The 71366-nt window shown below is 46.9% G+C and overlaps 1 protein-coding gene across 1 annotated transcript; it reads left to right on the forward strand.

Moving 5' to 3' along the window:
- The first annotated feature begins 14819 nt into the window (after window positions 1-14819).
- MARCO (macrophage receptor with collagenous structure) lies at window positions 14820-52287 on the forward strand. The gene is made up of 16 exons (XM_032840911.1): window positions 14820-15058; window positions 28469-28570; window positions 29407-29625; window positions 30776-30811; window positions 35571-35615; window positions 35924-35968; window positions 36277-36375; window positions 39953-40051; window positions 40148-40183; window positions 40586-40684; window positions 40777-40839; window positions 47910-47954; window positions 48903-49001; window positions 49523-49567; window positions 50139-50315; window positions 52013-52287. The coding sequence occupies exons 1-16, from the start codon at window positions 14950-14952 to the stop codon at window positions 52141-52143; spliced, it is 1449 nt and encodes a 482-aa protein (XP_032696802.1). The 5' UTR covers window positions 14820-14949; the 3' UTR covers window positions 52144-52287.
- Window positions 52288-71366: the final 19079 nt, after the last annotated feature.

The following is a 71366-nucleotide window of genomic DNA, read 5'->3' on the forward strand; positions in this document are numbered from 1 at the left end:
GAAAAGAAAAAAAAAGTTATCAGGCAGGAAAATAAATACACTGGGTGCTATTTCAAAATCATTGTTGTGCTACAGCAAGGTCCACTATATAAATGGATCGTAATTTATTTAACTCGCTCCTTAATGAGGACCGTTCCCATTGTTTTTGGTCTTTTGCTTACTCACACTATTTCTGTGAACACCCTTGTGCAAGAATATCTGTAAAACAAATACTTAGAAGTGGAGTCACTGAGTCAAAACAGAGCTATCTTGACAGATAGTGCCAATTTGCTCCTCAGAAAAGGTGCGATGATTTTGCATGAGAGTGACAATAATGACAATACTTTTGACAGTAATGTTTTGTCAGATTTACTTATATTTTCCCACCTGATATTTAAAAAATGGAACTATGACTTGCATCGTCATTCATGACTTGTTTTGCACCCTACAAAGTGTTTGTTTGTGTGCTTTGTCGATTCGCCTCTTAGTATTTTTTATTTGTTTTGTAGATTCTTTACATATTCAGGAAATTAGCTCTTTGGGAAATGTGTCTTAAATATTTTTCTTGACTTTCATCCTTTTAAAATGATTTTTTTTTTTTTACAGTATTGTCTCCCCCTAAAGCTAATTGTAACTTATATAGCCCCTGTGCTTTGGCTTTGCTTGGAAAGTTCTTCTCTGTTCTGAGAATGATAAAATAGACTAAAACAGACCAGTCTTTCTTCTGGGGTTGCCAGTTGTTTTTTTTTTTTAAGATTTTATTTATTTATTTGACAGAGAGAGAGCTCACAAGTAGGCAGAGAGGCAGGCAGAGAGAGAGGAGGAAGCAGGCTCCCTGCCGAGCAGAGAGCCCAATGCGGGGCTCGATCCCAGGACCATGGGATCACGACCTGAGCCAAAGGCAGAGGCTTTAACCCACTGAGCCACGCAGGTAACCCTGGAATTGCCAGTTTTTTAAACATTTTTTATACTTACATCTTTGATTTATCAGTATTTGATTTTTTGGTAAGGAACTGCTAACTCGTTGCCTCAACATAACTTATCAAATAGCCCACCTTTTTTCTGATATGAAATATACCCCTTTGTGCACGCTGAATTTCAAGGTCAATATTTGTGGACTCTCTCTTCTCTTCCACGGCTATTGCTTAGTCATAGGGAGACAAGGACAAACTCAATTATGGCACCTTTATGATACTTTGTGATAAAGATGAGTCCTCCCTTGTAACTCTTAATTTTCCTTTTTCTGGCTACTCTTGCCTATTTATTTTCCACGTAAATTTTAGAAAGAACTTGTCTTAATTTCCCATGCTTAAGAAAAATCCTGTTAGTATGTTTATTGAGCTTCCATTAGATTTATAGATTCATTTAGGGACACGTGGCATTGAATAACATTGAATCTTCTTATCCAAGACGTTTATTCAAGTCTCTCAAAAATGTACATCAATAGAATTTGAAAGTGTTTCTCACATTGAGCCTTCACAATTTTAAAAAAATATTAATTCCTAGGCTTTTCATCCCTCCGTTTGCCGTATATATGACATATTTTCTTATATTATGTTTGTTATATTTTCTAATTGATAGTAGCTTATATAAGGAAAGCCATAGTTGCATGTTAATTTTGCCACCAGCCACCTTACCAGATTTTCTTAATGTATTTATTATTTTGTTTGACTGTTTTGAGTTTCCCAGGCATATAAACACAAATCTGCAAATAATAGTAATTTCTATGGAAAATTTTATTTTTTCAGATATAGGGCATCATCCAAACTGCCTTGTCCCCTGCCCCCAAGTCCATCTGTAACTGGCACTGAAGCTGTTTTTTCAACATCCATTCCCTCTTCTGAAAGTTACCTCAATTTATACTTCACCATCCCCACCTTACCCTCATGGTCCACGTGCTACTAGGGAAGTGGTTGTCCCTTGCCTCCGGTGGTGAAGCACACCACTAACATCTAGAATAATCATGGTAATCCCATCTTCACTGATGGCTACCGCTCCACATTGAGTTACACATGTGGCCCGATTTAGGATGTGATGGGGGCATCCAGACAGCAGTTCCCTTTTTTTGCTGAGCTCTGTGGAGGTGTAGGCAACCTTCTGTGAGCCAAGAAGGACTCAAATCAGGAAGCAGCTGATAGCAGAGAAACTGACCTTGGTGGCATCACTGAGCTGCTAAACTAAACCAAACCTGTAGCCCACCCTCCCTTTAAACTTGCAGTTGATGAGCCATTGACTTAAATTGTTTAAGCCAATCTAAGGTGTTATTCTGATACTTGCAACTGAACACATTGTAGCCTACAGGTGACCATCAGGAATCACTCAAGTTCATTGAGCTTAAAGGTTATCTTTGCTGTGTGGTCAGGATCACATGAAAGGGCCTTGGGGTTCTCAGTTTCTCCAAATGAATTGCAGATTTTAATTCAAGATCTTAAAGCTATAAAACTTTTAGAAGAAAACATAGGAGAAAATTTTTGTAACCTTCGGTTTGGCAAAATTTCTTAGATAAGCACTGTCTATAAAAGAAAAAAAATGTATAAATTGGCTTTCATCAAAACTAAAATTTGTGCTCCTCAAAAGACACTCTCAAGAAAATGAGAAGATTAAGTTGTAGGACTAGAAAAAAAAAAATTGAACATCAAGTATCTGATAAAGTACTTGCATCCAGAGTATAAAAGAACTCTCAAAACTCAATAATAAAATAAGCAGATTTGAACAAGTATTTTGTTAAATTGCAAACCCAGCACTGTCTTGATTGCTGTAACTTTTTTTAAAGATTTTTTATTTATTCATTTGAGAGAGAGAGGGACAGAGAGAGAACAAGCAGGGGGAGAGGCAGAGGCAGAGGGAGACGCAGGCTCCCCACTGAGTAGGGAGCCCCATGTTGTGCTTGATCCCAGGACCCTGAGGTCATGACTTGAGCTGAAGGCAGATGCTTTACTGACTGAGCCACCCAGGTACCCTTGTTATAACTTTAAGATTAAGATGAGTTAAAGACAGATAGTGTAAATCCTCCAACTCTGTTTTTCTTCTCAAGTATTTTTGGCTTCCCTCCAGCAAACCTCAGTTTGTTTCCCAGAGTCAAGAGTCTGTCATGGTTTGTCTCCCTCTCTGATTTCTTCTCTTCAGTTTTCCCTCCCTTTCTCTGTGGTTCCCTGCACTATTCCTTACATTCCACGTATGAGTGAAACATATGATAATTGTCTTTCTTTGATTGACTTATTTCACTTAGCAGAATGCTCTCCAGTTCCATGCATGTTGATGTAAATGGTAGATATTCATCCTTTATGATGTCAGCCTATCAATTTTGATTGAGATTGCACTGAATCTGTTGATCAAACTTAAGAATGTAAGAAATTTATTCAAATTTAAGAAGATATAATATCTTAACTATGAATTTTCTGATGCATGACCATCCTACATCTCTCTACTTACTTAGGTCTTATTTAATTTCTTTCAACAATAATAATAGGTTTTAATCTATAGGTCTTATACATCTGTCAGATTTGATGCTATTACCTATTGTATAATTTTAAAAATTTTAGTTATAATTTAGTTATAATTTTATTTATAATTATAAATAAATATAAATAAAATTATTTAGTTATAATTTCCAGCATACAGAAATTTAATTGCATATCTTGTAATCTGCACCTTCCTAAATTCATTTTTTAGTTCTAATAACATTTATATAGATACTATTGGGTTTTCTATACACATGATCATGTTGTTTGTGAATAAAAACAGTATTACTTTTTCCACTCCTGAGAACTGAGATTCCTTTGAACTTTTTGTCTTGCCTTGTTAAATGACTAGACCCTCCAGTATAGAGTTGGATAGAAGCAGTGAGGACAGACACACTTGCCCTGTTCCTGATGTTAGGAGGAAAGCATTCAGTCTTTTGTCATTAAATATGATATTTAATTTAGGATTTTATATTCTTTCCACCAGGTTAAAGAAGTTCCTTTATATTCCAATTTGGTAGGTGGGGGTGGTTATCAGTAACTGATGTTGGATTGTTTTAAATACTTTTTTCTTTTCTTTTCTTTTCTTTTCTTTCTTTTTTTCATCTGTGATAACCATGTGGCTTTTCTTTTATTATTTTCCTTTTTTAACTCTTAAAAGAATGAAAAACAAGCCAAGTCTGGGAGAAAATTTTTGCAAACCAGGTATCTGATAAAGAACTTGTGGTAGTAAAATATAAAGAACTCCCAAAACTCAACAAAAAAGATAACAAATTACTCTATTTAAAATGGTACAAAAGTTTGAGCAGACTTTTTTTTTTTTAAAGATTTTATTTATTTATTTGAGAGAGAGAGTGTGTGTGCTCCTGAGAGTGGGAGTGCGGGGAGGGGCAGAGGAGGAGCAAACTCCTGGCTGAGCAAGGAGCCTGTTGTGGGGTGGGGATTCCAGGATCACGATCTGAGCCAAGGGCAGATACTTAATGGACTGAGCTACCCAGGCACCTCTAAAGGGACTCTTTACAAAAGAAGATCTCTGGATAGCAAATAAGAACTTAAAAAGATACTCAATATTATTAATCATTGGGGAAATGCAAATTTCTTTATTTTTATTTATTTATTTTTAAAGATGTTTATTCATTTGAAACAGAGAGAGAGCATGACTGGGCTGGTGGTAGGGGCGGGTAGGGGAGAGGCTGAGGGAGAGGGAGAAGCAGACTCCCTGCTGAGCCGGGAGTCCAGCATGAGGCTTGATCCCAGGACCCAGAGATCATGACCTGAGCTAAAGGCAAATGCTTAACCATCTGAGCCACCCGGGTGCCCCAGGAAATGCAAATTTAAACTACAATGAAATATTCTTATATACCTATTAAAATGGCTAAAATTAATGAGTGACCATAACAAGTATGTTGGTGTGTTAGTTAGGGTGAAATATGTGAAGATATTTATTGTAGGAATTGGCTCATGCACTTCCGGAAGCTGAAAAGTTCCACAATCTGCCATCTGCAGCTAGAGAAGGCGGGAAGTCTGTGGTCTAATTCAGTCCAAGTCCAAAGGTCTGAGAACTAGGAACTCCAGTGTTCCAGGGCTCAAGAAGATGCATGTCCCAGCTCTAGAATAAAAGATAGGGAATCTGCCCTTCCTTCAACTTTGTGTACCTCTCCACCCTCAGTGGATTCAATGATGCCAGTCCACTTTGGTGAGGAGAGGGCAGATCTTTACTGGGTCTGGAGTCAAATACTACTGTACTCTGGAAACAACCTCACAGACACACCCAGAACTAATAATGTTCCACCAGCTGTCTGGGCAACTCTTAACCCTGTCAAGCGGACACATCAAACCCACCATCACAGTTGGCAAGGGCAAGGAGAAACTGAAATTCTCATAGATTGCTGATGGGAATATAAAGTAGTATGATTATTTTAGAAAATAGTCTGGTGTGTCTTTTTTTAAAAGATTTTATTTATTTATTTATTTGACAGAGAGAGAGAGAGAGATCACAAGTAGGCAGAGAGGCAAGCAGAGAGAGTGGGGAGGCAGCCTCCCTGCTGAGCAGAGAGCCGGATGCGGGGCTCGATCCCAGGACCCTGAGATCGTGACCAAAGCTGAAGGCAGAGGCTTTAATCCACTGAGCCACTCAGGCACCCCTAGTCTGGTGTTTTTTAAAAAAAGTTAAATATGCACCTACCCTATGATCCAGGCACTCCACTCCTAGATATTTATCCAGAGAAAAGGAAATTGTGTTCATACCAAAAACTTGCTTACAAGTGTTTATAACAGCTTTATTTGTAATAGCCCCAAGCTGAAGACAACTTGAATAATGGTCAAGAGGTAAACAGATAAACGAATTGTGGTATATCTGTACAATGGAAAACTACAAAGTAAAAAAAAAAAAAGAATAAATTACTGATATATGCAATAACGTGAATGAGTTTCAAAGTAGTTATGCTAAATGAAAGAAGTCAAACAAATAGAGGACATGCTCTATGATTCCATTTATAGAAACTCTAGAAAATACAAACTAATCTATAGTGATAGAAAGTAGATAAGTGGTTGCTTAGGGATGTGGTCTGTGAAGACAGGCAGGATGTCTGCCAAAGGGGCCCAATGAGACATTCTGGGCTAATGGACTTCTTGACTCTGGTAATCGTTTCACAAATGTATACATATTCCAAATGTCTCAAATGACACACTTTATATATTATACCTCAATAAAATTAGTTTAAACCCTCACTTAGCATTTTTAATGCAGTAGAAGCACATGATAAAAAAAATTCAAACAACAGAGAAAATTATTTGATTAAGAACTTCAGGAGAGAGTTCTCTCAGAAAAATGGAATTCATAGAATAGCAAATATATTTGATTGCTTGAGAACTAATAATTATCGTTTTTAAACAAATCTGATAGAACATTTGGAAAATTTAAGAATGGATTCATAGGAAACTTAACCAATGAAAAAAGTAAGCCAACTGTTAAGAAAACACCAAAAAAAAAAAAAAAAAAAGATAGGTATAGCTGATTACTTGCCTAACCCATGAACATATGTACGTGGTCATGGAGATTTAAGCACTGACTATAGATTTGCTTAAATCTGAGGAAAGCAGGATTGGGAGAAGTAAGGAGTAGCAATAGAAGAGAGCTAAGTCTTTATCTTCCATAACATGAAATCAATAGATTATTCTAGAATTGGTAAATGAAAAATAGCAGCATGCACATATAAAAATAGGGAGATAATCAGAAGAAATAGCTGGAAAAATTTGAAAGTTTTGGGCACTTTGGGGGCTCAGTTGATTAAGCGGCTGTCTTCGGCTCAGGTCATGATTCCAGGGTCCTGGGACTGAGTCTTGCTTGATCCCTGCTTCTCCCTCTGCCTCTGCCTCTCTCTCTCTGTGTCTGTCATAAATAAACAAATAAAATCTTAAAAAAGAAAGAAAGAAAGAAAGAAAGAAAGAAAGAGAGAGAGAGAGAGAGAAAGAAAGAAAGAAAGACAGAAAGGAAAGGAAAGGAAAGGAAAGGAAAGGAAAAAAATTTGTAAGTTTTGCTCCTGAAGAGGTCATGTGAGTCAGCGGACGGTCCTTCTTAGATACTAGCCTTTTATCAATATTTCCTTTGTAATATATGTGCCTGTATTACACTATTCTGGAAAGGGGTGTAGTGCAGTGATTATAAGCCTAAACATCAGAGCCTGAAGGTCTGAGCTCAAACCCCTACTCTATCAGTTAACAACAAGGAGGCTTTGGGCACGTTACTTAACTTCTCTCAACTAGATTTCCTTATGTACAAAGTGGACCTAATGATACCGATTTCATTGCAATATTATCATGTAGCTCAAGCACATTAAGAGACACGAAAAATGTAGGACAGTACAAGGATGATATAAACATAACATATATATTAAGAATTTTTATTGTGAAATGATGGTTAACAATGATTTAAAAATCATAGCCCTCCCACTTCTGGTCCCTTATCACAAAGATAGCCATTGCTGAAAGTCTCTGTGCACTATTCTCCTTCTAAAATCTTTTATAAGGGACCTATCGTGTTGGGTACCTATACGTATGCTTTTTGATTTGTATTCCTGGAATCAAACTGTTCATTTGTTCTGCCCCTCTTTTTTTCCTCCTTAATAAGAACTTTTATACTAATCCGCACAATCAGATCTATCTTGTTCTTGTTGACATCTGCATAATATTCTCAGTGTCCCCTACTAAAGACCATTCAGATGACTTTGGTTCTTTGCTATGACATTCTGTGAGCGTGTCCTTAGGGTAAGTTTCAGCTGAGGACACAGCCTCTTTCACAGGGAACAGGCAGGAGTAAGGGCATCCTGCCCTTACTTTCTTTCTTTCTGTGGGCTCACCCGCTTTTGATTCTTTGTACTGTTTGCAGCAAATGACATCAGCTTCACTGCCTCAGACTAAAGTCCTCTAAAGTATGCCTCGTTTAAATAACTCTGTCCCCCTTCAGTGCCCAGGGAGTCCAGGATTCAGGGGATGTGTAGCGGCCACTTCGGGCTTGGGAGTCAGACAGACCTGGTTCTGTGACCTCCGGTACACGCTTTTTCTTGGCCCTGGGCCTCAGTTTCTTCATTGGCAGAAAAAGAAAAATGACATTTCCACTTAAAAAGGATTGTTGTGAAGAATGAACCTATGTAAATGCCTAGCTGTGCCCAGCCTGGAGTGGGAACTCGAATGTAAACATGACGGGTACATCCTGGGGAAGTGATTCTAAGAAATTGACCATTCTGGAAGTAAGTCTACGGAAATGCAATCAGTTCAGCTCCTCTCCACCCAGACCTTGAAACCTCTGCCTCAGGACTTTGCTTCCCTTTCTATTTATATCCAGTTTGTACAATCACCACGAGTTAACTCCTTTCGGTAAAATCAGAAATGACACGAGAGAAATAATAATGGCCTGGGAATTTTGTAGACTAACAGTGGAACTCCTTGCATTTGCGTTTTAGATGGCTTCACCGCACCTAGTATAGCACTTAGGCTTGCAAGTAGCCAGATGGCAGCTTCTTCTAGGGGAAAGGGCAGAGTCAGACCAAATGATGAAGGAGTTAGCATTATGTTGCTTACTGCAAATCTTCCCACTGAAAAATGGTTAAAAGAAGGGAGGGGCAGAGTTTGGCTTAAAATGCCCTTATGTGTCCACTTCGTTTCCCCGCAAGGACAGGGCAGAGGGGAGGGATGGTCTCAGCCAAAGCCCTCCACTCCCCCCAACCCTCCTTTCTGCAGAAATTTAGCCCATTGATAGTGTAGGATCCTCGTTAAGGCATCCCATGCTGGGGAAGGTAAATACCCTGGGTCAGTAGTTAATATCTAGGGGCTGAGATTAAGGACCCTGAAGAGTAAATCTCATGTGGGATTGGCCATAAAATTTCTTACAGTCTTTGCCAGATAAGCCAAGATAACCTCAGTTCCCTGCCTTTCTCGATCACTGTTCTTTGAAATCTGATCTAACAGAGTCCATGAGAAAAGAAAAGGGGCTCTGGCCTGCTCTTTTCTGCCCTTCTCCCACAAAGGCTGCGTGGGGGTTGCCCTTCAGCATCTGGATACTTCTTGATCATCCTTTCACTTCTTTATTCCTGCTTGAACTGAGGTTCAAGCAGTGTGATGTGTGGTTCCTGCTCTTGGGGAACTCGCGGGAAGAAGGAGACCAGTGGAAACAACCAGCAGCAGAGCTATGGGTCTCTTGAGGAATCTCTGTGCAGAATATACATTGAAAAAGTGGATTGGGAGAGAGAGGGGTCAGTTCTACTGGGCAGTAGGATTCCTAGAAAAGGTGTCCTTAGGATGACTGGTCATCATTCAGCAGAAGGGATTTGGGAGTGGGAACGTCCCTTTAAACTGAAAGCACAGCCTTGGTAAACTAGTAATTCAAGATGACCAGAGAAAGATGGGTGGGTGGTGGAGAGGGCAGTAAGAGCTTCGAGGGGAGACTCTGGCACAATCACAGAGGTTCTTATTTGCCCAGCAATAAGGTCCTCGGACTTGATTACTCTCCAAAAATCTTCGCACTTGCGCCTCCTGAAGGTCTGCATTGGCGATGCCGACTTTTATTCTCTGTGCTGGTCTGCAATACCCATGGCAAGCAACCAAGGTAAAAATCTAATGGATTTAAGCCGAGAAGGAAATCACTGGAAAGCTATCGGGAGCTCACAAAATACCAGTAAGGGACCACACCATTGGCTTAGCTCTGTTTGCTTGCCCCCCACCCTGGAGTTACTGCAGGTTCCCGCTTATGACTGCAGTGGACTGAATGACAATAGGAAAGAGGTAGTATTGATAAAGGACGTTGAGGTGCCCTAGGAAATTTGCCTGTGTTTTTCCTATGGCTGATTAGTACCCTACTGAATGGTTGTACTGCCATTTATTTATCTATTTACCCATTGATAGTCATTGGTGTTGGTAAGGCTTTCTTCTTCTTTTTTTTTTTTTTTTTAAGATTTTACTTATTTATTTGACAGAGAGAGAGAGATCACAAGTAGGCAGAGAGTCAGGTAGAGAGAGGGGGAAGCAGGCTCCCTGCTGAGAAGAACACCGATGCGATGCGGGGCTCAATCCCAGGACCCAGAGATCATGACCTGAGCCGAAGGCAGAGGCTCAACCCACTGAGCCATCCAGGCGCCCCAGGGCTTTCTTATTTTTAACATTAATCAACAAGTACTTTTTTAAAATTTTTTTTAAATATTATTTTATTTTTTATTTTGTTAATTTTTTTAATGTAGTGTTCCATGAGTCATTGCTCGTTTGCTCATTGAAATACGTGCCCTCCTTAAGACCCCTTATCCTGGGCTCACCCATCCCCTACTTCCCTCCCCTCTGAAACCCTCAGTTTGTTTCTCAGAGTCCTTAAGTCTCTTGTGGTTCATCTCCCCCTCTGATTTCCCTCTTCACTTTTCCTTTCCTTTCCTTTTCCTAATGTCCTCCATGCTATTCCTTATGTTCCACAAGTAAGTGAAACCATATGATAATTGACTTTCTCTGCTTGACTTATTTCACTCAGCATAATCTCCTCCAGTCCCGACCACGTCAGTGCAAATGATGGATATTCATCCTATCTGTTGGCTGAGTAATATTACATGTTAAATATGGATCATATCTTCTTTATCCATTCGTCTGTTGAAGGGCATCTCCGCTCCTTCCACGGTTTGGCTATTGTGGACATTGCTGCTATGAACAGTGGAGTGCATGTGGCCCTTCTTTCACTACCTCTGTATCTTTGGGGTAAATACCCAGTAGTGCAATTGCAGGGTCACAGGGTAGCTCTACTTTTAATTTCTTAAGGAATCTCCACACTGTTTTCCAAAGTGGCTGCACCAACTTGCATTCCCACCAAGACTGTAAGAGGGTTCGCCTTTCCCCACATCCTCTCCCACATTTATTGTTTCTTGCCTTGTCAATTTTTGCCATTCTAACTGGTGTAAGGTGGTATCTCCATGTGGTTTTGATTTGAATTTCCCTGAAGGCGAATAATGTTGAATATTTTTTCATGTGTCTGTTAGCCATCTGTACGTCTTCTTTGGAGAAGTGTCTGTTCATGTCTTCTGCCCATTTTTTGACTTGATTATTTGTTTTTGGGTGTTGAGTGTGATAAGTTCTTTATAGTTCTTGGATACCACCCCTTTATCTGTAATGTCATTTGCAAATATCTTCTCCCATTCCATGGGTTGCCTCTTAGTTTTGTTGACTGTTTCCTTTGTGCAGAAGCTTTTTATCCTGAAGTCCCAAAAGTTTATTTTCGGTTTTGTTTCCCTTCCCTTTGAAAGAAGTTGCTGTGGCTGATGTCGAAGAGGTAACTGCCTATGTTCTCCTCTAGGATTTTTATAGAATCCTGCCTCACGTTGAGGTCTTTCATCCATTTAGACTTCAGCTTTGTGTATGGTGTAAGAGAATGGGTCAAGTTTCATTCTTCTATACATAGCTGTCCAATTTTCTCAGCACCATTTATTAAAGAGACTGTCTTTTTTTCATTGGATATTTTTTCCTGCTTCGTTGAAGATTTGTTGTTATTAAGCTCCATTGGCTTGCCTGCTTGCTGTGGGTTCTGATTGTTTTGAACACTTGGGTTTGTGCTGGTGATTTTTAAATCATGTGTTGCCACGATTGCCCTAGCATTCAGCTAGAATGGGGCTGCTCAAGAATTCCTGATCTTCCCGGTGGCCCATTGTCTAAACTAGTTTGGGGTCAACTGATTCATAGAAAGCCCAGCTCTGCCGAGACCATGAGGCTCGGGGTAGCCTCTGCTTGGGACTCCAGCCCCAATCCCCCTGTCTAAAAGAGCACTGTGAGCCACTTGGTTGTCACTCTGGAGAACAATGGAACTTGATGTAACTACATCAGAGCCACTCTGAACACACATTTAAACTCTCCAACCCAATGATATGCACTTTGCTGGAAAAATAAAGCAAAACCCTGCATTTATTGAACAGCATGGTCCCAAAGGCAAGTCAACCATTTCATCTGGTGCTCAAGAGAAGAAACTGCTAGATCCTTATTCCCCGGAGATAACAGTGTCTGAGTGGAAGACACTTAGGAAGAGACTGTACGATATTCCCCCAAATTGTGTGTCTTATACTTTATGGGAGATTTAAGGGATTTTTAAGGGTGACATTGACAATGCAGCGGTTTCACGTTACATGCTGGCTTGATGGAAGATGCCATTCTACTGGTAGCCCTTTCATTTATAAACATGCTTATGGTTTTATTTTGTTTGACCCTCATGCCCACCTTATGGGCCAAGTCAACTACTGGTATTCCATTTTGCAAATGGAGACGCTGAAACACAGAGTAAAGAGCAGAGCCGATATGAGGGAGAGCAAGTGATGGGTCATTCCAAGTGCACTGTTAGATCCCATCTTTTTAAAATTTTGTTCATCATGAGCTTTTGGCATTAACTTTGATTTTTAAAATACTCCATTAAAATGCTATCTACCTTGATACTGAATCTTTTGCACCCCAATCTAGTGCCTTAATTGCCTTAATCTAGTCCCAGCCCTGCAGGCTGGATGGATTAGCCCGCATCCTATGAAGTACCATTTACTGCATGTCAAGAATGGATAAATATCAGTAATTGTGTATATTTCAACCTCATGGATCATTCCAGAAGGGAGTCCTGAGGGCTCCCATGGGTCCCTGCGCTACATGTGACTGCTTTATTTTTCTGTGCAGAGGTCCTTAGCCAGGTTGCACATTTTAACTAGCCTTAGGGTTTTTATGAAAACCAGAATCTCAGGCCAGGGATGGAGAAATGGTAGGTGTGTTTTCAAAAAACTCCTCCAGTGTGAACCTCTGCATTACAGTCTTTGGATCAAACTAGTCTTAAACCAGGCTGTAGAGGCAGAGTGTCCTGGATTCAAATTCTGACGGCATCACTTTCTAACCACAAGATATGAGGCTATTATAGGTTGTTGTGAGTGGTGAGTAATGTGTATAAATGCCCATCACAGTGCTTGATTACCTACTAAATCCTCCATACCGGCTAATGGTTCTAGGAGCTATTACTTTGTTCTGAGGCCCAGAGAAGTGAAGTAAGACACCACAGTCACCCAGCAAGTTCCTGAAAGAGTTGGATTTGTGCCCCAGTTCTGTCTAGGCTGATAACTAGAGCCAAAGCCACCATATTTGATGTCCACTAAAAGTTCCGTCCAAGGCCAGCGGCCCTCCGTCACTAGCCCACTGCACTTCCAATGAGCCCCGTCCCCATTGTCCTGGATGAGGACTGCTTGTTGCCAGAGCCGAGCTGCCCAGGCAGGGAGAGGAGGCGCTGCGGGGAGATTCCCCTCCCACAGGGGAAGCCCCCTGAAGCCTCTATTACCTCCAATGGCCCACACTTCGGACAAGAATGGCCAGCTGTTTCCATTTCCTCACCTCCAATTCCTTTAACCTTTTCTGTGCTGGTTTCTGCTCCTAGGACCTCAGCCCACAGCAGGGACTTCCTGAATGTTGAAACCGCGGGTGTCACGGGGACCTCTGCCTTGGGGGCACCACCAATCACTCTTCTTCCTGAGTTTCTTGCCCTTTCTGTTTTCGGCCGCACCACAGGCCAAACAAAGTGAGTGAGTGGGACCCAGCCTCTTCCCTGACCACCTCTCCTCCTCACCTCTCAGGTTCCAATAGCCCCAAAGTATTTTGGGGCTCCTGCACCCCAAAACCCTGCCTGGAAGGCTGCCCTTGCCTACCTTTCCTGCCTCGAAGGTCCCACAGCCCCATGTTTCTCTCCAGGCAAATCCACCCCCTCACCCTCAGTCCTCCCTTGAACTCAGAACTGACCAGCAGATTTCTCGGGGTATTCCCACCCCTGGCTCCACTGCCTCCAGGTCACTTCCAGCCTCTCACATGACAGTGAGTTTCTAGAATTCAGCTGTATCCACATCCAGCCTACATACCACACTGTGAGCTCCTTTAAGGCAAAAGCCGTTGCCTTCATCTCCCCGGAAACCAGGAGGCTCATGGCATCTCTAGCAACCACAGGACCTCAGTGCCCTCAGCCCGCCAGGCGCCATCTTAACCACCACAGGACATGATTTAATTCATTCGGCCGACACAACAGATAATAACCCCGGTCTCCCTTATTTGACAAACGAGGAAATCGAGGCCCCCAGAGCTCACGTGATGATTCTACGGTGGTACAGCAGCTGTGGGGAGCAGGTAGAATTTGAACCCAAGCCTCTGAGCTTGTAGGGTCTGCATGTCCACTACCACGCTATGCGTCCCTTCTGGCAGGGAACGCCTGACAAAAAGGAGCTAGGGTGGGGGTTTGTCCCCTCAAGGAGCTCAGGTCTCACTGGGGCCAGAGAGAGCACACATGTGCCACCCCCAATAGATGGAACATGGGAAGATACACACGGAAGTGTAAGCAGATGCTACAATGTGTGGTCTAGAGCAGTGTTTCTCCATCTCCTACATTCTTCACCTGGAAAGCTACTTCAGCTATAGATCTGGATTCACTGGGATGGGACCCGAGACTCTGCATTTCTAACAGGATCCCAGGTGATACGAATGCTGCTGTCTAAGGTCCACACTTTGAGGAGAAAAGATTAATTCTAAGGCCGAAGTAGGTCAGAGGAGGGAGATTTCAGTGTGAACTGCAGAGGTCCTGGGACACTGCCCTAGGTCTGGCATGATGGCGGCCCTTGGATGGGCAGAGGGGAGGGAGAGAAACATATCCCCTGGGGTCACCCAACTCCCTCTTCTCAGGGGCCTGGGAGTGAGGGGTGTTTCCAAGGACTATTGACTTATGCCCCAAAGCATAAGTCACTGCCCTTAACAAGCAGCTGCGACAAACAGGAGTTGCACACGTGAATAGCCTGTTTTTGCAACATGCCCAATTCTGATTGTGTCAGGAAACATTTTGCAAATTCAGAAGTCCGAGCCAAAGGGAAGTGCTGTGTGGTCTCCAGTGAGCTGCAGTAGTTAAATGAGAACAATCTTTTTCCAAGTGGTTCCTCTTGAGGACAGCATTTCTGTTGGCTCCAGAACTTTGGGCCATCTATAAAGCTTCACGATGGAAAATAAGGAAATTCTCAAGGAGGAAGAGTTCCTGGCGAGCACTAGAGAAAGAACAGCCATCAACCAAACCATGTTCCCTGCAATGGAGGTCTTTGAAATCAATGGTAAAGTACTGCTTCCCAGTAATGACATTGCCTGGTGATGTACTTTTTTTTATTGGCAACATAAGAATAGACAAGGTAATAGGAAGCCTTGGTTTGTACCATAGACTCTCACTAATACATTTCTGGAATGCTTCAATATGGAATTCATGTAATGTTAGGAAGAGACACTATATCTTTAGCATATAGTTGGGTTTTTTTTTTTAGCTTCACAATAAATTGTATTACATTATGTGCCCTTTGGGCCACCTGGGTGGCTCACTGGGTTAAGCCTCTGCCTTCGACTCTGGTCATGATCTCAGGGTCCTGGGATCAAGCCCTGCATCAGGCTCTCAGCTCAGCAGGGAGCCTGCTTCCCCCACCCTCTCTCTGCCTGCCTCTCTGTCTACTTGTGATCTCTGTCTGTCAAATAAATAAATAAATCTTTTTTAAAAATATGTGCCCTTCGATTAGCCCTAATACTTATCACATGCCCTTCCCTTTTGTTAGTGTCTTATTTTGACACACAGGTTGTACGACAAAATGGCAAAGCAGCCCAAGAGGGATGAAAAAGTTCCACAAAACGAAAGCCAAGTGCCACATACTTATTTAACGTAATTCCTTTAAAATTCTTTAAGGTGACTTCTGTTTTATCTGCTGTGTTGATCAGGGAGTGCTTTCTTCATTTCGTGCTGGCTAGGATATGTTCGTAGCTTCATAATTAGTCTTAGATTCAATTCAGGTTTTAAAAATTCAGGCAACTCTGTCATCTTTATTTTTCTCCCTCATCCTTCTATAGGTGATGCATTTTTTAAATCTTCTAGAACTTAAAGTCACCGGGGAGTATTTTCCATGGGGCATCTCTGATTTCCCATGCCAGAATATCCTCTAGGAATTGCCTTCCAAGTTGATGAGTCATTCCCACTTCCAGTCTTTTCTGGAAATCATATGTTCAGATCAATTGCAGTTCTCTCCCTCAGCCTGAACAGTCCCTCTAACCCAGTATTTGAGTGGGTCACTGGCTGGAATTTAAGGGGGTACAAAGATACAAGGTTGAGTATTCTGCCCTTAGGGATTTATGGTGTAGTAATAGAGAATGTGTGACTTCAATAATTGTTGGCTATTCAGGGGCGCCAGGGTGGCTCAGTCAGTTGAGTGTCTGCCTTCAGCTCGGGTCTTGATCCCAGGGTCTTGGGATTGAGTCCCATGTCGGGTTCCCTGCTCAAAGGAGCCTGCTTCTCCCTCTGCCTGCCGCTCCCCCTGCTTGTGCTCTCTCTCTCTCTCTGATAAATAAATAAACAAAATCTTTAAAAAATATGTAATAATTGTTAGCTGTTCAGAACTTTGGGGAATGCAGCCTTCTGGATAGGTGACTTTTTAAGTTACTGAAAATGTGCAAGCAAAGTCAGTTGATCAAACATATTCAGCTTCTGCTGGGCATTGCTCTTGGCACCGAGGAAACACACAAAAATACACGGGGAGTCCTCAGTCATGCTGGCGGTGACAGGAGATTGGCAGGATCAGGCCACCTGTAAACTATCTCTATGTAAGCACGGGACAGATAGATCTATGGACAGATGCAACCCGGTCTGACCTGGAGGTCAGAAGTGAGACCTCTTCTAAAGTTTAAAGGATAAAGGGAATTAGTGAAATAAGATGCTGGCTGGGGCAGTAATAGAAGATCACGGGTTTATTATACATTCCTAGGGGATCTTTAGAGAAGTACAAATAGTTCCATGCAGTGGGGCTAACCAACATTGAGTGGGGGAAATTCAGTGGGGACTGTCACTAGGACCAATTAATTTAGACTTTGTCCTGAAGACAATGGGGAGCTTTGGAAGTTGGATGTTGAGCTAAGAGGTATTGCTTTGCATTTGAGATTACTCACTATCGTAGATATTGAATGAGTTAGAGAGAAATGTGGCAGCAAGAGGCAGTGGTTATAAGGATGGAAAAGAGAGAATGTTCTAGAAAGATATTAGAAGTCAAGCCAATAGGACTATAATGGTGGGATAAGGCAAGTGAGGGGGAGGCAAGCCTTAAGGGGGAATTCCAGATTTCTGACATGGGTTATGGATATCATTAACTAAAACACTAACCAAAAAACAAAACAGCTTGGTTAGAAAGAATATTCTTCTTTCTTTCTTTCTTTCTTTCTTTCTTTCTTTCTTTCTTTCTTTCTTCCTTCCTTCCTTCCTTCCTTCCTTCCTTTCTTTCTTTCTTTCTTTCTTTCTTTCTAAGATTTGATTTATTTATTCGAGAGAGAGAAGGAGATAGCATGAGCTGGGGGTGGGGGAAGGGCAGAGGGAGAGGGAGAAGCAGACTCCAGGCTGAGCAGGGAGCCTGACATGGGGCTTAATCCCAGGACCCTGAGATCACGACATGAGCCAAAGGCAGACACCTAACTGACTGAACCACCCAGGTACCCTGGAAGGAACATTTTGCTAAATACATTCACAACTTCCAGTCTTCTTAAACAAAGATCTTGGAACATATGGAACTTTCTAGATGAATTCCATTATGGACAGTACTCACTGTGAGGCTCTGTAACATAGTGACCCACTCAGGGCATAACTGAAATAAGTAAAACTACTTGCTTCAGCACTAAATGGCCTTAAGCATCTTCCTTTCTTTCTCCCACCCTCCCTCCTTTCTCTTATTTCTGCTGAAGATTGCTTTCATTTTCTGAAGAGGTTCGACATACTGCTCCTTTCGCTGCCCTGAAGGTCCAACTAAACTCCAACTCTTTCCTCATGGACCAGTATCTGCAACATCTTACCCCTCCAGTGGGACATTTGGGCTTGAGTGAGAGGGTCTCCATTTGTCCCCAATGACAATACCCTTCATCTGTCTGGACCTCTCCCCCTGAGCCCACAACTATTTCAGGCTTCACATCTCGCTTCTTGATATGTCTTCCCACCAATTTCGATCTGAAGAACATGCATCTTGACAGAGAGAACCCCCCAAAAGACAGATAGAGAAGTTGTTGCTTGTTTGAAGTTAACATTAAGCCCTGGTTCCCAGCTCTGGGTCTAACTGTCTCTTCTTCCTGCTAAAAAGATAATTTTAAACATTGTCCCAATAGACCTTGACCCTGGAATCAATTCATGGTCACCCTTGTTGACGTGCTCAGTGTCACCTCAGGTCCTTGTTCTGACTTTGTTTTTTGTCATGTCACTATTTCTCGGCACCTTTTAGATGTCCTGCTTTACCCTAGCATTATTTTTCCCCTATCCTTTTGTTACGAAATAATTATAGATTTCCAGAAACTTGCAAAAAAAAAAAAAAAGTAGGGAAGTCTCTGTGACCCCCAGTGAGGTTCTCCTCCCAGTGAGAACATCTTGCGTAGCTACAGTTCGCTATCACAACCAGGAAATGGATATTGCTACACTTTATGGAGCTTATTTCCATTTCATTCGTTTTATAGGCACTCGTTTGTGTGTCGGAATACAGTTGTCTACAATTTTACCATATGCATATATTTATGTCACCATCCCCAATATCAGAATACCAAACTGTTCCTTCACCGCGCCAGTCTCTCATACTGCCTTTCTAGCCACACACGTCCCCTCACTCCTCCACCAGCAATCACTGTCCCCTGACAATCGCCAATCAGTTCCCCATTTCTATAATTTTGTTGTGTAAAGAATGTTATCTAAATGGAAAAAGTATGTAACTTTGTAAAGATTGGCTGGTTTTCACATAGCACGATTCCCTTGAGATCCACCCAAGTTGTTGTATGTATCAGTACTTATTTTTATTAATGAGTGTTTTTCGCGAGTATTATCCCACGATATGAATGTTTCACAGTTTGTTTAACCAGGCACCCACAGAAAGACGTTTGGGTAGTTGCCTGTTTGGGGCCATTACAAATAAAGCCGCTGTGATTGTTGATGTAAAAGTTTTTTTTGTATGAGCCTAAGGTTTCATTTCTCTAGGATAAATGCCCCAAAGGGCAATTGCGGGATTCTAAGTATATGTTTGGTTTTAGAAGAAGCCCCGATCTATTTTTTCCAGTATGGCTGTGTCATTTACGTTCCTACCAGCGATATACCATAGATTCAGTTTCTCTGACTTCCTGGGAGCAGTTGGTATCATTACTATTTTTATTTTAGCCATTCTGCTATGTGTACGATTGTGAGATCTTATTGTAATTTTGATTTGCATTTTCCTAAGGGCTAACAATGTTGCCTATCTTCTTACATGCTTTTTTCCCATTTGTATATGAAATGCCTCTTTGTGTCTTTTGCCAACGTTTAATGGGATCATTTGTTTTCCTGTTTTGTTTTGAGAGCACTTTATTCAAAATACAAGTCCTCTGCTGGATGGGTGACTTGCAAATATTCTCTCCCAGTCTGTAACGGGTCTTTTCATCCTCTTAACAGAGTCTTTTTCAAAGGCAAAAGCATTTAACCCTGTGGAGGCCCTACCTAGCAATTTTCCCTTTTATGGATTGTGTTTTTGGTGTCACATCTAAGAACTCTTCACCTGGCCCTAGGCCTCCCAATTTTTCTCTTATGTTTAGTTCTAAAATTTTTTATAATTTCTCACTTTATAATTAAGTCCGTGGTTCCTATAATATATGTATTATATACATATACTTGTATATATATATAATATATGTAATGTATATATATGTAATATACATATGTAATATATAGGTAATGTATACGTGTAATATATATGTATATATTTGTATATACAATGTATATGTTTGTAGTATGTATTATATGAATGTAATACATGTAATGTATATATTATATTGTATATGTGTATATAATAGGTATATGATATGTATATATATTTGTAATATGTATATATATATTTATATTTACATATATAAATAAACAAACAAATCTTGACCTGAATTTCACTCAGGTTAAGATTTGTTTGTTTATTTATTTATTTTTTTGCCTGTGGGTGTCCAGTTGCTCCAACACCATTTGCTGAAAACGCTATGTTTCCTCCATTAAATTACTTCTGTAACTTGTCAAAAAAAACCCCAGTTGGTTATAGCTGTGTAAGGACTATTTCTGTGCCCTTTATTCTGTTGCATAACTCTGTATGTCTTTCCCTCCTCCCATCCCACACTGTCTTGATCACGGTGGCTCTATTGTGAGCTTCAACAAGTCTTTATTCCTCACATTTTATTCATCTTTTTCAGGATGATTTTAGCCATTCTGTGGCTTGTCCCTTTCCAGGTAAATTTTAGCATGAGCTTATCAATACCTACAGAAAACCTTGCTGGGATTTTGGCGGAGCAGTGTTATACCTCCAGATCAGTTTTTGTTGTTTTTTTTTTTTTAATATTTTATTTATTTATTTGACAGACTGAGATCACAGGTAGGCAGAGAGAGAGGAAGGGAAGCAGGCTCCCCGCTGAGCAGAGAGCCTGATGCGGGGCTCGATCCCAGGACCCTGGGATCACGACCTGAGCCAAAGGCAGAGGCCTTAACCCACTGAGCCACCCAGGTGCCCCGAACTGACAGTTTTTAATCAGTATTTTAATTAGTATTTTATAACGTTCAGCATACAGATCTTATATACATTTTTTACCTTTATACTGAAATATTTCATTTCCTTTGGAGTGACTGTGAATGCCATTATGTTTTAATGGTGATTTCCACTTATTTGCCAGTAGTATATAAAATGGGGCTGAATGAGAGAGTGAGAAGAGACATCCTTGCCTCGTTCCCAATCTTCAGATGAAATGATTCTGTGTCACCATTATGGATAATGTTAGCTTTAGATATTTCTTAGATGCTCCTTTTAAAAAAAATTTTATTCATTTATTTGTTCAAGTGTAAGAGAGTGAGCAAGTAGGAAGAGGAGCAAAGGAAGAGGGACAAGAAGACTCCACACTGAGCATGGTGCCCAACATGGGGCTTGATCCCATGACCCTAGCCAAAATTAAGAGAGTCAGGCACTCAACCGACTGAGCCACCCAGACACCCCCGATGCTACTTTTTTTTTTTAAGTTAAGGAAATTCTCTTTTATTTCTAGTGTGCTGAGAGTTTTTATTATGAATTTATTATTTTTTATGAGAGTTAGAATTATGAATTCTAATTATGAGAGCTTTATTATGAATTTGATTTTGTCAAGTGTTTTTTCTGCATCAGTTGTATGGTTATGTGATTTTTTTCTTCCTTTAGCTCATTGATATGGTTGATCATATTGATAAATTTCTGGGTATTGAACCGGCTTGTATACCTAGAAATTCCACTTAGTAATGGTATATAGATTCTTTTTATACATTGCTTGATAAGGTTTACCAATATTTTGTTAAGAATTTTTGTGTCAAATTCCATGAAAGACACTGATCTTCAGGTTTTTTCTTTTGCACTGTCTTTGGATTTCATTTCAAGGTAATCCTGACCTCCTAAAATGAGTTACAAAGTGTTCTCTACTCTTCCATAATCCATAAGAGAGTGGGTAAAACAGCGTTACTTCTCCTAAAGGCTTGATAAAAGACTCCATTAAAATTTCTGGGCCTGGATATTTCTTTTTCAGGAGGTTTTAAGTACACATTCAGTTTATTTAATAGATGTAGGTATTCATATTGTTTAATATTGGTTGAGTCTTGGTAGTTTGTTTGCAATTTTGGAGAAGTTGGTTCATTTCATCTAAGTTGTGAGCATGAAGTGAGTAATAGGATCTTATTTTCTTGAAAGGGCTGCAGGATCTGTGGAAATAGTACCCGTTTTGTTCCTGATATTGGTGATCTGTGTCTTTTTCTCTTTTTCTCTTCATCAGTCTTGCCAGAACTTTATCAATTTTATTCAAAGAATCAGCATTTTCCTCTACTGAGCTTCTCTTTTGTTTTCCTATTTTAAATCTCATTGACTTCTGCTCTGACCTCTATTTTTTTTAATTTTATTTATTTTTTTCTTGTTGCTAAGGGTTTATTTTGCTCTTCTCTTGCAGTTCCTTGAGCTAGGAACCTAGTTTATCAGCTTGAGATCATTTCTGATTTGTAATGTGAGCCTCTAGGGCTGCTATAAATTTTCCTCCCAATACTACTTTGGCTGAATCCAGTAATTGGTATGGTCTATTCTTATTTACAATCAGTCCTATTTTTTAAAAAAAATCTTTAATACTTTATAGCCCATGTATTATTTAATTTTTGAAAAAAAATTCCAAGTGTTTAGAGGTTTTCCTGCTGTCTGTCTGTTATTGTTTTCTATTTTGATCCCATTGTCTAGAAACATACTCTATGCAACTTCAATTCATTTCCATTTTGTTGGGGTTTGTTTCATGACCGATGATATGGTCTGTCTTGGTGACTATCCTAAGTGCATGGAAAGAATATGTATTCCACTGTTGTTGCATAGAGTAGTCTATAATTATTCATTAGATCCTTTTTGTTTATGGTGTTGTTCATTTCTTCTATAGCTTTGCTGATTTCTGAGAGTGGGGTGTTAAAGGTCCCAATATAATTGTTGATATATTGATTTCACCTTTCAGTTACATCAGTTTTTGCTGCATATAAATAGAAACTCTGTTGCTGATTTCTTGGATATAGCAGAGAGTGGAGTCATGCTTTTTAATCTACTTTTGCCACACTCTCTGCCTTCCAATTGGTGTATTTAAACCATTTACATTAAAGTAATTATTGATGTGTTAGGGCTTAAATCTGCCACATTATTATGCCTTTTCTCTTTGTCCCTCTGTTTCCCATTAGCAGCTTTTCTTTTCTTACTTTCCTATGGGTTACTTGAGCTTGTTTTAGAATTCGATTTTGATTTATTTATAGTTTTTTGTTTGTTTGTTTGTTTGTTTGTTTAGTTCTTCATTTGAAACAGTTTTCTTACTTTTTTCCTGAGCATTACAATACACATGTATAATTTATTACAGTCTATCAACATCAACATTCTATCACTTTGAGTCAAGTCTTGAAAACTAATTTCCACTTTTGTCTTTTGAGCCTTTCCATTTTTGAAATGTAATTGTCTTAAACATTTCTTCTACATGCAATAGGCATCACTTAATTATTTTTGTTTCAACCATCAGATGTGATTGTAGGGTCACCAAGGTGGCTCAGTCAGTTAAACGTGTCTGCCTTTGGCTCAGGTCATGATCCCAGCATCCTGGGATGGAGCTCCCTGTAGGGCTCCCTGTTCATGAGGAGTCTTCTCCTTCTGCCCCTTCCCCTGATGTTTCTCTCTCTCTCTCTCTCTCTCTCTCACACACACACACACTCAAATAAATAAAATATTTTTAAAAATGTGATTTAAAAAAAATATGAGAAGGATGGTCTAAACATATCTCCATATTTACCCATCCTTCATTCTTGTTCTTCTTTCCCTTTGGAAGTGCCATGCCTTCTGCTATTATCTTTTCCCTTCTGTTTGAAGAACTTCCTTTAGCTATCCTTTTTTTTTGGGGGGGGGGGGGGATTTTATTTTTTTAAAGGTTTTATTTATTTATTTGATGGGGGGGAGCACAAACAAGAGATGCTGCAGGCAGAGGGAGAGGGAAAGGCAGGGAGCCTGATGCAGCACTCAATCCCAGGACCCTGGGAACATGACCTGAGCAGAAAGCAGATGCTTAACTGACTGAGCCTTGAACTCATGACCCTGAGATCAAGAGTTTCATATGTTTGGCTGAGCCAGCCGGGTGCCCCTTTTCAGCCATTCTTTCAAGGTAGACCTACTAGCAAAAACTTTTGCTTAGTTTTCCTTCATCTGAGAATCTCTTTACTTCCCATTCATTCTTAAGGGATATTTTCACTAGATACAGTTGATAATTCATTTCTTTGAGCACATGAAAAATGTCATGTCACTTCCAATTTCAGATGAGAAATCTGCTGCAATTCAAAGTAGTATCTCTATAGGTAATGGGTTATTTTTCTCTTGGCTGCTTTCAAGATCTTTTCTTTTTCTTTTGATTTTTAATTTTCTTGGTATGTAGGGTTTTTTTTTTCAGATTTTTAACTCATATGTGTCTTGTTATTGATTGCTTGAATTTATCATGTTTGGGGTTTGCTCAAGTTCTTAAATTTGCAGGTTGGTGACTTTCACCAAATTTGAGACGTTTTCAGCCACCATTCTTTCTTTAAATATTTTTTTTTCAGCTTCACATCTTTCTGGGACTTTAAGGATATGAATATTATGTGTTTTGTTATTGATACATAGATTCTGAGTCTCTGTTCTTTTTTTTTTTTTTTTTTTTTTTTTTTAGTCGATTTTCTCTGTTTTTCAGACAGGGTCATTTCTATTGTTCTATCCTTTATTTCATTGATTCTCTCCCTTATCACTTTTATTGCACTATTGAGCCCGTTTAGTGAGTTTTTTTTTTAATTGGAACTTTTAAGTCCTATGACTTCCCTTTGATTCTTCTTTATATTCTCTATTTCTTGGTAGATTAAAAAAATTTTTTTGTTTCAAGAGTATTTGTAATTGCTCATTCAAGCATTTTTATTATGCCTGCTTTAAAATCCTTATTGAATAATTCTGATGTATGTGTCATCTCCATACTGACACTTGTTATCTTTTTTTTTTTTTTTGCTCTCTCTTTTTTTTTTTTTTTAAGGTTTATGTATTTATTTGAGAGAGACAGGGAATGCAGGGAGGGGCAGAGGGAGAGGGAGAGAGAATCCTCAAGCAGACTCCCTGCTGAGCACAGAGCCTGATGCAGGGTTGAATCCCAGGACACTGAAATCATGACCTGAACCAAAATTAAGAGCCAGACGCTTAATTGACTGAGCCACCCAGGTGCCCTATTCATGGTATTTCATCACTCAAGTTGTAATTTTCTCTGTCCTTGGTAGTGTGTGTTGTATTGTGGACATTGTGTATGTGGACATTGTGTATGGTCTGTTAGGACACTCTAGATCCTGTTCAGATTTTCTATTTTAAATCATACTGTTTAGGTTTATCACATAAATTCTGGCCCACTTTTGTGGGCTGTGGTTCCAATAACAACTTAGTTTTCAGAGGGCTGACTATTCTATCCTGGTCTGATTTGTTAACTGATACTACTGGTGTTCTTCCTTGCTGCCTGCTGGTGCTGCCTGCCAGGACAGAAGGTAGTTTTCCAGACTGTCCAGTGATCCTTGGTCAGGGGTGGGAGAAATCGAGCCAACAGGGCAGCAACCACTTTGCCCAGTGCCAGGGGCAAGGAGAGGGGACTTCTGTCTGCACAAAACCACCTTCTGCCGGTGGGCAAGGGGTTGGGAGATGGCAGGCCTGGAGACCCTAGAGTTTGTATATAGACTGTTTTCTTCATTGAGATCATTTATGGAATCGAAATTTTATTTCCCTCTGGAGCCACATTTTCACCGTGTCTCAGACAATAGAGCTGTCATATTTTTGAAAACTGCTTTCCTAAAATCTTCACCTGGACTAACCCTAGTTTACTCCAGGGATGCTCATTCTCGTTTACTGGAAGCTTTATTCATTCTCTCATCTTGGATGACCCTTCCTCGTTGGTGAAATCCACTTTGGAGAGTAGATGTTCCTTTGCAGTTTTTCTACACTTTTAGAAATCATCGTAGATGACAAAAGCATTTGTCATCTGCCCACAGATCCAAAAGTCCCAGTTTCTAAGATACCTTGCCTCTACGTTATATGAGAGCTCTGACTTAATGAAGTATTCTGAGCTTTAGTGCACACCTCTGAAGGATTCCCATCTGTACTACCATGTTTGTTTGTCCTCTCACTGTCTTCACTCAGATGCCTTCCATTTTTGCTACCATCTGGTTTGAAAATATCTATATTTTCCATGCTGGCCCTCACTGCCACCTCCAACTACTGTAACACTTGTGCCTCTGGAAAGATAACACTATCTATCTATTCCCATCACTTCACATTTAGTGCTGCTTATGAGATCGTATTCCTCTTCTTCCGTCCATCTTCTGTGAAATACAAGCTTCCCTTGTTCATTACCCATCCTCGCCACGATTGTATGCTTGCCTAAGGTCTGACATCGCCTTCCCGATGCTTTTCCAACCCTTCCAAGCTGGCACTGTTGCGCTCTGCACGTGTTCAGGACCCAAACCCCTGCAGCCACTCATTCATCCTTTCATTTGTCATCTTCCCAACCCAAGTTGTGTGGTAGATACCGTGTTGGCGCTGGAAGTCCACTCTAGAAGCTTCCGGAATACTGGGGGTGGAGGAGGGAAACTGAGACATAAAGAGACACAGTGCGGGATGATTGACGCCATATCAAGTGGAAACACAGAGTGATGTGGGGCAGCAGAGCAGCATCCCACCTGACCTGGCGGAGTCAGAGACTGTATCCTGGAGAAGCTCCACGCTGTTCAGTCATGCAGTGCGGAGGCAGGAGGGTCTTGTAGTCAGAGAAGATACACGGCCTCGAGTGAGATGGGTGTAACGACGAGTGGTCTGGCCTGACTGAGGGTCAGGGTCCACGTGGGGTGTGGTGTGGAGGTCCAGTCACAGGAGAATTGGCAGGCAGCAAGTCTTCCTGTTTGTCCCAAGGACAGTGAACAGCCACGGGAACCACTGAAGGCAGGGAAGTGGCTTGGCCAGTTGTGTATTAGAGAGTTTACTCGGGCTGCTGTGTGGGCCCCAAATTCGGAGGCATGGTGTGACACTGAGCGTACCCAAGTGCACTAACTAAAAAACCACCCAACCAAGAAGTCATTCCCCTCGCTGCTGCCAAAGCCATCTCGAGACCACCATGCATCGGGCGATGCTAAAGCAGGGGTTTCTGTTCTGCATGTAGCTGGAAGCAGTATCAGCAGAACGATGAAGGTTCCACAAACTCGAGGTTCATATGGATCTAGGATAAGAGTCAACTGAAAACCCAACATCACCTACCACAGAGCAAAAAATGTGTTCATGAGCCCTGACTCCCTCCCCTGGGTTGTCCACAGATGATCTCTTTGACCTTCACACCTGCCCTTGGAGCTCACTGCAACTGTATTTTTCCAAGGGCAATGGTTCGTATAGGCGAGTTAGGCAAACTCAGTCCTTGGGGTTAGATGGGCCCAGGGGCACATGCCTGTTGTGTTGCCCTAACTTTTCTGGACCCCAAGTCTGTAGAAGAGGACGCTCACATCTACCTGCCAGGATTGCCAGAAGCGTTATAGACCGTATCAGACAATGCCTGGCACAGAGGAGGTGCTCTGTCAGTAAGAGTGCTGGGAAACACAGGACCTTCTACAGTCTGACTCCCTGCCTTTGGACGCCCTGAAATGGGGAGACAGCTGGTATTGGAGAGGGTTGGTGCTAGAAACATGGTGGCCTCTTTTTTTTTTTTTTAAGATTTTATTTATTTATTTGACAGAGAGAGAGCTCACAAGGAGGTAGAGAAGCAGGCAGAGAGAGAGGAAGCAGGCTCCCCGCTGAGCAGAGAGCCCAATGGGGGGCTCGATCCCAGGACCCTGAGATCATGACCTGAGCCGAAGGCAGAGGCTTTAACCCACTGAGCCACCCAGGTGCCCCTACATGGTGGCTTCCTTTGCAATGCCCCACACCAGAAACAGCTTGCCCATGGGGAAATGCCTGCATGAATTGTGGCTCTTGTCTTGAAGGGCTCTTAGGCAGCTATTAAAAGGAGAGTTAAATCTTTCTCTACAAAACAAAACAACAACAAACAAACAAGAGGAATGTCCATGGGAAATCATGCATTGCAGAAAAAAATGAGCCATATTATATGTCATATGATATCATTTGTGTAAAATTGAAAGAAAATAAAAGTCTGCCCAGCAGTGTACGTATGGGTTTGTCAGTTTCCATGAGTAAGCAGGCTGAGAGCAAGGCCACACCCCAGAAAGCCAGCAAAACTTATGTCAGCAGGTTAGGATGCCAGGGAATTGAGGTCCCCCGAAGTCCCCGATTAAAAGATTATTAACCCTTGTAATGCTGTGTTGTCTGATAAATTATACTAAGTAGGTTTCATTTGTATAATTAATGATCTAAGGAAAAAATGAAACAATTTATTTATTATTATTATTATTAATGTATAATTAATGATCTAAGGAAAAAAGAAAACAAAAGCCCGAATCTGAGTTCCAGATCAGGGTCTCATCACCTAATATGTACTTCAACTTCAAACCTCGCTTGGAGTTGATAAACTGGTGACAATCGTTCTCCCAAAGTCGTGAAACTTAAGTCTGTTCATTCATTCATTCACTTGATAAACATCTCTTGAGAGCCCTCTGTTGCCAGGCGCTGTGCTGGGGCATCGAGAGTGCACCTGGTTTCAGGACTGTACCTGCCACATAATGGTGGGGGGCGCGGGTGTTTGCCCAGCCCCACCGGCAAGGGACCAACAGTGGCTCTTCTCAGTTTGTGGGAGGAGGAGAGGACCCGGGGGGAGGATTTCGGGGTAGTGGGACTTTGTGTCTTTATCCTCGACCTCCCTGAGAGCCATCTGCTCACACAGAGAGGGGATTCCCACACAAGTTGGGACCTCCCGGGCTCTGCCTCCTATAGCAGCCACCTTCTGCCGGTGTTGTGTTTCAGATCCAAACCCCAGGAAGAGAAGGGGGGTGAACTGCTTCATGGTCATGGTGGCCATCTACCTGATTCTGCTCACCGCGGGTACTGGGCTGTTGGTGGTGAAAGGTAAAGAGGTCTGGTCCTGTCTGGTGCCTCCTGGGGTGATACAGGGCTCAGGTTGAGTGAAGAGCCCTGGGGTCACTGCTACCTGCCTGATGAGAGGCGGTTCTTAGTCCGTGAGTAGCCAGGTAGTCTCATGGATGGGGGTTGGTGGGGGGGAAGTGAACAGGAGAGTATGTGTGTAACAGAGAGAGAGACATGGAGACAGATTGAAAGAGAGAGAGAGAGACCATGCGAGCTTGTGTATGTCAGAGAAGTGAACAATGCAATAATTTCACATGGGTCTGCTCTGTGTGTCTTTCATCAAGACTTCCCCGTGTCTAAGCAGGAAGGGATGTTATTGATCAAAATGTTCATATTAACATGATTTTACTTGCAAAGTGCTCCCGGTCCAAATGTTAAGGTCACGAAACATTCCCATCTGCGGACACTGAGGTCACCCAAGAACATTGTGTGCCCAGCTGCTATAAACATCCGTCACACATATATTCAGGCCACATGTGATCACATCAGACCAGCATGTTGGTCTTCATACGTTCATGCCAGAGCCTGAAGGAAGGTTGAAGGTTGATCATGATGCTGTGGGTACATCCCCAGGCCATTCAAGAATATTCTATGAACATGTAACGTCATGCCTGAGTGTGTACTGCCCACATGCAGGATATAGAAAGAACTCTGTGCTCACACTAGGTCCTCACAGAACATGAAATGCGCGTTCGGTATCCAGGACCCTCAGAAGTCATGCATATATAACACAAGAACGTCAGGGATGTGCTCAGATGCCTGGAGCTTTAATGAGGTCCCCCTAAAAGAAGGCTCTGCGGTGGGGGTGGGGTGTCCAGTTTTGAATCTGCAGGAGCGGCTCTGGGTGCTGGAGACTCACTTCAATGGAACGCTGGCCGCCGAGGACCATCCGTCCTTCTCTTTGTTCCAGTCCATGCCCCTCCCACACCTCCCTGGGGGCATGCTGGGGCTGCAGGCCCTACAGGCCCAGATCACCCAGGTCCACACCAGGCAAGAACACCTGCTACGGAAGGTGGACAACTTCACTCGGAGCCCAGGTTCGGCCCCTTCCCCTCTGCACCAGGACTCCTCAGGGGATGGAAAGGAGGGGCTGCGGGTTCATGGGCAAGCGGATTCTTAGGTCCAAATCCCCTTCCCTGGCAAGGAGAGCATTCCAGAATCCTGGGGCCCAAGGAAAGGAGTAAGAGCCATATGGAGTAGGCATGAGGTGGATCTAGAATGTTTGGGAGGATGGGTAAAACACAGAGCCTGGGGCAAGTCCCAGGATCACTCCTATGCAAATGACTAATATTGGCTCCATGTCTAGAGATTAACCGCAGGCAACAAGAAGACCGGGCCACATAGGGACCTCAGAAGGACAGGGTGGTGGGCTTGCTGGGGAAGTGTGGCAGCTTGGAAGATAGGGCCCTGGGCAGGAGAAAATGGAACCCAAGGTGGAGATACTGGGGATCCCCCTCCCCTCGGTTTTCTCGGGGCCCAAGACTGGCTGTGCCAGAACAGGAAGGACTAATTTGGGCCAAAGTTGCTCCTACGTGTGACCTCACTATTGCGTGGCGCTCCAGCCCCGAGGTCTGGAGTGAGTTAGTGTTTAAAGGTTGATCCCATGACCGCTGTTCTGTGCCCATGGGAACATGTACTCAATGGGCACAGGGTCCCAGTGGGGGAATTCCCCAGAGGCTGTGGTTTTCCCAGTGAGCACAGATGAAGGCCAAGCCAGGATGCAGGGACAGGGGACAGCTGTGACCGATGGGCAGCGCCCAGGCTCAGATGTTCAGATACTCAGACGCAGGGACCTTCACCCCCTCCCTTGATATACTGCGGAGCTGGTTGTGATCAGCCCGAGGGGCCCCGCTTTTAACCTGAGGCTCTTCTTGAAGGGGTTGGGCTCCCAAGTCTTCCGACAATATAGGGTAAACTCTGGAGGTCTCAACTTTCTTTCCCCACTTCCGCAGCTCCCAGGGATCTATGGCTCCCTGGAGCAGACCACTAGCTGCAACGAAACATCTGGCTTTTTCCAAAGCTCAGTCCTGGAAAATACCCAGGTGTTTGGCTCCTGTTGGCCAAATCCCCCAACCACTTGAAACCCTTGCTGCTCAGCTGGAGGGCAGAGTCCCCCAACTTAGAGCTGGGTGCCCTGGGTGCATGCCCTCCCAGCCCAGCCTACAGCCCTCTCTCCTCCCCTTGCAGAGCTGTTCCGGGTCAAAGGGGAACGAGGAGCTCCAGGTATGTTCATTTCCCCTCTGACCCCGCCCGCTCACCGAGGCCTTGCCCCAGGGGCTCCTGGGCTTATGCCTTTCTGGACCCCTACCCCAGCTTACCTTCCATGGGTCCCCAAAGTTCCCCACAAACTCACTGGTCCTCCATTAGGTTGTCTCTCTGTTCCCTGACCGTGCTGGGACTCCTGGCTTCTGGGCCTTTACCCTCTCCTCGCCTGAAGTGGGAAATGGCTTCCCCATCCTCCCCACCCCACCAAATCTAAGCTGCCTTCAGAGGCCAGCCCAAGGGTGTCCCCCTCAGGTGCCCTCTCCCCCAGCACTCCAGCTGCAGGCGCAGGGCTCCCCCCGTCTCCAGTAAGCACTGCTTCCAGATACCTCTAACCCAACACGGAGCATGTCCCCCCATCTGTCTGTGATCCTTTCCAGGGGTGCACGGCTCATGCTTCCTAGAGCACATAACGGGAGGGGCAGCCTCTGGGACCTGAGTTCTAATCCTAGCCCCACTGCTTCCTGGCTGTGTGACTTTGGACCAGTGATGTCAGTTTTCTGGAACTTCAGCGACTCAGCTGTATAAAAACTAATGGAGATAATTTTGCTCACTTCCCAGGGTGGCTATAAGATGCACGTGAAGAGATGTGCAAAAAAATGTCCGATGATAGCAGGTGCTCTCTGAGGAAAACACCTGTGCCTTCACTGCTTTTTCTTTCTACCTGAACACACACAGCTTTGGCTACGCTCATGCACATACATGTACACACACTCACCCCTACCGCGTTCTGTCAGCGGAGTGGCTGGAATGTCACCTTGAAAATAATTCTGCACGTTGTTCTTGGGATAGAACTCTTTGGCTTCGTAATTATTCATGGATGGCCCAGACATGCTACTGGCGAGGGAGAGTTTCGAGGCAGCCTTGCACGATGACATGAGGGTCCCTTTGCATCACTGGCTCTCCTGGGGACAGACCTTGGCTCTCTCTGGAACCAGGTGCCTTGAGCAAGTCACTTAACACTTTTGAGCTCTGTGTCCCCCCGCTATAAGATGGGGATAATGATAGGACCTCCTGGGATTGAAGTGAGGTTAAAAGGATGAATGTAAAAATGTGTAGTCCAGTGCCCAGCTCAGAGTGAGTATTCAATTGTGTCCTTGTTGTTCCGTGTTGTTGTTATTTGCTTTGTTATTTTGTGGGGAAGGTTAAAGGAGCTAACGCTTGGGGAGCTCCAGCCGGATGGATGTTGGCTGCTTCCCTCCAAGGAGAGGCTGACACCTCTTCTCAACCCAGTGTTTCGTCTGATGTTGTTTGTGCTTGCTAATTTCAGTTACCATACAGAGCAATATTGGTTTCAGGAGTGGAAGTCAGTGATTCATCACTTACCTACAACACCCAGGGCTCATCACAGCAAGTGCCCTCTTTAGTATCCATCCCCCACCTAGCTGACGTTGAAAGTCTGCTCTAGCCTCCGCCCCAGGCCCAGCGTTCCAGGACCAGACACAGAGCCCAGCTCACCTCCAGGCGGGTAGCAGCCTCCCTTTGGTCCCTCTGTCTCTGTCTCTCTGGCTCCTTCTGTGTGAATGCACACATGGCCCCTGATGCAGAGCGGCTCCAGTTACGACTTTTTGACTTCACAATGGTGCGAAAGTGATCGCATTCAGCAGATACTATACTTCAAATTTTGAATTTGTTTTTAGTATTTTTTTTTAAGGGTTTTATTTATTTATTGGTCAGAGAGAGAGAGCACAAGCAGGGAGAGCAGCAGGGAGAGGGAGAGGGAGAAGCAGGCTCCACTGAGCAGGGAGGCCGATGTGGAACTCGATCCCAGGACCCTGGGATCATGACCTGAGCCGAAGGCAGACGCTTAACCCACTGAGCCACCCAGGCGTCCTCAAATTTTGAATTTCGATCTTCTCCCAGGCTAGGGACAGGGTGGGGGTGGGGCATGCTCTCTTATGATCCTGAGAGGACAGCTCCCCTTCAGCCAGGCACTCCCAAGAGCAAACAACTGATCCGCTGACAACCACTCTGTCCCCAGACAGCCACACTGCTCTCACTGTCAGTATAGGAGTCAATAAGTTACGGGACAGAGGCAGCTCCCTATTATAAAACAGGCTTTGCATTAGATGATTTTGCACAACTGTGGGCTGATGTCAGTGTTCTGAGCATCTTTAAGGGAAGCGAAGCTGCGCTGTGATGTGTGGTTGATTAGGTGTACTAAATGCATTTTTGACTGAAAATATTTTCAATTTCTATTCTGTTTATTGAGATGTACCCCACTGTAAGTTGAAGAAGACCTGTATGCATGTGTGTGTGCGTGTGTGTGTGCGTATTTGTAATCTACAGCTTCGTCTCCCTGTCTCTCTCCAGACACGGTAGTCTCTGACTACCTCTTTGTCTCTGTCTCTGTCTGTCTCTCTTCTGAAGACCAGAAAACAGAGGCAGGAAATTGATTCCAGCAGCTGGGGCTCACCCTGGACCCCTTCCCAGCTTCCCCCACCACCCTGGGCCACCCAGGGGAGGCCCACCCTCTCTCTCCCCTCCCCCAAGGCCTGCCTTGCCTGGTCAGGCTCCCACAAAGGCATGTTTTCTTGCACCAGCCCCTGGAGACCAATAGGTGTGTCCCAGAGGATGGCTGGGTACAGGGCCCAGAGGTGATGGGTTTGGCCCCAAAGCAGCCTGCCTTGAAACTGCCCTCTGGCCCAGGCTTCCAAAACAGTGCTGGTAGGGGCAGGGGATCCTGCACCTAAGTCAAGTTTGGGAAACGGTGGTGTGGAACCCACCCACACCTCTCTGCCCCTCCCCGCTGTGTTCCAGACTTCTCAACAGACATTTACAAAAAGCATCTCAAGGCTGACACCTCCCCAGGCACTGGGAATGCAGACAGAAAAAGACAGAATCCCTGCCATCAGGGAAGCTGATTCGGTTACAGCCCTGGCTTGTGCTCTGAGAGACTGGGGCAGCTCCCTAGGTAAGGAGAGCATGAGGGGACTTAACCCCCTCACGGGCCACAGAAGGTTCCCAGAGAGAACTTTCAGCCTTGACCTGAGTGTGAGTGGAAGGTGCCAGGAAATACGGATGCTAGGCAGAGACCCACACATGCAAAGGCCCTGGGGTATGAGTTAGGAACGGGGATTTGGTGAGCAAAGAAAAGCAAAGAAAGAAGACCTAGTGCTGGAGTGCAAGAATGAGAGGAGCGGAGGTGGGAAACAGGCTGGGAGCTGCAGGGACTAGGCAGGCCTGGGTCAGGAGGTGGGGTGAAGGCAGTGGTCCTAGCTACATGCAAGGCACATTCACCTATGTTTTGTGGACCCCTCACACTAATCCCATGTGGCTGCTGCTATTATCCGCATTTCACAGATGAGGAAACAGGCCCCAAGGAATGTTGACTTGATCAAGCTAACTCAGGCAAGGCTGAGGAGCAGAATCAGACCCTGGAGGGAGCTGAAGTCTCCTCCCTGTCAGTGGGGCCTGCTGTCAAACCCTGAACTGATTTTCAACTGCCCTTTCCTAGGGCTTGTCTGAGAGGGACTCTAGTCCCCCATCCTGCTTCCATCCCTTGGGACCCCAGGCTTGTGCACACAGGATGGATATAGACTTATGGATTCCACAAATTGGACTGAGGTCCTACTCCGAAATAGAAAGCATGTCATGGGCTTTGTCATCATGGTGTCCTGACATGGGTGAAAGGCTTTGCCCCTGAGAGACCTGGAATCTGCCAGCCTCTCTCCAAATCTCTCTCTCTCTCAGGCAAAGCCATGCCTACCAGAAAGTTGTTCTCCTCTATGGGGATGTGGAGACCCGCTATGGTCTGAGTGTATCTCCAGCAAATGCCTAACCTAAGGTTAGGTGTTGAAAACCTAACCCCTGAGGTGACTGTATTAGGAGGTGGGGACTTTGGGAGGTGATTCAGTGCTAAGAGCAGGGCCCTCTTGAATGGGATTAGTATCCTTATAAAAGACACCCCAATGCTCCCTCACCAACCCCCTCCACCAAGTGAGGACACAGCAAGAAGTCAGAAGAAGCTGACCACACTAGCAACCGAATCTTGGACTTCCAGCCTCTAGAACTGTGAGCAATGCATTTTTGTTGTTTATAGGCCTCCTGCCCTGAGGCTTATAGCAGCTGGAACGGATTAAGACAGGACGAGGAACGCTGTCCCGCCCTCCTGGGTTGTTGTGAGTCTCGAACCTGCAAGCAGCCCTTGGAAAGGGAGAGAACCGTATGTGAGTGACAGTAAAACTAGGTGGCCTGAGTTCAGAGCTTGCCGCCAGGACCGCTCTGCAGAGCTAGTATATTAAGCCCATTCTACCGATGAGGAAACTGAGGCTCAAAAGGAAGAAGTAACTTGAACCACATCACGTAGCTGAAGGCGCGGTGCTGCTCCTTGAACCCGCACCACTGCGGTTCACCTGTTGGGCCCTGAGCTTCTTGGAGGAAGGAGCTCTGCCTTCTCTTCCTTTCCTTCTTCCGCACAGTTTGGCTTATTCCTGGGGCTCAGTGGTAGTGCGTTGGACAAATAGTGGTGTGATAAGTGGCTTTGTCACCCCACCTTGTGGGCTGGCTCCTGGGTCTCTGCTCCTGTGCTTCAAGTCTCCCAGGTCAAAAGGGGCCCTGGGCAGGCTTGGCATCGCATCCCACTTCTGCCAAGACCACTGGCTGAGAAGGGGGCCAAGGGGCCAAGGCGAGCCACGGACGCTGGCCTCTGGCTACTGGCCCTATAATCCTTTTCCTCCTCTTTGTCCAGGCTTTGTTCTGAATCCCTTTTCCTTTCCAGGTCCTCCAGGACTCCAGGGCCCACCTGGAATCAAGGGAGAGGCAGGTGGGTAGGGGTGGGTGTGTGCACGAGCCGAGGGTTGGGAAGCAGGAGGGTTGGCTTACTCATACCTCTGTGCCCAAGAAACTCGGCCTCTTATTTCCTCTCTCTCTCTCTCTCTCTCTCTCTTTTTCTTCTTGTTCTGAAGAGTGAAATGGTGTCACTGGTATGTGTGTGGCGGGGTTGGGGGGAGCGGATGAGACAGAGAGAGGCGCTTCACCTCGAGCTGGGCATCTTGTCCTTCTGAGGGGTTCTAGAACATCAGCTGACTGAGGAGCCGAGAGCCCTGTGACTAGTTCTTTCCTTCCTCGCAGGCCTCCGAGGACCCAACGGTGCTCCAGGGAAACAAGGAGCCCCTGGTAATGTGTGCTTCCTCTGCTTGGGCTCAGCGATGCCTTGGCCGAGAGGCTGAGCCAGCTCCCCCCAACCTTCTCCCCACAGCTATCCCCCAACCGGCCATCCCCATCCCTGCTGCCTCAGAGGGGCATTGCCCTCCCCTAGTCCTCTGCTCTGGAGTCTTATTGTGCCTCATCGATACACCCAAGAGATGACCTCACCTCCCCCAGACTTCCTCTTCTCCTGGAAGGCCCCCTGCCCCATTGCCTAGGAGTCCCTCCCAGGAGGATGGTGGGAGCCCACCTCATTGGCCATTCTCTGCCTACCCCAGGACAGCAGGGAGAGAAGGGCAGCAAAGGCGATGGGGGTCTCGTTGGCCTGAAAGGGGAACCTGGAGCTAAGGGAGACAAAGGAGACCTGGGTCTTCCAGGTAAGGGTCCAGTGGGAGTGTCGGTGCTTGTGTGTGTTGCGGGGGGTGGCTAAGGGCTGGGCCCCGATCCTGTGGAAGTGTGTCTGTTCTGTACCACTGAGGACAAAGCAGACAAAGCTGGGCTCTGCCTACCAGTCTCATGGGAGCACCCATGAGGTCCCTTCTGTCCAGGTGAGCAGAGGCCAGGAATATGAAAGCTGAGAGCAGGAGGGTGGGGAGTAAGGAGACACAGTCTCATGCCAGGCACAACCAGTGATGAGTGGGGACAGGCCATGCTAGGAGCTCGGATGAGAGGAAGGCGAGGGACAGCAGTGGGACCTGAGGAGCACACAAGGGAGGAGGGGAGACTGGCTGGCAAGGAGGAAAAAGGGATTGATTCCAGAAGGAGGTGCTACCTCAGAACTTTTTAGGGCACTTGTTCTAAGTCCAAGAGTCTGTGTTTCAAAGGCCTGGATGATTCTGACCCTGACAGTCTAGCAGGCGCTCTTTGAGAAGCATGGCCCCAGGGGCTCTGGCCATGACCGAGCACCTCCATGTCCCTTGCCCCTTGGCTTCTTGAGGCCCCCTTGGGGGGTTCTGGGGTATTGTATCATAGGGAGAATCAGTGCTGTGCAGCTAGTGAGCTTGTTATTATTTTTTTTGAAGATTTATTTATTTTAGAGAGCATGGCGGGGGTAGGGACAGAGGGAAAGGGAGAGAGAGAATCTCAAACAGACTCCATACTGAGCACAGAGTGGGATGTGGGGCTTGATCCCACGACCTTGAGATTCCGACCTGAGCAGAAAGCAAAGGTTGGACGCTCCACCAGCTGCAGCACATGGGCACCCCAGCTAGTGGGCTGGGACCGCAACCATGCTCTGCACCTGTTCACATGCCTTGCTAGGCACATTTTTAACCAGCTGAGATTTAGTTTCTTCATTTCAGAAAAGAATGGCCGTTAAAATAATCATAATTAAATTATGCATATCTTATAGGACAGTTAGGAGGGCTAGAGATCATGTTTTCAAACCATCTGCCACATGGTTCAACACTAAATGAATGATAGCCGTTAGCCTTTGTGATCCTTTAAGGTAGAAAAGAGAAGGACTTCAGTTCTAAGATCAGACACATCGGGGTCCTAATACAGCTCACTAGCTGGGTCACCTGGGGTAAATGACTCGACCTCTCTGACCCTCAATTTACTCACCCATAAAAGGGGGATAATAAGAGCAACCTCTAATAAGGATTAGTTACAACAGGAGTATAAGGCATAAGATGTGTGGCACTATACCTGCAAATAGGAATATTTACATTTTAAGAGACTGGGGTGCTTGTCTTCAGGAAGGGGGCCCTTACCGGGATGTGTTAGCCATGTTCAAACATTAAAAAGGCACTTGTGGAAGAGAAAACAGACTCGCTCTGGGTGCCCATCAATAGAATGAGGAGCGATGATCAAGGGTTTCAGGAGAGCCAATCGTGCTGAAGTAAGGAAGGAGGAAGGCATTAGACCTTAGGGCACCCCAAGGAGGAGCCGGGCACGCATGCGCGGATCTCAGGGGCTACAGCCACGGAGGCGGGGCAGGAGCGGGGGCGGGGGCTGCAGAATTCTCCTGGGCAGGACTGAGCCAAACCTTTGCACCAAGCAATTGGTTAGACCGTTGACCACTGAGGGTGCTTCCAAAGGCGGCCCTCTGCAGTGCTCTCTGCAACAGGAAAGGAGACCCCCGACTTTCTCAAGCTGGCCCTCCCCTCCCACCCCAGAATGGGGGGTGACAAGCCTGCGCTTTGCGTGTAGAGTCTACGCCCTCCTGTTTCCCATCCCACATCACCCACCGCCACAGGCCCACGGCGACTCCGCAGCAGGGCACGAAGCCCGCACTCAGAGGCGGACTCGGGACTGGAAACGCTGTGGCCAGGCCTGCAAGGGGAATTGCAGTAGTTTTTACCCCTCCTCTTCCCAAATTTCGTCTCCCAAGATCACAAGATCTCTTTCACCCACTGGTCCCCAATCTCCATTCTGCAGAGGGGACGCGGGAACCAAGAGGGTCCTGCTTTGGTGGTACTGAGGCTTGGTGCTCTTTGTCACAGTGGATGGGTAATGCCCCTAGTGGAGATCCAGGGGACACTCTGTTGCCTCACTTCACCTTTAGCTGTGATGGGAAGGTTCAGACATCAGGCACAGCTGGGTTCCTCCGTGGGTGGGTCGTTTCACCAGGAACTCGGGGATTCCCAGGGCTGTCCCCTTTGATGGAGACATGGCGGGCCCAGCCACACACAGACCCCGGCCCAGACCATGCTCCAAAATCCTTGTACAGCCAAGCCATTTCTATCATGTGATGGTTCTGGCTGGCCAGAGCAATCCGGCACCAACCAATTCCTCCAGGGAAGTAATTCCTAGTCCCTTCTAACAAATCCCATTTGTGCCTTCTGCCAAAGAGGACACCCTCAATGCCCGAGAACTGCCTTCCTTGGGGCTTGCCCCTGAGGCTATAAGAGATCTCAGCTGTAACCAAGTTCTCTCTGGTTCTTTTGTTTCCCATGAAGGAATAATCATCCTTCAAGTATCTAAACCAGAAAGAATCTACTTCCTAAGCCTTGCCCCTGAGATCACCCCCAGCTTTGATCCAGAAAGCTTTGCATGACCCATGATTCTTTCCCTCTGCTTCAGGACTTTCTGTCTCCTTTCCTGATTCACTGGAGAGAAGGCTGGTATCCCTTTGAGTCCTCCCCTACCCTATCAAGAAAGTAAGGGAATGGAGCCTTTTAACCAAATTGCACAGTGCTGAGCCCATCCCAGGGCAGAGCGAGCTGCTCTGGGTAGGGCTTCGACTGGCTCCCAGAACAGCAGGTTACTGCTGGGTTACTGCTGAGCAGACCCAGCCTGGCATGGTTAAGAGGGGCGTACAGCCGGCTCCAAAACCAAACTCGTGGATTGGGAAGGGGTTGCCAGGCCCTGCTTTGCCAGAAGCCTTCCTCGATTGATATGCACCGAGCAGTGGCAGAAAGGAGGAGGGAGCAGTGGACGACCGAGGAGAGGACAGGCTGGGACGAGCCTTGAATGCAGATGACAAGTGGAAAATTTGAAACCTCGGGCACCAAGAGAGGCTGTGTCTGAAGCCCTGGCAGGAATTCGAGCTGCCGCAATGTTCTTCTCCTCGCCACCCCCCCACCCCCGTACCTTCAAATCTCTATTCTCAGCATTTGGGATCGACTTTCTGGAATATTCAGATTTCGGTTTGGGAGGCTTGGAAAGTAATTACCCAAAATGCAGACACGAAAATGAGCGCTGGCTAAGCCTGGACTGTGGTCCCTCCCAAGGGGACCAGCGTGCTGACCAGGGTCCTGAGAGCCTGGCTTCCCTGGCCCACCCATCACTCAGGCCAGTTGACCTTGGCCGTTTTTCACAAGTTCATGTCTTGTCTCTGGGGCAAGGTGGTGTGCTCCTAGAGGGCACCTATTGTATCTTCCACTTCTGGGCACCAGGTAGCAGGAGATCAAAGAGTCTGAGTTTGTAATTTGGGTGGGACAAGTGTCAGTGGGATCTGGCGGCTGGGTTTGCCCTCCTCCTGTGCCTGACCACGACTCCTTGATTTTTCAGGAAGCAAGGGGGACATGGGCATGAAAGGAGACACAGGGGTTATGGGTCCCCCCGGAGCCCAGGGGACTAAAGGTGACTCAGGGAAGCCAGGCGCCCCAGGTAAGAGGCTGTCCATCAGACAGTAGCTATTCCTTTTCCCCCTGGTGGACTGAGCTATAAGGGCACAAAATCCCTAAACGTCCCTCGTCCTTTCAGGTGCAGCTGGATTTCCTGGAATAAAAGGAGATCAAGGTAAGAACTCTGGGAATCCAGGTATCATTCGAGCTGCCACTGTTCCTGGGCAAAGCCAAGTCCAGGACATGACTCCACTATCTTTATCTCATTGTTGTGTTAACCCAGAGCACCCAGGGTCTCTTAAAACTCAGCTCTGCCTGAAAGGAACAGGCTTGATTGGTGGGTCCCTAACCCCAGACCCTGCAGAGTGATGGCCGAGATGAACAAATTGCTCAGGCTCTAACTTTTCTCCTGCTGATTAGGCCTGTTCACAGCCTCTAAAGAGAGCTGATTAAAGCTGCCCAGGGAACATACAAGGTGGTAGGACATACGCGTGTCACTGCTGAGAAGAGAGGTGTGTTGAGGGGTGGCAACGAGGCTCTCTGCGACCACACCCAACCTTGCCCTTGTCACTTGCAGGACAACCTGGAGCAAAGGGTCCTCCCGGCTCTCCGGGCGTGGCAGGATCCCCAGGGGCCAAGGGGGAGCCTGGCACTGCTGGCTCCCCTGGACTAGCAGGTGAGGTCCTTGGCACTGTGGTGGGTATAGGGAGTGATATCTGAAGACCCATGGAGCTCAGCCCTCATGCCATCTGGGCATCTGTTGTACAGGGCCACCAGGGACACCCGGGAGTCCTGGAGCCGACGGCTTGAAAGGAAGCAAGGGAGACCCAGGTAACAGAGGGTGTGGATGGGGGTGGGTAGGGTGCTGGGTGTCAGGGGTGGACAGGGAGGAGGACTCCCTCCCAGTGGGCCCACCAGAAGGAGGCAGATGGTCTTCTGTACTCAGGCCCCAGAGGCACCCGGATTAAGGAGGACACTTTCCTCTCTCAGGGCCCTTTGAGCTCAAAGCCCTAGGGCTTTCCTCTCTCTGCCCAGGGTCCCTGAAAGGCCCCAAAGCCATGACCGAACCTCCACCATTAAAGAGAAGGGAAGCTGACCCACATTGTCTCCTGGACTGCCTTCTAGCCCTGGACATAGTTCCATTCTCTCCAGCTAACATGTAAACGGGGCCCCAGGGTCAGGGCTCTGGATTTCAGGTGGGGGGGGGGTCAAGGTCAAGAAACCCCTTCTTGCACATTCTCCCAAAGGACCTCAGGCTGGGAGGAGTGACCCACAGTAACCAAACTCACAGTGACCACTATATAAACCTTCATGTCAACTTAGTCTACATTATAAACCATTGTGCCAACTTAGTATAGGTTACAAACCAGCCAACCAATGTGGCCTACTTTATAAACCTCTACACCAATTTTGTCTAGTCACTGAGTCAGTCTGGGCAATGGTCCAAAAACTCTGGGCCACTTTTGGGGGGCACTGGGGCACCATGATGTGTAACACCTGCTTTCTGACCTCACACATACAGGTTGGTGCCTGAGACAGGCAGACAGACTGTTGCCAGACTGTGCCAGGTGCATTCGTCATGAACTTTTTCATGGATAAGTGCTGAATGCCCCTTAGAAAGCCAAGTGCAGCCTGGAGGTATTGTAACAGTGCAAGGTCAAGAAAGCAGGCTGGGCAGTGGCTTTGGGTGGCCGTGGACAGTCTGCCGCAGGCCGTTCTCATGCTGTGTTGCAGGTCTGTGTCTCATGCCTCAGGTCATGCTGTGTTAGCCTGATGCCCTCACCAGAGCCATGTGCAGACCCACATGAGGGGCAGGTGTTCTTAGGGCTCATTGATCAAGTAGTTGACTAGTAGATGGATTGATTCCTTAAACAAATGTGACTTAACTCAGCTAAATGCTTCAGTTTCATCATGTCCCTTCTCTGGTAGGGGTGGTGAAAGGCAGAGCAGCACGTGAGTGATGTAAGAGTTTGAGATGAGTCTTGTGGAATGAGTGGAGTCTGGCCATGGGGAGGAAGGGAAAGGAAATCTAGAGAGAAGGAAGAGAGCAGGCGAAGTCATGAAAGAATGAGGGAGGGCTCTGTAGGCTTCTGTACCTGGCATCTAGGGTTGGGATGTAAGAGAGGGTCAGGAGCTCTGGCCAGAGGGGTGGGTGGGGGCCACCTCCTGGCTGGCCCTGTACTCTGAGCCTTCAACCATTGGGGTTTTCCTGAAGATCATCAAGAGCTATGGCACAGGTTTTGTAGTACGTGCTATCCTGGGGTGCCTGGGTGACTCAGTCATTAAGCGTCTGCCTTTGGCTTAGGTCATGATCCCAGGGTCCTGGGATCAGGCCCCGCATCGGGCTTCCTCCCCGGCAAGAAGCCTGCTTCTCCCTCTCCCATTCCCCCTGCTTGTGTTCCCTCTCTCACTATGTGTCTTTCTATCAATTAAATAAATAAAATCTTCAGGAAAAGAAAAAAGTACCCACTGTCCTTCCAGCCCATCCAGGCTCTGAGCTGATTTCTTTTTCACGACTGTGTCAGCCAGGGCCAGGGAACTGCTGCCTGAGGCCATATTGATGCTACCTGAAGGCCCCCCCAGCAAGGTCTCACCTTCTGGTGTGGTGGTCAGCTCTCTGTGGTGGTCAGCTCTGGTGTGGTGGTCAGTGCCTTGTTGACTGCCTCCTCCCGATCTTAAATATTTCCACCTTCCTTGCTCCCAGATCCCAGGAAGTCTGACTTCTGGGCACGAGGCTGCCCTACCCCTGAGTTTTCTGCTTGGCTTCATAGTGATGACAGCTTTCAACCCTCAGTTATAAACAAGTCTCTCTCCCAACCCTTCCCCGATTGCCAGACTAATGGTTCTTAACTAAGTAAGGGTATCAGGGGTAAAACACGATTTTACCCTCAAGGGACACTGAGCCCCCTTCCCAGGCCCCCAGCCTGTGTCTCCCACTCTCTGGAGGTGGGAGATTTTGCCCTGCACTCCATACCCTGGGACGGTTTACCTCGGAAGAGTCACTCTGATAACAAGCATTTTCATGATAACCCACTGGGATAAGCACTCTCGTTAGTGCAACTTGCCCACACTTGAGGAGCCAGGAGGAGGCACAGTGAAGGTTGGAATCGTAGCCTGGCTGGTTCAAAGCCTGGGGCCTTATCCATTACACTCTGTCATGCTCTTTTCCTTCCTAGGCAGCCTGAGAATACCCTTACCCCCCATCAGGCATTCTGATGAGCGACACCTTCCCTCTCCATCCCAGGTCAGGAAGGATTTAAGCTGAGGCTACAGCAGGTTCTTCTTCAATTCCAAGAAGGAAACATGATGTTCTCAGGCCCTGTTATGACTCTTCATTATTTACCCCAAAACCCACCTCCCTGAGAGCCTAGATTCCTTTGGCTCACAGCCTGGGGATGGTTTTAACCCTATTATCAAGTTCCCATATATTTGTTGAGCACTTTTTTGGGGATCTCCATCAATCAGACGCAGTGGTGAGTACCAGTCAGGCGAATTCTAAAGGCTATTCCTTAATCCCGGCTACCCAAGTAAACATGCTGATTACATCTTCAATTTGGAGCATGTGATGATTACAACTTTCATAAAATTGTGTTGGTTTCCCACACAAATCCAAATGCTTGTCTCGACCTAGTAGCTAATGGTTCCATCTCGAGAGGGAATTTCCACAGGTCCATTATCTGGCCTATTCCCACAGGTCCATTATCAGTCTACCTGTCATCCCGAAGTCAGAGGTTAAGGAACTCTTAGAGAGGTTAGATTTCTCAAGTGGGAAAAGGAAGGATGGGTAGTGATCATGGAAGATAATGCTTACTTTTCAATGTCAGGACACGGGTATTCCCCAAACTGGAGGTAGTATGGTGTCTGTCCCGTGTGGGTTATATCAAGCCAGTTTTTCAACCCAATGTATTTCCTATTTTGTAAATAAAATCATTAATCTCTCAAGAGAACATCAAGCCTCCCTGGATGAAAACAGAGAAATTATAGTGCCTTGGCTTGACCTAGGCTAACAGCCAGATCCCATGATTGTGTATTAATTAAAAAAAATGAAATCTGTTTATGATTAACGATACTTCTGGGCCAGGCACTGTGCTTGGGATTTACTCCTATGATCTTAGCTCATCTGCCTGTGTCCCTGAGTTTCATCACCGCTACCTTACAGCGGAGGGAGCAAACATTCCCAGAGGGTGAATCCTCTCCTTGGGGTCTCACAGGTAATATACTCTGAATCTTAATCCCAGAGCCAGATCCCAAAGTTGTGCTTTCCCAGACCATGTTACATAGAATAGCACAGAGTAAACGATTCTAAGAAAGTCGGATTCTCCTGCCCTTGCCACTACCCCGCAGATGGGTGAATCCTGGCTCAGTCACCAAATCCTCCTGCTGTCGTGAACGGCCGCTTACCGTACTCCAACCCACTCAGGTGGAATGTGTCCCTGTGTTGACACCTCTTGAGAGAAAGCAGCCATCTTAAAGATGGTGACGAGGAAACGTTTTTCGTTCTGTCGGGAGGACAAACCACACATGTTACAGACAGCATGATCACTCGGCAGAACTTTCTCCCAAGGCCATTTCCTTCACCATTCACAAAACAACATTTTACCAGCCTCCCAAAATGGAGTTATTTCTAACCTTTGATCTTTCAAAAGATTACAGAGTTATTTCACTTGGGGGAAAAAGATCACAAAATAAAAAACAAAAAATCCCACAAAAATTCATTTTAGCTCAAAATCCCTTGGCCATTTTCAAGTTTTTTGGGAAATGATGTGGGCATTTTGCTTTCTAGGATCCCACCTCATGAAATGGCATTAGAAGCAGCCAAGACATTTAAGCTCTGAAACACCCATCTGATCAGAAGGTCTGCATCTCAGCAGCCTTCATGTCTAAAATATAACAAGAATCTGAATTTTCTATATCCTTTTATTTTCCTCTTGAGGCAAAGCCAAAATGCAAATAACCTGAAATCCATTTTCTCATCTGTATTTGAAGACATTTTATTTTGAACGTAAGCAACAAAAAGTAATTCATAATAGCAATTAAGCCCTATATTGTGAATATAATTTCTCAGTTCATTCCAGTCCCTATATCAAAGTACTGAGTTGGTCCCAGAATATATTAAATTCTACCAACTCACATTTCTAAGTTGCCACTCATAAAACCTGTCCTCATTTTCCTCTAAATCTCTCAGAGATATCTGCAAAAGTCTACACCTGTCCCAGTATTGGTCCCCAACCTGCCATCTTACTTCTGCCACATAGCGCCATCTGTCAGTTGTCAAAGTCATCCTCACTTTGTCAGGCTGCACTTAGCCTGTATGTCAAGATGCTACTTAAGGAGTTTCCTAATGTACTGGAAATTTCTACATTAAATCAGAGCTGGAAGACCTGCCCCGGGCCCATTTCCTTCTGTGTGGAATGTGAAGAATATTCTAGAATAATAGCCAGGTCCCTGCTAGCTTGACAGCACTCTGTGTTTGAAACTGGCAATATCCCCCTCAGAGCAGGAACATTCTAAGATTTTAGGCAAAACACCAGCTGAACACTGAACAATCCAGAGACATGTGCTTTTTTTTTTTTTAATTTTTTATCGTGCTGTATGACCTTTAATTAGGTATAAAGACTTCCAATCATGTCACCTAGGGACCATTCTAACCGCTGCTCTGTTTGGCCGCCAGTCCCTTGAGACATGTGCTTTCTAACAAAACAATTTTCTTGGGAGGAAATTATTTCTTTAAGTAAATACCTTGCAAATAAATATTTTGGGTCCTCTCAGCTTGATACATGTGTGATACCCAGAAACACCCAGTTAGATGTGGTTTAGAGGAGAAATCAGCATTTGTTTTCCCCAGAGACAGGAAGGCTGCTCGAAGGTGGTGAGCTGGGAGCTGGTCTTTAAAGAGCCAGTGAGATTTGTTTAAGGCAGTGTTATTCAAAATGTGGTCCCTGGACCAGCAGCATCACCATCAGCTGGGAACCTGTTAGAAAAGCAACTTCTCAGATCCACTGAATCAGCAACTCCAGGGTCGAACCTGACAAGCCTGTTTGGTTCGCCAGCCCCGTGCAGGTGACTCTGAAGCACCCCTAGCTCAGCTACTCATTTAGGGGACGGGATGGAACCTGGGAACGAGGTGGACAGGCCAAATGGAAACTCCGGGAAGATGTGAGCTGCTGTGCTAATGGGGCATAGGGAGCTACAGCACTCAGTGGGAGACCCACCTGGGTTACAACCCAGTTTCACCACTCCATCACTGTGTGGCCTTGGATAAATCACCTAGCATCTGTGACTGTGTCAAGGGCACGACCTTGCAGGGTAACTGAAAGGTGGGATGAGGATATGTATAAAGCCCTTATCAGCGTGCACGGGTCAGCAAATAAGGAAGTCCCTGTGATTCCTGTCTGTACAGGATGTGCTTGTCATGTGGTGCTTTGGGGACAGCTGGAGATGGGCATTTCTTTGGGAGGGGACCATAAAGGGAGGTCATGGGGCCTGGCGTCCCTGAACCTTGGTTCCAGGGACGGACTCTTCAGGTAGAGGTTTCTGCAATATTGTGCCCTCTAGGCTGCAGACAGAGGGCCAAGGGTCAAGGTATGGACCATTTTGGACCGTTTTTCTATTTACTAACAGCCAAAGACAGATGTCTGAGTGTGGCTTCTCCTCTCTAATCTTGACACACACAATTCAGATGCCGATGAGCAGAGGAAATTTGTGCTGCCTCTTCTGGCTCAGGTCACCAGTGAACAATTAGGGGGCTTGTTGGGCCAGGAGCCAGGAGCTCCTGTGGGTCAGGGTCTGAGGTGCTTCCTCTGGAGGGGAGACAGATGCGTGCAAACAGGGTCCGTGGGGTCTCTGGGGCAGCACCTACTGAGTGCAGGCCAGACATGAGGCTCAGCCCATGACACAGATGACATTTCAGTCTCAGGACAACCCCCGAGGCAGCCAGGAGACTCAGAGTAGGAAAGTGAGGCTCCGAAAGGGCAAGTACCTTGCTCAAGGTCACGGAGACAGATGCCAGCCCAGGCCGTCTGTCTCTGGCCCTTCTGCTGCCTCGGGAGGATCACACCATCCATGGGTGAAGCCAGAGAAGTTTTCGCAGTCAAGTGACATCTGACATCTTAGCAGGTCTTACAGGCTTGATCTGAGTTCTCCAGAGAACAGAACGGGTGAGGCATTCTTAAAAGAGGGACCAAAGCAGGTGCAAATGGCTCTCGGTGGGCTCGGGCCTGCCTGCCAAGGTCTGGCCTCTGAGGTTCCTCCAGGTCTTGCAAGAAGCTCGCTAAACCTCAGTTCTGTCCCATCCTTCCCATGAGGGGCTGAACTAGTTGCCCTCTCAGATCCTTCCAGCATGTCCTGCTTTTTTACAGCAGCAGTTCTGAACTCCTGTGGCTTCTGACCTGGCCACACGAATCCTTAGCTACCTTAGGGCCACGATGAAAAGAACCAATAAATTCTACGGAGCATCTGCTGTGGGTGAGGGCTCCCCCCACCCACTCCTTGAGCCCAAGGAGTCTCCTCCACAGTCTTCTGGAAATAAAGGTGCCTTTATTTTCAAAATATGTCTTACTTCTTTTCCAATAAAATGCAGGCAGGAAGGAATGGGGTTGGATTTATACTCCGAGTCAGGCTATCATCGGACCAAGAAGGCCAGCCATTAAATCCAGAGTCTGTCTGTCTGTCTAACTCTGACTTTCATCCAATACCTTTCTACTTCACCCCAACACGTGTCCCCATTTATCTGCGGTCTGTCTCCTTTTATGCTCGGCTAAGGAGGCTTTAAACAATCGTGGAGAACCAATGTGTCTTTCCATCTGCATTAATCAGACAAAAGGTAGAGGTTGTCTAAGATTAAAAGTGTCTAATATCTAAGTTTTATTATCTTCCCCCCCTTTTTTGTATTTCGATCTTAGGACTTCAAGGACAGAAAGGAACAAAAGGAGAATCAGGAGTTCCAGGTAAAGGGCCGGCTTCATTTTAATTTCTCAGAATGATGTCTGGAAAGGCTCGTGCTCGGAGGGCAGGTCTTGTTGACTTTGAACATTCTGCTTTAACCTTCCCCTAGAGCGGCCGGGGCCCAAGCCTGTTTGAGGCTAAGACTCCAGGGCTCTGTCTCTCAAGCCTCAGATTCTTCCCCTGGAAAACATGGAGAGGGACAGAAGTCAGGGACCTGAGGCAATAGAGAGGGAGACCAAGCTGAGGGTGGAGAAGGGTAGGAGGCGGCTGGAGAGCTTGGGGTCAGCTGGTGGCTTCAGGGCATGCGGCCTCTGTGGAGCAGGGCAGCCTTATTCTCCAGGTCCCAGGCTGCAAGGCCTCTGCTTCCTCATGCCTGTGCTGGTCCCTCTCCATCTTCTGTTTCTCCCCTGAAGCTCCTCTTGTCCTCCTTCGGCTGCTTGCCATTGGCCTGTTATGGTCACCTTGGTTTTCCAAGCCCCTGCCCGTGGTCCATCACTGAGCACAGGCTTTCACAGAGCACTTCTCAGACCATTTCTTGAACGGGCTTTCTTCCTCTGAGCTGGATATTTGGTTCGCCTTTAAACTTACTAAAGCAGATCTTGAGGCCTAGAAACATTCTAGCAAGTTCTCCCAGAATGGCCAGAACTTCTACACAATTGTGTGGTCTGAGGAAGACCAAAAACCTCCAGAATCCTGTCAGCTCTTGTGACCCGTGTGTTGTCTACCAGCATTCATGTGAGAGTCAGCAGGGGGAGATCGCAGCAGTACCCAGACCCTGCCTGCCCTCACCACCTCTCCCAGGTGGACCAAGCTGAACATCCAAACAGTCCATTCATGGGGGTGGGGGGTGCGCTTGTCAAGGACAACCCAGTCTTTAAAGACCAAGGCCCTCGGTCCCCCCTGGAAACCAAGGCAGAACATCTGATGGAAGCGGTCTCTCTCCTCTCCAGGCCCTGAGGGCATGAAGGGACAAAAGGGAAACCCGGGCCAGGGAGGCCTCACAGGTGCACCTGGACTGAAAGGCCAAAAGGGAGAGCCAGGAGCAAAAGGTAAGGCCTCAGTCTGTGATTTATGGGCTCTAAGGAGGGGCCCTGTTGTAAGGAGCCTGGGAGTTTTCAGAACCAAAGGTGTAGAGGTTTATTGGCTCCCTGGACAGTTTCTGTGCTGGGATTGCCCTCAGCCCTGAGGACACAGAAGTGAATGAGGCACAGCCTGGGCATCCCGGGGGCCAGACAAGTGAACGTGTGCTTGCACGACGCCCAGCCGAGCCCTAGCCACCAGAGCTTCCCACAAAGGAGATGCCTCCCCTCCCTGTCTCCTACCTGTTCAGTACTCCTCAGGAATCTAGTTTAAATCCTCCCGCCATAGGACAGGCCTGTTTCGTCTTCTTCAACCAGTGGTGCTCAGTCCCCATGATGCCAGGTCACTGGCAAAGCTGGAGGAGAGAATCTGACCTCCCCGCCCCCACTCTCCTCCCCACCGCCGGCAAAGAAGGGTGAAGGGATCCTGGCTTGGTGTCCTTTAAATTGTGTGGGTTCTTTTTTTTCTTTTCTTTTTCCCCTTGCAACAGGATCTTCTGGAGCACAGGGAACTCAGGGAGAAAAAGGTCAAAAAGGTAATTATTATTTCTATTCTCTTTAATGTGTGCCTTTGAAGGAACTCAGTGCTTGAAAACTGTAGGTGTGGTAGGGAACAGACCCTGGTTCTCAGAGAAATGCCTCATTTTGGGAAAAGCTAACAGACTCATCCTTTGGCAAAGCCCGTCCATGACGATTTAGAGCCACAGCGCAACTGTTTTTTTTTTTTTTAGCTCCCATCCCCTCTCCCCTCTCCCCTCTCACCTCCCACCTTCCTTCTCTTTCTTCTTCCCTCCTTCTCCAAATCCTGCTCCTTCCCTTTCTCCCATTCTCCCTTCTTTCCCTCCTTCTATTTTCCCCTCAACTCCTCCTTTTCTTCTCCCCACAAGACAAGATGCGATGCAGCCAGCTGGGTATGCAGGACTGGCTGCAAGTGGACAGAGAATGCTGAGCCACATGCAGGAAGTTCCCGGCTCTAGTGACAGTCCAGCAGGGGGACTTACCCTACCCCCGAATAACAGAACTGCCAACCAGAAAAAGGCTGAGCCAGCAGCCACACAAAGCCCTAGGCTGCTCTTTTCCCCTCTCCCACGTGTGTCTTTCACCCAGGTGAACCATTACAGACCGTCAGGATTATCGGCAGTAGGAACAGAGGCCGGGCTGAAATTTTCTATAACGGCATCTGGGGGACAATCTGTGATGATGGCTGGGACAATTCCGACGCCACTGTCTTCTGCCGCATGCTGGGCTACTCCAGGGGAACAGCCCTTACCAACATGTCACCTGGTGAGTAGGTCCTTGGCCAGGAGCCTCTCTCCTGGAGGCTTTCCCTTTGGTTGCAAAGGACTCCATGAATTTAGGTTAAAAGAAAAAGATTGGTTTAAGCAACTGAAAAGTCCTGCTGGTCAGTGCCTTCTAGGCTGGCTGCCCCAGGACAAAGAGGATCTGGACAGCAAAGGCTTGGGTGGAGCTCTGGCTCACCTGGCTGGGTCACTGTCTGTGCAGCATAGAAAGCCAGAGTGCTCCATGGCCAAAGGTGTCTGTGAGTCATGGCTCTCTGAAGGACAGCCAGGTGCCAGTCCTAGAAGAAAAGAAAAGTTGCAGGGTGGGCAAACACAGGTGCTCATCTCAACTTCTGGAAACGGGAAGCCAGGACACGCCTTGCTGTGATCATTTTCAAGGAAAAGGTGCAAAGGGAAAAATAAACAAATCAGAGTAGGGAATTCCTTAAATCAGTTTTGGAAAGATGTCCTGGGGTGCTGGAGACTTGGGCTATCTCTTTCAGCAAAAACTTCAAACTTTCAATAAAGTAGCCAAATCCCCAGACTAAGACCATTTCTTTGGCCACAAGAGCTGACCTGGCAGGAAGATTAGGCTGCCTTCTCCTGCCCCAAACGCTCTCTGCCTTTACTCCACCCTACAGTGCCTACCTGGTTTTTAATCTAGGTACCAGTTGGCTTGTAAAACTCCTTTAAAGTATATATTTTCCTCCTATAGATTACACTTACATAGATCACTACACTGTAAACTGTGTGTAAATTACTGTAACCAAATACAGATCATCCTGGGTTTACAATGGGGTTACATCTCAATAAACACAAAGAAATTTGAAAACATTGTGTCAAAGATGCATCTAATACAAAACAGGTCACCTACCAAGTCACAGCTTAGCCTCATCTGCCATAAGGGTGCTCGGAACACCTAAACTAGAACATAGTTAGGCAAAATCATGTAACACAAAGCCTACTTATGATGAAGTGTCACTAGACCATGCCATTGACTGGATACTGTACTGAAGGTTACAAACAGCATGGCTGTCTGGATACGGAATGGTTGCCCTGGTATCATATGTCGGTTGTTTGCTCTCATGAGCACCTGGCTGCCTGGGAGCTTCTGCTGCCCAGCATCTGAAAAGCGCCTCACCCCACATCCCCCTAGCCTGGGAAAAGATCACAGTTCAAAATTCCAAGTATGATCACACCATCATAAAGTTGGAAAGTCATAAATCAAACCATGGTAAGTCGGAACTGTCCACCATCCTGCTGCTTTCCTCTGTGCTGTTGATCTGAAATTGATTATATCAGAGGAAGGGATTTGGAGGAACATGTGAATGCTTTCGAGCCAGAGAACGGCCTGGTTCAAAGGGCATTTGAGGAAGGTGGGTACAGCAGCAGGACTAAGCAGGAAAGAGACAAACACTGGGAAGTCCCCAGGAGGAAATTTCAAATAGTGCACAGACTAAGTATCAGTAATTATAAATAGGTGATATATCTCAATCTATCTTAATCAATCTCATCTAATCTTTGGATGAGACTTTTGTTAAAGGGCGGAAAGCAGAAGGGAGGCAGACTCATAGCAGGAGAGGAGACCGGCCATCAGCACCTGGGGCCCGAGTGGCTGTGAGGGAAATTGGCAGTGTACCCCAAATGTAAGTTGGGCGCTAATCCTGCTCCCCTCTTTCTCCCTGCTTTCCCTATATCCAGGCAGTGGGGAGATATGGCTGGATGACGTTGCCTGTCAGGGGACAGAGACGACCCTCTGGAATTGCAGAAAGAGCAACTGGGGGACCCACAACTGCAACCACAATGAGGATGCTGGCGTGGAATGCAGATGACCCCCCACAGTCCCTCAACCATACTGTGGCCGGAAGTGTCTGCAGGCAGGGACACTCAGCTCCCCTGGGGGAGGGCCAGCATTCTCTGAGGGGTTGCTCTGAGGCGGGGTCACTAATAAAACTCAAAGCATGACCTGGTAATGTCTTTGGCTGTGGCCGAACACATGAGTTCATACCTCCTGTCCCTTATTGATGGGCCCACTCAAAGGACACATTTCACTGAGTTCTCAAAAAGGGATAGTGGATTCTCAGCTTATAGCCAGGGAGAGGTGGGACTAAAGGGGTCCTAAATCTGATGTGGAAAGTGAAGAGTGCCAGTAGTCAGAATGATGCATGACCATCCCTGTCCCTTCTGCTTGAGCTCCAGGCCTGGAGCCCTTCACCAGCAAATGGGGAGGTGGGCGTGTAGCTGACACCACGTTGCATGCCTTTAAGCATGAAAGTGAGTTTTCTTGGGATGTGAGCGCCATTAATGAAAGGACTGTTGTCTATTTTATTCACCCCCATCTGGGGGCTCAGTAAACATGTATTTAACGAATGACCGAATTAAACCAAGAAGGTAGAGCAGCTCATGTTCTGAGCAACTCAGCTCCCCCCTCCCTTTCCAGGCTTCCCCAGGGTTCTATACTTTCTGAGTACAGTCTCATGTGCACTCGCGCGCTCTCTCTCTCCCAGCATCTTCTAATTAGTCTTCCCTGCACTGCCTTCACCAACAACCTCTTTGTTCTCCAGGCAGCCACCTGAGAGATCTTTTGAAATGACAAAGAAACCACCATAGGGATCCCTGCCTAAAGCCTTCAATGGCTCCCCATTCCCCAAGGCAGGGCGCCACACGCCACACACACTCTTCGCCTGGCTTGCAAGGGAGCGCCCCTGACAATCAACCCCACACATCCCTCTGGGAACCTTGATGCTTCGTTTCCTATGTTACGACCAGTATCTCCCACACATTACATGACAGGCTCTTGCTGTCTGTTTTCTGATTGATTCCCTAAATAAACGAAGGAAGGAAGGAAGGAATGCTGTACAGAGCACTCCACTTTTCTGCACTAGGATGGCTTCATAGTCTCCTGCAGCTGGAGGGCAGATCCTGGTGCCTCGTACTCTAATTATTGTGGCTAAGGACAACCCCCCCCCAAACAGTTTCCAAGGTGCAAAGGAATGGTGAATCTACTACTTGGTCTTTTGTAATTTATAAGGTTAGCTTTCAAAATAAACTCATGGAGCCCCGGGCGTACTAGGTGTTATAAATTTCAAAAGTTCATCTCTTCCTGCTGCCTCAACATCCCCACAAACATGTTGTGAACACCCAATCTGGGGAACCAAGTGTACCAGGATGATAAGATGGGCCCCTGCCACCAGCTCCCCTTCTTACCTCCCATGACTGTGACCCAGTGCTGGTCAAACACCAAAGAGCCCCAAGGACAGCCCCTCATGCCCTTTGCCTGTGTACCCACCCTGCCCCACGGTAAACGCCCTGACCCACAGGTTCTTCATTGTCTCTCAGCTCCCCACATGCATGGCTGGGCCTGGTGCCTTGGGGCTTTTCCCACATGGGAAAAGCCTCAGTGACTCAGCCTGCTTTTCCCACATGGGAAAAGCCTCAGTGACTCAGCCTGCAGTGACTCGGTCTCTCTAAGACCCCTGAGTTTAATAAGCTTTGTTTTCCTGCACCTCTCCTGAGCGCCCTCTTGTGGCTGCCCCTGCGTGACCGCCCCCTAAAAAGACTGGGAACTCTAGAGCATCACATGATATGATATTATTCCCATCCTAGAAATGAGTCAACAGAGTTGCAGCGAGGTTAAGTGATGCGGTATATGGCTCCAATCCACCACCTTCTCTCTGTGGCATTCGCAATGTGACTTTGCCGCTCATCATCGGAAGCTAAGTTTGTCCCTGGTTCACTCTCTGGGCATCCCCGGCACATTAGCAACACTGGTCCGTGCTAACCCACTGGGGGACAAGTGGGCATGTGAAGCAGGGTCCAGTTACCCCAGCTAAGGTCATCCGTCATCAGCCAGCCTCTAGCTGGCCGCAGTCCCAGTAGGGAGTTCAGTCAAGGCTAGTCAAGCCTGGCCCACATCTGAGGAACTAACTGTCCAACCAACCCATGATCTTGTGAACAACCACAGTTGGTTGTAGCTTAAAGCCACTAAGTCTGGGGTATGGTTTGTAATATAGCAATAACCGCCTAATGAAATTAATTTGACTAAGGACACGCAGCCCGGAAGGGGCAGAGAGGGATTTGAAGCCAGGTCTGTCCGATACTGGTAAGATTAAGAGATGATGGAGAGTTGCTGTCCCCTGCACCTCTGCCAGGCAGCTCCTCTCATAAGCTCTCAGGCCAAGCTAAGCTGAGAAAACACCCCTTCCAGAACCATGGGTGGAAGTGGGGTGTGGGGCACAGCACATAGTTCTATGAACACACTGGTTCTGTGGCTGACGGATAGCTGATTGTGGGCGCCAATGAGGAACTGGGTAAAATTAGCATGACAGCACCTGCAAGGGCCAGAGAGCAGACTGGGGTGGGGTGGGCGCCCTGGGATGTTCGGCCTGACCTCCTAACCTCTGCCAGACACTGCTGGTCAGGGAAGTAGTTCTCCTTCCTCCTGCTTCCAGTTCCCCTGGCTGAGACCCACAGGACGACACCAGCACAGGGCAAACTGTGCTGAGCAAGACAGAGATGGCAGGTGCTCCAAGACACGCCCTGTCACTTCCTGCCCAGCAGGGCAAGCCCGGAGAGCTTCCTGGCATCCAAGGGGAGAGACTTCTACAAGCACAGTTTCTGGAACCATATTGCCCCATAACAGGCTTCTACCTGGACAGTCGAGGTGTTCAAACTCTCTGGGTTCCTTGTCTATAAAATATAGTAACAATTGCTCTCTCTCAGAGTTCTTGTGAGGTTTAACTGAAATCATAAGTAAAGGGGCGCCTGGGTGGCTCAGTTGTTAAGCGTCTGCCTTCTGCTCAGGTCATGATCCCAGGGTCCTGGGATCCAGCCCCACATCCGGCTCCCGGCTGCTTCTCCCTCTCGCACTCCCCCTGCTCTGTTCCCTCTCTCCCTTTGTCTCTCTCTGTCAGAGAAATAAAATCTTTTTAAAAAGAAGGAGGAGAAAGAAATCATAAGTAAAAAAGAAAACATTTAACATAGTGCCTGGCACCTGGCGAATGCTCAGTGTCGGTTACTACTATCTCCAAGGTCCACCCCTTGCCTGGGCACTGCCCTGCTGGGCCCTGTGTTCCAGCAAGCAGGCTTTCTCGGGGATCTGCCAGCCACACCTGGCTCGGGGGGCAGGACACATGAGGACGGGATGTCCAGGGCCCCACGCAGATGGATCTGGCCGTGGGAGAGGCTCACGGGGATCAGACGTGTGAAAGACTAAAGGTAGGAGGAGCTGGATGGGGCAGGAGAGCCTCACCCCACCTGCCTACGGGACTCCACAGGGAGACATGGAGCGAAGACTGACCCCAGAGGCTGCTTCTCATGTTGGGTGGGAATAGCCAGGCCCCTAGACTCTCCCTCTGCCCCATTGGGTCCCTGGCCAGGCTGCTCGGGAAGTGCACGGCCTTGACCCGGAGGCGGAGGTGGATAAGGAATCACCACCTTAAGGCTGGAGCCTCCGTGGTCCCGCAGGTCAAGGGGAGGTACTCCCTTGAAGCTGGAGAGCTAGGAGCCCCTCTGTGCCTGCTGAAGATGGTTTTGGGGGTGGGGGGAACTATGGGATTTGGGATCAGATTCAAATTCCAGCACCAATGACCAATTGTGTGGCTTTGGGGAAGTCACATAACTTCTCTGAGTTTCTGTTTCCCCACCTGTAAAGGGGGAAATGATGATGACGATGATGATTAAAAATAGAAATAATATACGGCTTTGTGTGGAGTAACTGCAGCGCTCTTGGCACATACTGGGAACTGAATAACAGCAGCATTGACTAGGACAGCTTGACTCTAAGCTTCCTTTCTAACCATGTTTCCACACCCAGAACATCTTTCCTTCCTCCACCCACCACCTCAGAATCCTTTCCACCCTTTCTGGCCCAGTTTACATTGTACTTTCTTTAAGAAACGTTTTCTGACAGCTCCCACTCCAGAGAAAGCCTTCCTTTCACTCACTCCTGATAGATAGATAGATAGATAGATAGATGATAGATAGATAGATAACCCATCCATGTAAGGGAGGGAAAATCAGCACAAAATCCAATATCTTCTGAGGTGAGGTCTATTATTATGGTGGTTACCCTGATCTTATTTATTTTTCACAGCAACACTGAGTTGGAATGTTTCCTTATTATCTCCATTTTATAGATGGAAAAACCGAAGCTAGCTGAAGAAAATGAATTTTTTTTTTTTTTTTTTTTTTGGTCATTAAAATTCATCTCCAGGTCTTCTGGCCTGAATATTTTTTCCTTTGCACCATGCTGGACTCAAGAAGCATTCAGAAAATGTGCATTGTTGCAACACAGGAATCTGTATTAAAATCATGCAAATAACACCCCCCCCTTGTCCTTGGGGTTGAGGAGAAGATCAGAACTCAAGGAATTTGTTCATTTAAACATTCTTCAGTTTCCCTTTGTGGTAGAGTATCAGAGGTGAGTGAGTCCAGGAATATAAACCATCAGTTCACAAAAGAGAGACCATAGGCCAATAAACAAACTTTTTTTTAAGTTCATTCTTACCTTCAATAAAAGAAATGCAAAAAAAAAAAAAAAAAGAGAGAGAGAGAGAGAGAGATCATTTATTTGCATGTCATATTGGCAATTAAAAAAAAATCCTTGGTGTTGCTCAGAATGGCTATGGCCATTCACCCTTCCTTCCCCTCTGCCTTTCCTCCCACTTCCTTTCCTCTGAGTCCCACACACCTGGATCCAGCCAGCAAGATGGCACCGAGCAGAGTTTAGAACTATCCGTTGCCTCTCTCTGCTCTGTGAGCAGAACTGTGATTGTCCTGGTGGACTCCCATTTTTCAGCATAGCACATATATATCATGTGCGTGTATGTATGTAAGATGTATATATGTAATATATGATTATTTAAATGTATATGCTTAGGGGAAAAATTGGCAAGAAACACACTAAAATGTCTCTGTTTGGCAGGATTATGATTGATTACATTTTATATTTTTAATTTATTTTATCATTGGCCTTTATTTTATTTTTTTTTATATTTTTCCATGAGTTGGGGTGGTTTATCATGAGTATATATTTATAAGCAGAAAAGAAATTGTTGTTTAAAGGAAACAACAAAATACAATATGCATCAACAAAAAATCCAGAATCTTCCCCATCCTGGGCTTAGACTTTCTGTTCTGGTCCCCCTGTGTGCTACCGTGTGTCCCTTTGTGTCCTGGAGCACAGGCCCCCAGGAGGACAAGAGGCATGGGGCCCAGAAAACGTCTGTGCTGCATAGACTGTGAAGAGAAATGGGGCTGTAGCTGGAGGGAGATGGGGGGTACAGGGGAGGGCTTCATGTTTGATAACAGTCAGTCCTGTTTGTATGTTCAGGGGAATGGCCCTGTAGGGAGGGAGAAATTAGTAAGTCAGGAAGGAAGGCATAAATCAGCAGCTAAGTCCTTATGAGGACTAGAGGTCAGAGGGGTTATGAGCAATTGGTGGGAGGAGGAGAGCTCCTGGATGGCAGCAGGAAGAAAGGCGAAAATATGAATATGTGGAAGCCAGTGCATTTGGTGGTAGGAAGATAAAGGATTGGTGGATTTCTCATTTGATTACTTCTGTGCTCTCCAAGGGCAGGAACCAACATCAGTACCTGAGTGACAGGGGAAGGAAAGGGTGCTGGGGGGTCCAAGGGAGAAGGATATGACTCTGGGCTGGGGAGGGAAGGAGGGCCTTGGTGCCTCTACTTAGAAATGTTTAGGGTAGTCAAGCCGCCATCCACGGAAGGCTTACTCTGTGCCAGGCACCCTTTCTCTCATTTGATCTTCTAAAACAACCTGCAGGAGGCAGACCATAAATCCACAAAACAAGTTGATGGTTGTCAAGGTGGGGAAGGGATGGGCAAAATGGATTCAGGGTGGTAGGAGGTACAGGCTTCCACTTACAGGATGATGAAGTCATGGAGATGAAGGGAACAGCATAGGGAATGCAGTCCAGAGTACTATGATGGACTTGCATGGTGACAGAGGGTAGCTACACTTGGGAACATAGCACAGCATTAGAGACTCGTCCAATCATTACATACTACACCTGAAACTAACGGGACATTGTGCGTCCACCATACTTCAGTTAAAAAAAAAAAAACAAAAAACAAAAAACAAAAAGCAACAACAACAAAAAACCCCTGCAAGGTAAAGATTCCTGAAACCAGCGACTGATGGAGGAATGTGTTCAAGGTCACCCAGCCAGTAGAGGGGCAGAGGGCAGATTTGACCCCAGGTGTGTCTGATGACACAGATAAGTGGTCCTCCACCTACTCTTGCGGAAGATGCCTTTGCGGAGCCTCACGCCGTGCCTCCGCTTCTGCCCACTGGGCCCGACCTCAGGCTGCCGCTCAACCTCCCAGTCAAGTCCTGTTTCCTGAGAAACCAGCACATTCCGGGGGGCTCTCCTATATTGATTGCTGCCAAAGGGACAGTTCGGGGTGTTTTTGATGAGGGCCCCTCTGTACTTAATATTGAGCTGTACCTCTGCTTGCCTTTCCACTCACCACCACCCTGGTCCCAAACTCACCATCTCACATTTGCATTTTCCCCTGCGATTTGCCAGACCTTCACCTGTGCCTTCTATGAGGGAGTCACCCCCACAAAGATTAAAGACCCAGTTCCTGTCCCCTGCGGTGAGGGTCCACAGAAGGGGGGGCAGGGGGGAAGGCACAATTCTCTATTCTCAGTAGAGAGTGATGGGCTGGGCTGGCCCAGGAGTGTGTGTGTGTGTGTGTGTGTGTGTGGGCTAGGGGGTGGGTCTTGGCTCTGAACCCCAATCAGACCCGGGGTCCAACTGGTATTCTTTCCTTCAGTCCCACTCCCCAAATCTATACAGTAAAACCTTAATGAACACTCATGAACCAGATGTATGGTGTCTCTCCAGTAATTGCACTCAAAATCACATGAAAGGGAACACAAGAAATTTGCAAGTTTGTTAAGAGAATGTTAAGAGAATTGTTAAAATGGCATTTTTAAAAATCTGAATCTTCATACTGCGGTGCTTTGATAAGCCGATGAAAGCTCTTCTCTGGCCCTCCAGCCCTTTTGGTTGGGACTAGGAAGAGCAGAGCAGGAGCTCTGCAGGGGCTGAATGAGCACTGGTCTCAGGCAAGAATTTGGTAGATGCTGGGCGGTGACTGACCATTGCCGGTGGTGGCAGGACTGCTGTTGAAGAACAGTCTGAAAAGGGGTGGGTTTCAGGCCTCACACTTCCCTCAAACAGAACCTGGCTGCCTCTGGCCCAGGGCCTGCTGGCTGGACCCTGCTTTCCCTTCAGGGCATGAGGCCTGGGGGCTGGTGCAAGCAGAGGGGCTGTGGTTGGGGAGGTTGCCTTCTCGCTACGAGCACGCGGGGGCGCTGCAGGCCGTGCACAGCCTGCCAGGCGCCTGTCTCAGTTTCTGTCTCGCTCTGCCAGTGTCCTGAACTCCAGAGGCCACGGGTCCCGTCAAGGTTCCCTGGCTGGCTGTGCCACCTGGTCTGGGCCCTCCTGCCTCGAGAGAAATACACACCTTTTATCTGTGCCCAGCCCGGGTCCTCCACTCAACTCCTTCCTCCTTCCTTCTTCCTCATCCCCAGGAATAAACAGTCTACATCTGGCATTGGACAGAATCCTTTCGAAAGGGTGTCAACCTAAGGTCAGAACCTAAGCATCAGCCCCTTAGGATGTGGGGAAACTTCCATTCAGCAAGCACGGACTTTGAGCTGGCATCGTATGAAGTTCTTTACACGTGTTGATTCCTCGGAACAATCCCACCAGAGTCTCTAACTCAAATTTTACTGAGAAGACAACTGAAGATCAGAGAGATTAGGGTTATCTGCCCAGGGCCACACAGCAAGCTAGTTTTCTGTGGAGCTTTTGGTCTGCACACAAGCAGACCCAGAAATCCATGTTTTTCTCCTATACCTGCCACCCCCTTCCCACACCTGCACCCCAGGGTAAAGAATGTGGGCAGGAGGAAGTGGGCACTCCAGCAGGTGTGATGGGGGGACCTCCGAAGAATTTGGAGTAAAATGGATGGTTCTATAGCAGAAAAAGCACCAAACAGTCAGGTGACATGAGGTCTAGTCTCTACTCAGTTAGCTTCTGGATTGATTGTGACCTCCAGCTATGTCCTTCTCCAGTGCTCGATTCCTTGTCTGGACAAGGAAGGATGAGACCAGGCCATTGCCAAGCCCCCCCGCCATGTCTGAAAGTGTGTGCCTGCGGGACTCCCCAACTAGGGGCTTCATCTGAGGACTGGCCAGCGAGGTCAGAGAGAACCAAGAGGGGCTCATGCAACCTACGTCATGGTTGTGCCATCTGGGAAGTGGGGTCTGAGTCCCAGAGAGCCAGAGAGCCAGAGCCCCTGAAAAGTGCCCCCACCCAAGGCCTGCCTGATGGTGGCCAGTTGGTGTAAGAAAGCAGGGGAGCATGGAAGCAAATGTCCTCGCAAGCAGGCGCTCACCCATGGTCTTAGTGGGCCTGCAGCCACTGGTTTTGTCTCGTGCTCTTCGGCAACAGGAGATCCCCCCAACATTTGGCAGTTCCCCCTTCCTTTATAGGAAGCTCTCTCTCTCTCTCTCTTTAGGCTCTTTCTCTGTGAGTGTGCTGGATTTAACTCCATTCCAGCAAACCCTGCCTAGGCACACTGTAAGTGTCAGGCCTGTAACAGGTGCTGGGCAGGGAGAGGGAGATGTCCCATAGCAGCTAGGCCCTCACAAAGCTCTCAGTCCAGCTGGGGATAGAGAACCATCAGCACACAACTAGATGATCCCATACGGGGTCCAGGGACCCAGAGTGGGACAGTGAACCCGAAGGGGATGATGACGTTCAAGGAAGGCTTCCTGCGGAAGTCCCACTAAGCTGGGAGGGTGATTAAAATTGGCCAGACGACCAAGGCCTGGGAATAGGTGCCCTGGGAAGTGAGAGCTGGACGTGTGGGTTGTAGGGGCTGCACATTTAACAGACAAGGCCATAGCAGCCTAGCTAAGAGAGGACAAGGTCTGGAGCAGGGGCCGGGGCACAGGATGGATGTTGATGCCCAGACTGGGGGGTGGACCCCAGGCTCATTCCAGGTTGGTGTGCCCAGGAGGGTAGCTCTGTTATTTACCAAAATAGAGGATTCAGGAACAGGGCCAGCTATGGGAAAGCTTGAATCGGACCTAGGGGACCCCCAGAGGGTCTAATTGGCGTGGACAGAAGGGAGTTATCAGGGCTGCCCAGGCCTGCTGAAGAGGCCCTCCCAGGACCTCTGACGTGTGGGGAGTTCTCAGAGGCAATTAGAGCAATTCTGTGATGCTGACTGTGGCCCCTGCTGTCATTGATAAAAGAAGCTGCAATGAATTAGAAATGAGCCTCCTTTCTGGTGCTTCTATCCATTCACTCAGAGAGCCTTCCTAATCCCCATCTGTATGGGACCCCCCAGCCCCCACCCCGGGTTAGCCCAATCAGAGCTAGGACAGGTGAGCCAGACAAAAGCTCGGGCCAGAGGCAAAACTACCCTCCAAAGCCTGCAGTGCTCACAGGCTTACACGTGGGGACACTCAATTGACAAAGGTATAGAGAGCCATTCTCAGGCACCGTGCCAAGTACTGGGGATCAGGGGGTCAAAGTCATGATCCAAGACCCCACGAAGTTCACAGCCCAGTGAGGGAGCTAGGGATATCAACGTACAATTTCAACAGAGAATGACTCATACAGTTAAGAGTGTGGCAACATAGGTGCCTGCAGGAAGGACGTTTGAGAAGACTTGAAGGAGGCTGAGGGAGATCTATGCCTTCTGTGCATTCCTATCACTGCTTTCTGGTGCAATGATAAACATTTCCCTTTTTATTGGGCACCTATTATGTGCCAGGCCCCTGAGATGAAGCATCTTTCAGCTATATTACCACCTTGAAGGGATTCTTGCATAGGGAGAAACCAAGGCTCAGAAAAGATCATTGGCTTATTCCAGGCCACACAGCGGATGAGAGGCAGAAATGGGGTTCAAATCCAAGGATATGTGACTGCCTCTGAACTCAAACTCTCCATCCCAGGGTCCATCCACTCCAGGCACCTGTTAGCTCAGCCCTACAGAGGCTCTGTGGTAAAGTAAGGAAATGGAAGAATATATAACCAAGGCTGGCATTGGGGTCTAGAAAGACTTGTAGAAAAACCCGAATATCTAGCTTGCAAGGATCTTTGGAGGGTATGATTTGAGCTGGAGTCCTTCATGTTAGAGGCAAGTGAGGGAGATCTAGAGAGGCCATGAGATCGGCACTGAGACACAGCTGGGATGACTGCTGCGCTGGTTAGAGCCTAAGTGTCCTTGTCCCAGCTCAGGGCTCCTTCTGCTCATGAAGCTGTGCCACTGGGACACATACATGCACACACTCACACACACACACACCCCAGTTGTGCAAATTCGTGATTAATTTTGTTCTTAGCCAAGACAATACTTTGATGTTTGAGGAACTCCTGAAATGCAGGTTGCTCAGAACAGACTCCAGTCACAGCTCTATCTTCGGGCAAGATGGCAGGAGCTGCTAGCAGGGGTGGGGGAGGAACATGGGCACCTTGCAGGGGATATTCCTAAGGGTATTCATGAACAATATGCGGTGGCATAAGGAGTTCACAAAACGGAGAAACAACGTGACCAGAGAGACCTCTGAGTCTAGCCCTTGTGGGCTGAGCAATTCAATGTTTCTCATGTGTGGCTTTGGGCCAGCTACTTAATTATTGCCTTAATGTAATTTATTTAGAATCTATTATAACACAAAAGTAATACAGGCACATAATAAAAAGTTCAAATAGTACTTGAAAACATAAAATCGATAATAACTGCGCCTTTCTGTCTACACCGAGCCCCTCTCGGTCTTCCTCCTAAATGTGCTTTAAACCCAACGGTCAAAAGCCAGACTCATGATTTCCATCAAAAATCTGCTCCTGCTTTTCTTATCTGGCTCGATGGAGTAACCATTCAGATCCTGTTTTAAGACAGACATGGTTACTAGTTTCACATGTATCTTTCAAAAAAAAAATCTAGAATCATCCGTATACAGCATACTGTATATGATTTTTATCAACACAATGGCATAATTCTGGACACACTGTTTTCTACTGAGTCGCTTTCCCTTATACCTCATCTTTCCTAATGGCTACATGATATTCTACACCACAGATATGACCTAACTCATCTGTTCCATCCCCAGTTGATAGCTATCAGGTAGTTTGTAATCTTTAAACAAAGGTTGTATTGTTCTGAGCATTGCTATTGGTACACCTTGAGTATTTAGCAATGGCCATTGCTGAGTCAAATGGGATATGTGTTTTAAATGCTGACATGCTCCTAAATAAGCTTCTGAAAAGGATTACCAGCTGACCACCGCCGAAAGGAGGAGGGTGCCGATTTCCCCAAGCCCTGGATGGTGCTTGATAGTAATGAACATTTTAATATTTGCCACTCAACAGATATGATTATTGAAGTCTCCTTGCTGTTTTAAATTACATTCTTTTAATTATGAGTTGAAAATACTTTCGTATTGACTTTCATTTTTAAGAACTTCCTGTTGACATCTGGGGTCTTTCGATGATTCTTTCAATGCACATTAGGGAAACGGGCTGTCTGTCATCCGCACTGCAAATACCTTTACAGTTTGAACTGAAGAATTTTTGTTTTGGTAGTAAAGCTTTTAATTTTTTTTTTGTGTTGTCAAATTTATCAATCATTGCCTTTGTGGCTTCAGGGTTAAGCTGTTCCTTAAATATTTTATGGCTAGTTTCAATTTTCACCCAGCTAGAGTATAGGTACTTTAACAGCATTGCCTAAAGAATCTATCACAACGCCTTGAGCTTTGTAGGACTGCCTTAAGTGTCTATGGATTAGATAGATAGATGAGAGAAAGAGAGAGAGAGAGGAGGTATCTGAGTGTTAACCATTGCGTTCTTCTTCCCTGCCCCCCCAAAAATGTTTTTTAAATTCAAAATGCATTATTTGCTTTTTGAAACATTGTCTCCCCTTCATTTTCTTAACCTTTTTTGGAGCCTCCCCCCACTGTCTCCCTGACCCCCTTCAGCCTTCCTCCCCAGCTCCTTTCTCTTCTGTCTGTCCCTTCAAAACTGGCATTCATCTTCTTCTTGCTTCACTGTCCATATATTTCCTGGTAGGAACAATGCCAAGGGATGCCAGGGGGTGGTTACCCCAACTCCATCTGCTTCCTCCCAAAGCCACCTTGAAAGCAGATGAAGAAGAGGAGAGAAAGAAGTGTGTGTTTTCTCATTCTTCTGTAAAGCTTGAATGAAAACATCTTAGAAGGCTTTGCTCTTTTCACGGACGTAAGGTGAGCAGGATCAGGGGTCTGTACGTGACCAGCCACCTGAGCCAGCAGGGTCCCTCCTCCGTGCACAGCTGCTGCTTTGTCCCTCCGGTGTCAACACTGCCACTCGCCCACGCTGGAAGTGTCAGTATCCTCTGTGTGCCCCTCAAGTGCCTTCGGTGCAGACTTGCATTGGGACCGTTTTCCCCCTCCTGCTCTTTCTGGCGAGGAAGATGCTGCTCTCTCTGCAGTCTCTAAGGAGACAGAGGGGCTCCCTTCAGCTCCCCCGGTCTTTTCAGTCTATCACCAAGTCAGACCCTTCCTGCTTCCCTCAGACCCTTTCCCTCTTCCCAGGAGCCACTGCCTTAATCCTGACCTTTGTCGTCCTTTCTTTGAACCAGCCTCCAGCTTGTCCTTTGCCTCAACTCTTGCCCCTTATGGTCTCTGTGTCTCCCTGCAGCCCAGAGGGTTTTCTAAAATTCACATCTGTGGATGCCTGGGTGGTTTAATTGGTTAAGCGTCTGCCTTTGGCTCAGGTCATGATCCGGGGGTCCTTGGATTGAGTCCCGCATCGGCTCCTTACTCAGTGGGGAGGCTATTTCTCCCTCTGCCTGATGTGCCTCCTGTTTGTGCCCTCTCTCTCTTTCTGACAAATAAATAAAATATAATATAATAAAATCTGACTTCATCATTGTCTGCGGCAAAACTGCAGGCCAAGCTGAGACAGAGTACCCAGATACCCAGAATTCCCAGTACCAGGGTGCCGGCCAAGGTTCATGGGTCTGAAGTGAGATGGCCACTTTAAGAGCTGAGGATCCTGTAAGTGCCCCTCATCCCCCAGGGATGACTCCAAGCTCTTCCTGCCTGCCCTGCACACAGTGGCTTCCTGTCCATATTTGTTGAATGAATGAATGAATGAACGATGAACACCTGGCTATTCTCCGGCCACCCTTCACATCCCTTTGGGTACCCCGCTCTGTGCTCTGCTAGCTGCCAGAGCCCTGTAGCCAGCCCTCCCAGGACAGGTGCGTCTGCTGCTTCAAATCTGGCCGACCAATCCCGGGAGGCTCTAGGATGCCCTGGAGGGCAGGCATGTCTGAAGAGATCCGGGGACAGATCTTTTGGGAAGTGATGGGGGTTGCCGCACCCCCACCCCCGCTTAGATATGGATGGTCTCATTTCTATCCCCGCTGAGATACGAATGGTCTCATTTCTATCCTTTCCTTAGCTAGATTTCCTTTTTTAATTGAAAAGTTATTTTTACAAATGGCGAAAAAGGAAAGCAATACCACAAGATATATTAAGAGTCTCACCCAGACTCAAACCCCCCGATCCCATTCTGGTCTGCTCAACAGTTTCTTGTGTATCTTTCCAAATACACTCTATGCATATCAAAGCGTATGTACTTTTCTTTCCACACAGTTGTCAGCTAACTCTTCATCCTGCCCTGCAGTCACTTTTTCACTCAGCAAAGTGTCTGCGAGATGGATCCCTGTGACTACAAACAGCTCCAGCCTGCTCAGATGTTCGGCAGCCTGGGATTCCACTAAATGGAGGCATCATAACCAATTTAACGAGGCTGCTATTAATGATCAGTTAGGCTTTTCAAGTTCTCTGCTGTTACAAATAATGCTGCCATGGATATCTTTGTGTTTCAGCACTAGAATATTAACTCCATGAGGCTGTGTGGTTGGCAGAACAAGGACCCCCAAAGACGTCCACATCCCAATCCCCAGAATCCGTGAGTCGGCTACCTTAGGTGGCCGGAGGGACTCTGCAGATGCAGTTACGTGAAAGATCTGGAGATGCGCTGATCATTCTGCATTATCCAGGAGGGCCCTAAGTGTAGTCACAGTGTCCTTGTAAGAAGGCAGGAAGGTCAGAGTCAGGGAAAGGGTGAGGGGCCATGAGCAAAGGAGCGCAGGGGCCTCTAGAAAATGGGCAAGACAAGGAGGTGCGTTCTCCCCGAGAGCCTCCAGAACCATTGCATCCCTGTGGACACCTTCACTCTGGGGCTTCTGTCCAGCAGAACTGTAAGGTGCTAAATCCATGTTGATTGAAGTTACAGCAGCAGGAAGAGAGGAATTGAGGTGTAGCTGTTCTGTTTTGCTCTCACTGCATCCCAATGCCGAGGACCATGCCTGTGGACAGACAGACAGAACTGACTACAGAGTTGTTGAATGAACAGAGAGGCATGAGCAATTAAACTGTAAAGCAGCTCTGAGCAGCGGTATCACTCTCAGAGAGGAGAAGCCTTGGAAATCTTGGTAAAGTTGTCAAACTTCAGGGCAAACAGGCTGCACCAACTTGCATTCGCCTAATAGTACCACCTGTGTCTTCCTCCCCATCCCCTTGCCTGACTGGATTATCATCATTCTTTTGTCAAGATAATAGTGAAAAGTGGCATATCCTTGTTTCGATGTGCATTTTTTAATGATGAGGGGGTCTGAGCTTCTTTTCACATATTTATTGCCAGTTTGTACTTCCCTCTTTGTAAACTGCCTATGGGTTCCACCCCTCTTTTTTTTTTTTTTTTTAATTGAGTTATTGTTCTTTTTCACTAATTTGTAAGAGCTCTTCCTATTGCCTGGATATGAATATGTACATGTATTCCTTTGGCTTGTCCTTTTCCTTCCTCGTATTTTTTTTTTTCCCTCATGGAGAACATTTTAATTTGACAAAGGCGTGAGTGAGGAGCTCATCCTAGTCTGGTGGAGAGGAGAGGGGAGATCATTCCGTTGCACCTGACAGGAGCAAACGCTCAGAGATAAGAAGGAACAAGGAAGATTAATATGACTGGAGCAGTTAGGGGAGAGAAGGATTGATGAGGTGTGTGTTGTCAGGCTGGGGGGCAGGGCAGGCGGACTGGGAAGGAACTAGGAAGTGAAGACAGGAAGAAGCTGGATGGAGGACTGAGGTCATCTGCTGCTTATAGGCAGTTTCCATAGGCAGGAGAATAATCTTTTTTTTTTTTTTTTTAATTCCGAATAGTGCGCCAGGTACTTGTCAGGTATTTAAAATAAACGATCCTGGGGTGCCTGGGTGGCTCAGTGGGGTAAAGCCTCTGCCTTCAGCTCGGGTCATGATCCCAGGGTCCTGGGATGGAGCCCTGCATTGGGCTCTCTGCTCGGCAGGGAGCCTGCTTCCTCCTCTCTCTCTGCCTTCCTCTCTACCTACTTGTGATCTCTGTCTGTCAAATAAATAAATAAAATCTTTTAGAAAAATAATAATAATAAAATAAACGATCCTATTCTATCTCCACAGCCTTGGGTGGTGGTGGGGGGCAGGAATATTATTATGCCCATTTAAAAACAAGAAATGAAGGTTTAAGAGAGGTCAGATAATAGCCACTTTCATGCAGCCAGTAAAGTACAGAACATATCAGCCTGAAGTCCATGGTCTCGGTAACTGAACTCATGACAGTCCTGTGAGGCCTAGTATCACGTTTACACAGAAGGGAACAGAATCTCAGAGAGGTTAATGAACTTGCTCAAAGTCACACAGCATATAGGCAGAGGAATCAGGATTTGAACTCAAGCCTTATGTCCCCAAAGACCTTGCTGTTCTCATTCCCTCCATTTATCCATCCCTTGAGTGCAGAAGCCCCCCAGTGATTCAGACTTAACTAGTCTGGCATGGGTCTGGAAACATCACAAGACACCCCAGTGTGCAAATCGGTTGGGCACCACTGCCCTGGGACAGAAAGGCAAAGCTGGGGGAGAAGCACCAGCCTGTTGAGTTCCAATCTGCAAACAGCAGCATCCCTGGGGAACCTGAGCCATCACCTCCCTAGCCAAACCCGTCTGCCCCCCTCAGCCCAGCCGGGCCCACAGCAGCCAGGGCAAACGCTGGATGAAGCCCAGAACTTCTTATGTGGTTCGGTTTTTCATGACCCTTAGATTTAAAATCTCATTCATTGGTTATTATTAATTTTGGGGGGGAAGTAGTTTCCTTAGGCCTAGACCCAGCTTCCATGGCCCTATGCCTCAGGGGTCCCATTTGGGATGTCTTCCTTGGAATTCTCTGAATCTTTTTTGGGTACCTGGGACCATCTGGGGCTGGGAGTTCTGCTTGGGCAAGCACCCCTGCCAAACCCCTGGTTTGGGCCTGCATGAGTTCCAGCTTCCAGCAGCCCCCTCCTTGACATTTTCTTAAGTCTCCTTAAGTATCTGAGACCCTCAGAGCTGGCAGAGCCTTCATGCGGGGCACCTGTGTTCTAGACCTAGACTGGCAGGAGTCTCTGGCTCTGTCTCTCCCCTTCCAGATGCTCTCAGATTCTCTACTCTTTGCATGGGGTCTGCAAAGCATCTGAAGGAGTTTCAGATGCCCAGGGGATCGTCATCTTAGGGTCCCACGGCCAGGCCATGGTTCCAGGAGAGCGGTCTGAGGAGCAGATGGCTATCGCCAGCTGGCATGCTATTCTTTTCACTGAATGCATGAGCTGGGGCCTCTAGAATGTACTGATTTGGGGTAACTCTCATTCATGCCGGACAGAAGATAGATGTGGGGGCTCTGAGCTACCCACAGCCCATCACAGAGCCTTGGGTTTGAGCCACCATCTTGGGCCCATGGACTGGTTCTTTTCCATGATGGTGTGGCCCCAGCTTTATGACACCCGAGGGCGGTGGGAGGGGTGCCTATCTCCCCTGAGGCTTTGGTGTATCCCCTGTGATACAGCCTCTTATGTCTGATGGGGGTGGGGACACCATGCTCCCCCTGGCCCTCTGAAGACGGACTAGAGAGGGAACGGGGACGCTCTTTGGGCAGACGCACTGGGCTGCTGGCTCACCTGTCGTGGAGCGAGAGACTTCACATTCTAGGGGTACAGTCCTTACGGCCTAATGAGCTCAAGAGAAGACGCAGATGGAAGTCATGCTGTGGGTTTGTGCGACAACATACCAAGTGGCAATTTTAACATGACCGGAAAACGAATCACTGGTCCTGTTTCCCCGCAGTCCCGGAGCAGGACTTGTAGACACACAACAGTGACTGGGGGTCGGTGAAGTCAGTGTGCTCATGGACCGCACCGGCTGATGCGGCTTCATGACCACGGGTGCACCGGTGTTATAGAAATGACACTGGGGAACGGCACAGCCAGAGAGCTGAACACGGCTTCAGTGACTCACAGGCTCCAGAAAGCCACGGCATTGTGAGTTCCAGCCACGGCATTGTGGTATCAACACCTGTTTCTTGCAGTGGGAACTATAAAATTAGCCAGGAATGCGTTCTTGTCAATAAAGAATACAGAGTGAGGCTTCCTGGACCTGAACGGGGAGAGGAAGTGCTGGGGCTCTCTGAAGAATCTTCCCGGGCGCTGATAGGCCAACAGACAATTAAGTGCCTCATCTCTGCCCATTATTCTAAGCCCTCATCAATAAATCATTAGATTCCACATGGATTTGATAACACATTTTTAATCAAATATTTTCCTGGGGCCCCATACACCCTAAGGAGCATTCTGTTCTTTGGGCTCGGCACAGCTGTGAAAATGCACATATTTACTGATTTCTGTAATTCATTTCATGCTTCCCATGTTCCCTGTGCCATGCTAAACACGCTGTCAGCATTAATTCCATTTCATCTTCACACCACCCTCTTTGAGGATGGTTCGTACATAGTCTTCATTTTCTGCCTGGCCAGTATGAGGCTCAGAGAGGTGGACTGACTTGCTGGAAGTCACACAGCTGAGGAGGATTCCCAAGTAGGATATGACCCAGTACCTGTGTGGCCAGCTGTCACACTTCCCCGTCCTCAGCGGGACAGGTGTGTCATGTTGCTCTGGGGTTGGAGCGTCTGCAGCTGGGCAGACCCTCTTCCTCCAGCCACAACATACACGGGTCTATTGCCTCCTATTCACCAAATATGCCAAAGCACCCTGTTAAGGAAGCTTCGCCATTCTGGGCCAGCCCCACCAGGCCCCAGATGGCTCACCTGGCCCACGGAGAGGTGTCAGCGATGCGCAGACAGGCTGGAAGGAGTTGGGTGGGGGCTGTGGGAGCGGGACAGGGCGAGTGAGGGGAGCCAGACACTGGGGGAGAAACAGGTGTTTGTAGAGAGCAGGGAGCTGCCAGGAACTGGACCTCGTGAGCATCATATCAACTCTGTTGTCTCATTCTGGGTCTCATTCTGACGGAAGGACATGGAGGAACCCGAGGCCCAAGCACTGAGGTGTCACTGGGGGTAAGTGCAGAGCCAGGCTCAAAGCTGAAGGTCACTGTGTCCGGGGCAGGGTCCCAGCAGAGCTGTGGAGGAGCACAGAGGCAGGGCAGCGAGGAGAGAGGACCTGCATGGGGACATCTGCAGCAGGAGGGACTGTGGGCTGGGTGCACCAGGGGCCATGATCTGAGCCGAAGATGTGGGAGGTGGAGTGGGACCTGTCACCGTCCTCCTGAGCCTGCAAACTCCCCTCCCCCCAGCTCCAACACCAACCTCCTGCCTCCCACCTCCCTGTGGAGATTCCTCTTCGGCTGGCCCCCACTCTCACCCAGGTTCCCACAGGGCCCTTGTAGGCCTGTCCCTCCAGCCCTCAGCCATCTTTTGTCCCAACTGCTCTGCGTGGCTCTCTGGTGGCTTGGCTGTGCCTAGACCTGCTCTCCCAAAGAGATTCCCAGCTCCCCGAGGAAGCTCATCTCCCTCACCTTGTTCTCCAGAAACTCTGCAGCCCCTGAGGGGGATAGGGTGGGTGGGAGACATCTGCGGGGTGGGGAGGGGATGGGCAGGCTGTGCTCATCGGGCCACTGAGAAGGCACAAGGTCCCAGATGCAGCCTGGACCCAGGCAGCACCTTCCAAGCT

This window comes from Lontra canadensis, unplaced genomic scaffold (genome assembly GCF_010015895.1).
Source record: "Lontra canadensis isolate GAN:19392208 unplaced genomic scaffold, GSC_riverotter_1.0 scaffold117, whole genome shotgun sequence".
NCBI lineage: Eukaryota > Metazoa > Chordata > Mammalia > Carnivora > Mustelidae > Lontra > Lontra canadensis.

Excerpts from the sequence above, each read along its gene's own strand:
- MARCO (XM_032840911.1), top strand. The coding sequence starts at position 14,950 with ATGGAAAATAAGGAAATTCTCAAGGAGGAAGAGTTCCTGGCGAGCACT. Across the intron at positions 29,626-30,775 it reads CAACTTCACTCGGAGCCCAG|AGCTGTTCCGGGTCAAAGGG; the intron begins GTTCGGCCCCTT and ends CTCCCCTTGCAG. Across the intron at positions 35,969-36,276 it reads AGGGAAACAAGGAGCCCCTG|GACAGCAGGGAGAGAAGGGC; the intron begins GTAATGTGTGCT and ends TGCCTACCCCAG.